General features: G+C 47.8%; 2 protein-coding genes, 1 long non-coding RNA gene and 1 pseudogene across 10 annotated transcripts; 2 read left to right on the top strand and 2 right to left on the bottom strand.

Annotated features, from left to right (window-relative positions):
* Positions 1 to 20,844: 20,844 nt before the first annotated feature.
* On the bottom strand, positions 20,845 to 26,005 carry LOC142069207 (uncharacterized; annotated as a pseudogene).
* LOC125629144 (uncharacterized) lies at positions 25,708 to 37,129 on the top strand. Of its 5 annotated transcripts, none has more exons than XM_075119744.1 (4): positions 25,708 to 27,054; positions 27,983 to 28,192; positions 33,872 to 33,970; positions 34,321 to 37,129. In XM_075119744.1, exons 3-4 carry the CDS (start codon positions 33,907 to 33,909, stop codon positions 35,961 to 35,963), a joined length of 1,707 nt encoding a protein of 568 aa, XP_074975845.1. In that variant the 5' UTR covers positions 25,708 to 27,054; positions 27,983 to 28,192; positions 33,872 to 33,906; the 3' UTR covers positions 35,964 to 37,129. The 5 variants fall into 5 exon arrangements, with proteins under 5 accessions (XP_074975845.1, XP_074975844.1, XP_074975841.1 ...); XM_075119743.1 differs by having other exon boundaries at positions 27,980 to 28,192; XM_075119745.1 differs by having other exon boundaries at positions 25,710 to 27,054; positions 27,980 to 28,192; positions 34,324 to 37,129.
* Positions 37,130 to 38,304: 1,175 nt separating this feature from the next.
* On the bottom strand, positions 38,305 to 38,646 carry LOC142069206 (uncharacterized). Its single transcript, XM_075119718.1, has one exon. It carries the CDS (start codon positions 38,644 to 38,646, stop codon positions 38,305 to 38,307), a length of 342 nt encoding a protein of 113 aa, XP_074975819.1.
* A 990-nt stretch (positions 38,647 to 39,636) lies between these two features.
* On the top strand, positions 39,637 to 50,334 carry LOC142068364 (uncharacterized). 4 transcript variants are annotated; one of them, XR_012665020.1, is made up of 6 exons: positions 39,637 to 39,942; positions 40,404 to 40,708; positions 41,721 to 41,817; positions 43,214 to 43,439; positions 45,296 to 45,448; positions 45,771 to 50,334. It is a non-coding gene; the product is annotated as an uncharacterized LOC142068364 (long non-coding RNA). The 4 variants fall into 4 exon arrangements; XR_012665018.1 differs by lacking the exon at positions 41,721 to 41,817 and having other exon boundaries at positions 39,643 to 39,942; XR_012665019.1 differs by lacking the exon at positions 41,721 to 41,817 and having other exon boundaries at positions 39,645 to 39,942; positions 40,482 to 40,708.
* The last annotated feature ends 20,437 nt before the right edge of the window (positions 50,335 to 70,771 follow it).

Genomic DNA, 70,771 nt, shown 5'->3' with positions numbered 1-70,771 from the left:
TGGGACGTGGTTCAGACCTGGGTCTGTGTTTGTGGCTGGCAAGCTTGTCTGGCACATCCAGGCAGGCTTCTGGAGTCCCAAGCTGGCAGGGAAAGCAGGGGCAGAAGTAGTCTTGGCACATCAGTTGGAAGCCTCAAGGGGGTTTCTGTGATCCAACCCGTCACAGTAAGTATGGCAAGAGACCACCCTGGCTTAAGCAGGAGATCTTCAGTGATCTAAAAATCGAAAAAGAATCCTACAAAAAGTGGAAACTAGGTCAAATTACAAAGGATGAACATAAACAAACAACACAAGTATGTAGGGACAAAATTAGAAAGGAAAAGGCACAAAACAATATCAAACTAGCTAGAGACATAAAGGGTAACAAGAAAACATTCTACAGATACGTTAGAAGCAAGAGGAAGACCAAGGATAGGGTAGGCCCATTAATTGGGGGGTGGGGTGGGAAATAATAACAGAAAATGTGGAAATGGAAGAGGTGCTTAATGACTTCTTTGTTTTGGTTTTCACCAAGAAGATTGCGTTTGTGAGATGGTGGAGTGAAGTGTTTGTGAGACGGCAAGCTGTGCAGAGCGGAGCCGATCGTGAGACAGCAGAGCAGAGCCCTGTGGGGCGGTCAGCTTCAGGACACGTAAGGTGCCCCTTACCTCTTTCCCCCCACACGCAGGCACATTTTAGCCAGACTGGGGAGCAACACTCTGCAGATGAACTTTTGAACTCTGGGGCTGGACTTTTTGAACTTTGGGTGATTTGTGGATTGCTGGACTCAAGAGACGTTTGGGTTCTGGGACTCAAGAATTTGAGAGAAAGGATGTGGCCCAATTTTCTGGGGTGGGTCTTTGCTCATGGTTTGGTTAATGAACACTAGTTGTGGTGTTTCCCCAATTTAATGCTGATGTCGTTTACCTCATGTTATTAAAGATTCTCTGCTACACCGAGACTCTGTGCTTGTGAGAGGGGAAGTATTGCCTCTTTGAGGCGCCCAGGGGGTATGCAAGATTTTCCCAGGTCACTGGGTGGGGGCTTGAGCCAGTTTTGCATTTGCTTTGATGAGAGGGAACCCCTGTGTACTGAACCCGGCCCTTGCTGCTATCAACTTGGCCTGGCAGAAGGGTTACAGATATTTAGGCCTGTCTGTAAAAGACTATATTCTAAGAATTTAGGTGTATTTTTATTACTTAGCTAGTTATAGAGGTATAAAAGAAAGAATCAAAATCACTGTCTGCCGGTGTAAGGGCCTTCTCTCACTGTGACAGTCTTTGGCTAAGCAGCAGAGGCAGCCATAAGCTGGGAAGCGAATGGTCACATCCTCACTTTCCAAACTAGTCACACTGAAATCAGGTGCTATTGGGCTGTTAGGAATACAATCCTGTCCTGATAGTGCCTATCACCTCCAGAGAAAGGGAAGTGCCTAGAAGATGTAAAAGGAAACTTAGTTTGATAGCATCCTGTCTGGCAAGAACTCACTTATCAATAGCTGGGATGTGAAATCCTTATTTCTGTGTTGTTCTATTATTGTAGTCCCCATTTTTTTATTGTTTGTTTGTATAATCTCTGTCTGGTTCTGTGATTGTTTCTGTCTGCTGTATAATTAATTTTGCTGGGTGTAAACTAATTAAAATAGCAAATATAATTAGTGAAATAATTATGTTACAATATATTAAAATTAGTTAAATTTTAGTAAAATAATTAGTTAAAATATAGCTAAACAAAACTCAAGTTTTACTATATAGTCTGTAGTTAATCAGGAAGTGTGTGGGTGCGGGGGGGAATGGGAATGGGGGTGGGGAATTGGAATCATGTTTTGCTAAGGGGCGGAAATGGGAACAGGGAATGGGGGTGGGGAAATTGGAATCATGTTTTGCTAAGGGGGGGGAATGGGAACAGGGACACAGGTAAGGCTCTGTGGTGTCAGAGCTGGGAAGGGGGACACTAAGGAAGGAAACTGGAATCATGTGTGCTGGAAGTTCACGCCAATAAATATCTAATTGTTTGCACCTTTGGACTTTGGGTATTGTTGCTCTCTGTTCATGTGAGAAGGACCAGGGAAGTAAGAGGGTGAAGGAATAAGCCCCGTAATGTTTAATGTTTGATTTGCCCTGAAGAACTGGGATGCATTCGCAGCCAGTACAGCTACTGGAAAAGTCTGTTAATGTGTTTGGGGATGGAGCGGGAATCCTCCAGGGACATCTCCATGAAGCTCTCCTGGAGGTATTCTGAAAGCTTTTCTCAGAAGGTTTTTGGGGAGGGCTGCCTTATTTCGTCCTCCATGATAGGACCCTTTACCACGCCAAGCCAGTAGCAAGTAGTCTGGATTCATAGCAGCACAAAGTATGGCAGCGAATGGTCCTGGGTTTTGGTCGCATTCACGCAACATTCGGTCTTTATCTTTCTGTGTCAGCCTCAGGAGAGTGATGTCATTCATGGTCACCTGGTTTAAATAGGGTAATTTTTGTAAGGGAACAGTAAAAGGAGCCCCATTCATGCTGAGCTGTTTGCGCTTGGCTAAAAGGGATCATCCTGGAGAACAGCCATATGGTGGAGGGAGGGGTGTGCTGCACATTCACCCCAAAACCACAGCCCCTCCTTATAAACTGCAAACCCAACGGGCATTGCTTGCTATGGGAAAGGAGGGCATTGCAGTTTGAAACCATTCCCACATGTTATGAAGGCAGAAGAAGCCAACCCCGTGTACCCTTTGGCTTACCATGGCTGCCTGGAAACCAGATTCTGTTGCCCAGCCGAGTGTGATGTGTCACCATACTGGCAGGCGCTCAATATAAAAGGCAAAATGCGACTTTGTACCTAAAACTCATGTGCTGTCAGCTGTGAATTGCTTGATTCACTGTGAAAGAGTCTCCCTTTTGTTCTTAGAAATGTATCTTCTTAAATTTTACTCTCCATTTTAATCCCCCCTGCAGGTGAAAATGTTTCTATGCTCCATGTATCAACACTGTCTCTGAGGTTATCACAGATTAAAAGGCAAAAAAAACCGCACTCGTGATGACATGTTTTCCGAGCTCATGCAGTCCTCCCGCACTGATAGGGCACAGCTGAATGCAAGGAGGCATTTGGTGGCAGAAGCCAGGAAAACATACAGTGAGCATGATCAGAACATGCAGGAGGAGATGCTGAGGCTAATGGGGGAGTAAACAGACATGATCAGGCATCTGGTGGAGCTGCAGGAAAGGCAACAAGAGCATAGTTGCCTCTGTATAACTGCCTGCCCTCCTTGCCAAGTTCCATATCCTCCTCACCCAGACACCCAAGAATGTGGGGTGGGGAGGCTCCAGGCACCCAGCCACTCCACTCCACAGGATGGCCCAAGCAACAGAAGGCTGTCATTCAAACAGCTTTGATTTGTAGTGTGACTACAATAAGCAATGTGGCCTTGTCCTTCCCTCCTCCCCTACCCCACCCAGGGTACTTTGTCAGTGATCTCACTTTTTTTTTAATAAATAAAGAATGCATGGATTCAAAACAATAGGGACTTTATTTCCTTTGCCAGCTGTAATCAAAGTGGGGAGGGGGACTGGCTTATAGGGAAGTAAATTCAACAAAGGGGGCGGTTTTGCATCAAGGAGAAACACAGACAACGGTCACACCATAGCCTGGCCAGTCATGAAACTGGTTTTCAAAGCCTCTCTGATGCTCAGAGTTCCTAGCTGTGCTCTTCTAATCGCCCTGGTGTCTGGCTGCTCAAAATTGGATGCCAGGCAATTTGCCTCAACCTCCCACCCCACTGTAAACGTCTCCCCCTTACTCTCGCAGATATTATAGAGCACACAGCAAGCAGCAATAACAATGGGAATATTGGTTGCGCTGAGGTCTAACCTAGTCAGCAAACAGTGCCAGCGAGCTTTTAAACGTCCAAAGGCGCATTCTACCACCATTCTGCACTTGCTCAGCCTATAGTTGAACTTCTCCTTACGACTGTCCAGGCTGCCTGTGTATGGCTTCATGAGCCATGGGAGCAAGGGGTAGGCTGGATCCCCAAGGATAACTATTGGCATTTCAACATCCCCAATGGTAATTTTGTGGTCTGGGAAGAAAGTCCCTTCTTGCAGCTTTTTGAACAGCCTGGAGTTCCTATAGATGCAAGAATCATGCACCTTTCCAGACCATCCCATGCTGATGTCGGTGAAACGTCCCTTGTGATCCACCAGTGCTTGCAGCACCATTGAGAAGTACCGCTTGCGGTTTATATACTGGTTGGCAAGGTGGTCCGGTGCCAAGATGGGGATATGCATTCTGTCTATCACCCCCACCACAGTTAGAGAACCCCATTGCAGCAAAGCCATCCACTATGACCTGCACATTTCCCAGAGTCACTTCCCTTTTTAGCAGAAGGTCACTGATTGCCTTGGCTACTTGGATCACAGCAGCCCTCATGGTAGATTTGCCCACTCTGAATTGATTCCTGACTGACCAGTGGCAGTCAGGCATTGCAAGCTTCCACGGGGTTATTGCCACTCGTTTCTCAACTGTCATGGCAGGTCTCATCTTGGTATTCCTGCACTTCAGGGCAGGGGAAAGCAACTCACAAAGTTCCATGAAAGTGGCCTTATGCATACGAAAGTTTCACAGCCACCAGGAATCATTCCATATCTGCAATACTTTGCTGTCCCACCAGTCTGTGCTTGTTTGCCGGGCCCAGAATCAGCGTTCCACTGTATCAACCTGCCCCACTGCCACCATGATGTCCCAATTGCCACAGCCCATGCTTTCAGGAACATCTGTGTCCAAGTCCTCCTTACAATCGTCATCGTGCTGGAGGCTCCTAGTCAGGTTCTGCACATACTGCAGGATAATGCGTGAGGTGTTTACAATGCTCACAACAGCAGTGATGAGCTGAGCTATGCTATGGCAACTGCCAAGGTAACCCAGGAAAAAAGGTGCAAAATGATTGTCTGTCCTTACTTTCAAGGAGAGAGGGAAGGAGGGAGACTGACGACATGTACCCAAAACCACCCATGACAATGTTTTTGCCCCATCAGGCATTCGGAGCTTAACCCAGAATTCCAGTGGGCAGCGGGGACTGTGGGATAGCTACCCACAGTGCTCCACTCCATGAGTTGACGCTAGCCACAGTATTGAGGACACACTCAGGTGACCTACTGCGCTTAGTGGGGATATACATGATGGACTGTATAAAATTGCTTTCTAAAGATCGACTTCTGTAAAATTGACCTAATTTCATAGTGTAGACAACCCTGTGTCTAGTTCTGGTGCCTCTGGCATAAAACAACAAACTGAAAATTGGAAAGGATTCAGTAAAGAATGTCTGGAAAACATGCAGGATAAATTTAGAGTGGAATTAAGATGAACATTTTAAACAATGAATGTAACTGGCCACTGGAACAAATTATGAAGGAATATGGTGTATTCTCCATCACTTGATGTTTTTGTATCAGGACTGGAAATCTCTTTCTCAAAGATACACTGTATATCAACAAGTTACGGATTTAGTGAAGGAGTTTCTAGGTGAAATTCTCTGATCTGCAATATGCAGGAGATTAGATTAGGTGATCATAGAGGTCCCTTCTGACCTTAAAATCTATGGGTGAAATCCTGACCCTACTGAAGTTGATGAGGCTTCCACTGACTTCAAAGGGGCCAGGGTATCACCCTATGAATCTATGATCCACCCCGTATCACCTAATTGCCTTCTATAACCAGATAACTGGCTCTGTGGATGAGGGGAAAGCAGTGGACATGTTATTCCTTGATTTTAGCAAAGCTTTTGATACAGTCTCCCACAATATTCTTGCCAGCAAGTTAAAGAAGTATGGGCTGGATGAATGGACTGTAAGGTGGATACAAAGCTGGGTACATCGTCGAGCTCAACAGGTAGTGATCAATGGCTCCATGTCTAGTTGACAGCCGGTATCAAGCAGAATGCCCCAAGGGTCAGTCCTGGGGCCGGTTTTGTTCAATATCTTCCAACCCTGATATTCTATGATTCTATGATTCATTAACAATCTGGAGGATGGCATGGATTGCACCCTCAGCAAGTTTGCAGATGACACTAAACTGGGAGGAGTGGTAGACATGCTGGAGGGTAGGGATAGGATACAGAGGGACCTAGACAAATTAGAGGATTGGACCAAAAGAAATCTGATGAGGTTCAACAAGAACAAGTGCAGAGTCCTGCTCTTAGGACGGAAGAATCCCATGCACTGCTACAGACTAGGGACCGAATGGATAGGCCGCAGTTCTGCAGAAAAGGACCTAGGGCTTACAGTGGACGAGAAACTGGATATAAGTCAACAGTGTGCCCTTGTTACCAAGAAGGCCAATGGCATTTTGAGCTCTATAAATAGGAGCATTGCCAGCAGATTGAGGGATGTGATCATTCCCATCTATTTGGCATTGGTGAGGCCTCATCTGGAGTACTGTGTCCAGTTTTGGGCCCCACACTACAAGAAGGATGTGGAAAAATTGGAAAGAGTCCAGTGGAGGGCAACAATAATGAGTAGGGGACTGGAACACATAACTTATGAGGAGAGTCTGAGGGAACTGGGATTATTTAGTGTGCAGAAGAGAAGAATGAGGGGAGGGGGGGATTTGATAGCTGCTTTCAGCTACCTGAAAGGGGGTTCCAAAGAGGATGGATCGAGACTGTTCCCAGTGGTAGCAGATGACAGAACAAGGAGTAATGGTCTCAAGTTGCAGTGGAGGAGGTTTAGGTTGGATATTAGGGAAAACTTTTTCACTAGGAGAATGGTGAAGCACTGGAATGTGTTACCTAGGGAGGTGGTGGAATCTCCTTCCTTAGAGGTTTTTAAGGTCAGGCTTGACAAAGCCCTGGCTGGGATGATTTAGTTTGGGATTGGTCCTGCTTTGAGCAGGGTGTTGGACTAGATGACCTCCTGAGTTCCCTTCCAACTCTGATATTCTATGATTCTATGTCTGCAGCTCTAACTCTGTGTCTGGCATATGATATGATGTAGGAGGCTCACGGGGATTTGGAGCATGTGCAACGTGGATGGAATACTCACAGAGTTAAGGGACAAGTCTTGAAGAAGTTTTTCTGTACATATGCCCAAGGCAATTTTGTAGGGCTGGTTGGTAACCAGATGGAATTTCACAGGGGCACTGAAAATCATGTCAGTGTCCCAAATAGTATCCAACCCAGCCTGTTTCCAAAATTCTCAGTCTCTTAATGTCGGGATTCCTCTGCATCTGCCAGACACGTTAATCCCCTTTCAGTCCTTAAACAACAAATTCTTGATGTGTTTGAATGAAGCAGGTAAAATTAAGGATCACAGATTTCAAAAATTAAGCCTCATGGATTCTCTGATGGATGATCAGGTAGGAGCACTGAATGATGCTTTTCCCATATTTTCTCTTCCATGTGGGTTTTCTTGATATATAATAACAATTCCTGGGAGGAGAATAATCTTCCAAATGTTTAACTGTGTGCAAGGGGATCCAGCTTACAGGATGAGACAAGCCATTCCTATTCAACAAACTAAACTTCAGGGTCAGAAGTTCACAGATTGCTCTTTTATAAACAAAAAGGAACTTCATGATTCCTGGATTCTACCAAATGTGTCTACAACAACCCAATGTCTCCTCCTGAAGAGGAAGTTAAAGTCAATCGTCATGATAAGCCTAAGCTCTAGTGAAATCCAAAAGGCTCCATGACCAGGGGTGGCCCGTCCATATAGGTGAACTAGGCAGTCGCCTAGGTTGCCAAGTTAAATGGGGTGCCAAATTTGAGGGAAAAAATCAAACTAAAAAATAAAATAAAATGAAAAAAATGAAAAAGAAGAAAAAAATACAAATAAAATAACTAAGATGTCATTATTTCAATTCCCATGTGTGTATGCAGGGAATATGAATTATAATTCATTTCTCTACATTTCTGAGAATTTATTAATATGTCAAATTTTTATTTACTGCAAAAATAAATAACATTTTAGCGAATTTTTTTTTTCAATTTGCGATGTAGGGTCAAGATGACCCACTCTGCAATTTTGATAAGCAATAACTCAGCCACAATGAAACACATCCACCAGCGGCAAGAGCTACAATGCTAGTGACACCTAACTTGACTATACATCAAGGTCGCTTAGCCGGAAATTCATGTAGAGCAGAGATATCACGAGCAGATATATGTCAAACAGTCACTTTAACACGCGTCGCAGGTAGATGGTTAAGAATCGAGTGAGTACTATGGAAAATTGTGTTTCCTGGTGCCAAAGAATAAAGAATAACGTCTTTCAGCATTATAACTCCAAAACGTGAGTATCTTTAAGCATTATTAAACCTTAGTGTTATTATCGGGCTGTATAGTTATGAACTTTTCTTTGTTATAACTGGTTCACATGTAATAAATAAGGTCCATAAAAGAAAAGTAACAGTGTTAACGCTTAATAGACTATGAAAGTGATGACGTCACACTCCAAGCGGGTAACCGTGAGGAAGGGGATTACTTTCCAAACAACCAGTGTCGGGTTATGAAGTCGAAAAAGGTCATTTTGTTTCCATGTAAATGCTGTAACTAACTGTTTTAATAGGTAAGTAAGTGTATGTTACTAATCATTGAACCTTTAAGCAGTGAAAAGACATGTTGGGATGACTGCAATGTGGTTTAAATCACCAACCATGTGGTGTGTCAGCCATCCTTAACACTGTAATGCTTGCAGTTGGGAGCACAGTACATAACAATATTCAAATGCCCCATTCAAATGTAGAAAGAGGAAAAAGAAAACCCTCAGGAGCTGAGTATTGTAAATGAAAGGCCGAGAAGGAAAAGGACAAAGCAAAACAGCAGGGATCCTTCCTGAAATATCTTCTCTTTAATCCAAATAAAGATGGAAGCAGTTCACATAATCCAGATGAAGGAATTTGACTTGGAGAGGAGGTTCGCTCACATTCGCATGGAAGCAGTTTGGAACATCAAGATGAAGGTCATAGGCGCCAACTTTCCCCTGCGCCTGTGCGTGCTTGCACCCCCCCCCGCCCCTGGCCCCACCCCGACTCCACCCTTTCCCTGCCCGCCCCTGCCCCCATTCCAACCCCTTCCCCCCAAAGTCCCCACCGCAACTCCGCCCCCTCGCTACCCCTATTGGATCCCTTCCCAAATCCCTGCCCCGGCCCCGCCTCTTCCCCAAGTGTGCCACGTTCCCCCTCCTCCCCCTCCCTCCCTGCCATGCGAAACAGCTGTTTCGTGGCACAAGTGCTGGGAGCTAGGGTGAAAAAGCGGACATGCAGTGTGCTTGCTGAGGAGCTGGAGTGGAGGTGAGCTGGAGCAGGGGGCAGGGAGCTGCCTGTGGGTGCAGAGCAATTTTTCTCCAGCCCCGGAGCACCCACAGAGTCAGCGCCTATGATGAAGGTATATTACTTCGAGATGAGTGTAGCTCACATCCACAAAAAAGCAGCTTGAAAACTCAAGATGATGGAAGCTTACTTCTAGATTAAGGCAGTTCACAGCATCAGATTGATATGGAAGTGGAGAAAATTTATTCACCTTCAGAGACACATGCAGAAATTGAAGTAAATGAAGTAGAAAGAAGAAAGGATGAAGAAGTTACAAACAAGTTATAGTATGGGGACCCAACTTCATGGCCCAGATGTGATGACAGCGTGAGGCAAATTCTCATGGAACATGGACCTGAACAAGTTCATGCATTTCCCTTCCCTACGGATGGAAATAAAAGAAAATTCTCTGCTCAGCATTACAACAGGAAACTCATTAATGGGGAAGGAATTCATTGAAACTGGTTACAATATTCAGTGTCGAAGGACTCCGTGTTTTGCTTTTGCTGCAAGTTGTTCAGAAATCAGGCAATTGGTACATCACTTACTGAAAATGGTTCGAAGGACTGGAAAAACATATCTTCAATTCTCTCTTCACATGAAAGAAGTACAGAACATTTGGAGTGTTTTCAAAATTGGAAAGAACTTGAATTACGATTGAAAAAAGGAAAAACTATCAAAGAAAATTTACTTGTGATCAAGGAAAAAGAAGAATATTGGCAACAAATATTAGAACATCTGAATGCTTTAGTGAAGTCCTCGGTGGGCAAAATTTAGCATTCCGTGGCCACGGTAGAAATGTAAGTCATGTTGAGTCATGTGGTCATGTTGAACAAATGACGATGATCATTTGTTTTGTGGATATGGAAAAGTCTGCAGATGAAGATAATGTTGAAGTGCTTATAAAGGAACATTTTTGGGTTTCGTACCACTGGAGCATTTGTGACTGAAACTATTCTACAAGAGCTTGAAACAATGCCATTATCTGTTGAAAACTTACGTGGCCAAGGCTAAGATAATGGGAGTAATATGAAGGGTAAAGACAATGGTGTGCAAAGGAGAATGATGGAAATCAATCCTAGGGCCTTTTTCATTCCTTGCAGTGCGCATTCTCTGAATTTGGTTGTCAATGATGCTGCTAGATGCTGTTTGGAGGCAAGCAGTTTCTTTGACCTGGTGCAATGTGTTTGTTGGATCATATTAAAGAAGTTCTGTATTAAAATCACAAATGAGTTTGATTCCCCATAGTTTAAATTCCAGGGTACTACTAATTAAGAGGTCTCTTGGTTTTTGGTACTGTTTCTCTCCCTCTGTGTGTGAAACTTGTAAGCTGCTACCTGCGTTAGTACATTCTAAGACAGAGTCTGTTCTCAAAGCAATTCACACAGAGAGAGACTCAAAGCAGTACTCTGTAACAACAGAAACAGCACCCAGAGACTCCCCACCCTTTTGTTGTTTTAACAATTGTGATTAAAATAGAGATAGAGGATGTACGTGGATGGATGCTTGGTGTGGATAATAACTGAATGATCAGGGAGGTGCCAGCCTAAGAATCCAGCATCCATTGGCTGAAGAAGGCATCAAGTGGAAATAACCAGAGGACCCCCGGAGGGCAGACTGGAATCCACCCAACAGCCTCAAGAATGGGAGAACCAAAGAACAAGATAACATCTATCAGCACAGAGCCGTCAGGAATGTGCTATCTGCTGATTGATTCAGTAACAGCATGATGAAGCAATTCCCAGAGACTGGCATAGGAAGAAATTCCTATAAAAATGGACTCTAGAAAGTGAGAACTTTGGGATCTGATTCTGCAAACCAACTTCCAGGAGCATCAGATGTGCATTTGACAAGGCCCTGCTCCCTCCTCATGTCCAGGCCACCTGGCCAGTGGCTTGGCATGAGCAACTGTAAGGCTGGTAACTATGATAACAACCTTGCAGAACCTGTGTGTGTGTGTTTGTATGAATGAATGTGTGAATAAATATGAGATTGAATGGAATGTTATAGCTATAACTAACTGCTTACTAGGATTCTTTCTGTATTCACAATAAATGTGGTATTTTGCCTTTTCCCCTTTAATAAGATCCTGCTGGTTTTTATTTTATTGGTATAACATGTTTATGTGTTTTTCTCAGGCTCAACACGCAATTGGGAGATTCTGACTCGTGATGTGAATTCTCTAACTGTGAAACCACTTAGACAAGATGGGAAAGTCACACTGATGCTTTGAAGCCTCTTTGCTATGAATTTGGAAACATTTATGATGCCCTAATTGAAATTTCTGATGATACTACCTTTATTGGATCATCTGGCAATAGGGCATGTTCAGATGCAGAAGCTCTTGCAAATGTCCTTTCCAAGTTCAAATTTGTGACTTCACTCATTTTGTGGTATAATATCCTTTTCGAGATTAACCTCACGAGTAAGCAGCTTCAGGAAAAGAACTTGAACGTACATTCTGCTATTCAAAAACTGCAGCAATCTAAAAATATTCTGTTAACTCAGAAGTGATGAAGGGTTCGAAAGAACACTGGTAGATTCCCTTGAGCTTGCTGAAGAAATAGACTTTCCAACAGAATTTGAACCAGAGCCAGTTCACGTTCGGCAAAAGAAACAGCAGTTTTCATATGAAGGATGAGACACACCCATTCAGAACCCAAAACAAAGGTTCAAAGTGAATTTCTACTTCCCAGGCCTTAATACTGCTATTCCGTAGCTAATGGGGAACATAGCTTCTCAAAGTTAATATTGATAAAAACATCTCTGTGTTCAACAATAGTGCAAGAGAGACTTGTTGGACTTGCCACAATGGCAATAGAGCATGAAATAGCTGGAAAACTGGATCTAAAAGAATTAGTGACTGAATTTTCAAAACTTAAAGTAAGAAAAGTCATGTTTTAAGAGCACAGAGTGTTTTTTATTCGGAGTGTTTTGTAAATACAGGTTATTGAAGAGTTTTCTTATTTCTTTCTATATTGGATGGGGTGGTAATGGCAATTAGATTTGTAATAATAAAAATTATAATTTTTATTATAATTATAATTAACATTTTAATGCATTTTTATTTGAAATCAGACTGAAATATCATTTAGTTGTTGTGTACAAATATATTCTGAAAATTTTGTCTCTTTTATCTGATCTCAGAAACATTGGTTAGACAGACAGACTGACAAACGCCTCTATTTAAAACCAAAAACCAAAAACACTTTTAAAAAACATTAAAAGAAAAAAAGGGGCAAAATGTTTCCCAGTTTACCAAAAACCTCAGCTTAGATCTGCCCTTGGGATTTGGGGGTGGGGGCGCCGATTGCATGGTTCACCTCGGGCGCCAGTTGCTGGCAGCTAGTCTAGGGCCACCCCTGTCTATGACCATTGACCAGCAGACCTTCTGGGGACAATTCCCTCAACAGAAATCCTGGTGCCACCTGCCCCACTCCTGAGCCAATCCCCTTTCTTGTTATTCAGGTAGATAAGGAGTCCCAGTGCCATAAAGAGTGGCACCAGCACAGAGTCCCCCACCTCTGTAAGGATTTTGCTCCTGGAAGATTCAGTCCCTGTCCATCCAAGCCTGATGTTGATGCTGGGGCCTAATGATGACATTTCCATAGTAATATTATTCATTAATTCCCTGCAGATCATTCTAGCAGAAATATTCATGGTGCATGCTTCTCCTTCCCTTCTGCATGCACAGGCTGATGATGGTGTGGGCATCTCTGGGGGAGGGGATAGAGAAGAGAGCAGATTCTTTCAGTGTCATTGGAGTGGGGAACTAAGCCCCTAAAGCCCTTGCCAAAAAAATGTCAAATTGCTGCTGACATTGCCATAAAGGGAAGGGAAAGAGGAGACCCCCTCACCCAGTACCACACCCTTCCATTGACTCCTTAGGGCCAAGCCCCCAAACTGCTTCCCCTGGGGACATGCTTCCTAGCCCCACAGATCTCACTGCTAGGACTTTTCTCCAGAGACTCAGCCTCACTTTTGTCTTTGCTATTTCAACCCCCTCCCACTGCTTCCTCGCACCTGAGTTATTGGTGTTGAAAACACACCCAGCAATAATAGAACTGTAAGCAGGCAGGGCACCTCCAGTGCTCCCTCTAGGCTCACACCACAGGCAGTCTCCATTTATTGGGATGTTCCATAAACTTCATAAACACCTGTCCCGTCCCCATCCCTTCTCACATCATGCTCTATCACATTAGCCAGCATTCAGAATAAAGTTCTCAAGTCTACCCATTTCCCCCAGCCTTTCCTGCCTGTTGTCTCATTTCCCGAACCCGAGGTTTCTCTGCTGGAGCTCACCCTCCCCAGGCAGCTGCTGTACTCCCTGCAAACTCTCTCTACACTGTCTTTCCTGAGTCAGCAGGCACCCCCCAGCCCTTCTTAACTGGGGCAACTCCCCAGTCACAGGGTCTTCACTACAGCAGCCTTCCTCACTCTGCAATTTCCTGAGTGCCTCCTGCTGCTCTTTGTAGGGAAACAGCTAATCTAACCCAGGTGTGCCCCATTAGTCATCAGCGATCGCTAACCCCAGGCCCTACAGCTGTTAATAGGTGAACTGCCCTGCTACAAGAACCCCCAGTTCATGGACATATCAGATCCCAGCCATGGCCTCTGACAGCTCCAATTAGGGTCTCAGAAGTGTCCAGCCCCCTTATAAGGCCGCCTGCCCTCAGCCAGTCATTTCTCTGTCCAGAACCGTGTGAGACTCCATGGATCTGGGGCCCCTATGAGGCCTTGACTGTCAACCCTACTCTAATTATCATGGCTGCATCTGCATTAGCCTCCCCCTTCTTTGTGTGCAGCAGGCAGGGACAGGAATCTGAGACTCCTGCAGAACCGGAGGAGGATTTTACATGGACCTGGGGCTGTCCCAGGGTGTCCTCAAACTAAAAGGGCCCTGGGCTGATGGGCAGCTGACCCCAGGGCATGCCCCAAGCCCTGGCTGGCAGCAGGGGCAGGTTTCTCTGGGGCTCTGTCTCTGGTCCATTCGCTCTGGAGGTTTCTCTCTGTTCAGGAAAAAGAGAAGGATTCTGATCTGACCTGGATCCTCCCCACCCCACTCACTCCCCTTTTCCTGTTTCTGTCCTCAGTGCTGGGGGGAGGATCATTAACTGTCACTACCAGAAGGTTCTGGTTATTGCTGGGAGAGAGGAAGGAGGCAGCTCTCTTGGCTCACTATCTCCCAGGTTGAGCTTCCCGGGTGCTGCTGCTCTGCACAGTGGGGTCTGTGTGGGGAGAGCCCTTCACTAACGCCACTCTGTGCCGAGCCTTCACAAAATCTCACTATGAGACTAAGCAACCCCCAAATAATTAATTTTATGAACATTTAATATTTCAAAAATGGAGAACAATAAAAGACAAATACAAAATTTTGATTGAAAATGTCACAAAAAATAAAAAGGTTTCAGAGTAACAGCCGTGTTAGTCTGTATTCGCAAAAAGAAAAGGAGTACTTGTGGCACCTTAGAGACTAACCAAATTATTTGAGCATAAGCTTTCGTGAGCTACAGCTCACTTCATCGGATGCATACTGTGGAAAATACAGAAGATGTTTGTTTTTATACACACAAATCATGAAAAAATAGGTGTTTATCACTACAAAAGGTTTTCTCTCCCCCCACCCCCTTCTCCTGCTGGTAATAGCTTATGTAAAGTGATCACTCTCCTTACAATGTGTATGATAATCAAAGTGGGCCATTTCCAGCACAAATCCAGGGTTTAACAAGAACGTCCGGGGGGGGGGGGGGGGGTTAGGAAAACAAGGGGAAATAGGTTACCTTGCATAATGACTTAGCCACTCCCAGTCTCTATTCAAGCCTAAGTTAATTGTATCCAATTTGCAAATGAATTCCAATTCAGCAGTCTCCCGGTGGAGTCTGGATTTGAAGTTTTTCTGTTGAAATATCGCAACTTTCATGTCTGTAATCGCGTGACCAGAGAGATTGAAGTGCTCTCCGACTGGTTTATGAATGTTATAATTCTTGACATCTGATTTGTGTCCATTTATTCTTTTACGTAGAGACTGTCCAGTCTGACCAATGTACATGGCAGAGGGGCATTGCTGGCACATGATGGCATATATCACATTGGTAGAAGTGAAGTGAGCTGTAGCTCACGAAAGCTCATGCTCAAATAAACTGGTTAGTCTCTAAGGTGCCACAAGTACTCCTTTTCTTTTTGCGAATACAGACTAACATGGCTGTTACTCTGAAACCTGTCATTATGCAAGAGTTAATAAGACACATGCACCTCTAAATATACTACCAAGTATATAAAGACTAACAATATTTTCTACATCTCAAGGACGATTTTAACCCGTAGATTCTGGGAAACTTTCATGGGAGAGTGCATCAGCCACTTTGTTAGAAGATCTTGAGATGTGTTGTATGTCGAAATCAAAATCTTGGAGAGCTAAACTCCACCAAATAAGTTTTTTGTTATTTCCTGTCACGGTATGAAGCCACCGTAGCGCAGCATGGTCGGTTTGCAGGTGGAAACGCCGTCCCCAAACATATGGGCGTAGCTTTTCCAGAGGGTAGACAAAAGCGTAACATTCTTTTTCACTATCTGACCAGTTGCTTTCTCTCTCAGACAGCTTCTTGCTGAGAAACACTACAGGGTAGAATTCTTGATCCGGTTCTTCCTGCATTAAAACTGCTCCCACACCACGTTTGGAGGCATCTGTGGTTACTAGGAATGGTTTGTCAAAGTCTGGGGCCCTTAGCACAGGGTCAGACATGAGTGTCGCTTTAAGCTGGTTAAAGGCCTTCTAACACTCTTTGGTCCACTGAACGGCATTTGACTGTTTCTTTTTGGTTAGGTCTGTCAGTGGGGCGGCGATTTGGCTGTATTGCAGTACAAATTGCCTGTAATATCTGGCCAAACCTAAGAAGGATTGGACCTGTTTCTTTGACTTTGGGACAGGCCACTTTTGGATAGCATCCACTTTGGCCTGTAGGGGGTTGATAGTTCCTTGACCCACCTGGTGTCCAAAGTAAGTCACTCTGTTTAGGCCTATTTGACACTTCTTAGCCTTAAGAGTTAGTCCTGCCTCCCTTATGCGCTCGAAGACTTTTTGTAGATGTTCCAGGTGTTCTGCCCAGGAATCCGAAAATATGGCCACATTGTCAAGGTAGGCGACTGCATATTCTCCTAATCCCGCTAGGAGACCATCTACAAGTCTTTGGAAGGTGGCAGGTGCATTCTGCAGCCCGAAAGAGAGTACATTAAATTCATACAGCCCGACATGTATGGTGAAGGCTGAGCTTTCCTTGGCGGATTCATCTAGCGGTACCTGCCAGTACCCCTTGGTTAAGTCCAAGGTAGAGATGAACTGAGCCCGTCCCAGTTTCTCTAATAGTTCATCTGTGCGTGGCATTGGATAGTTGTGTGGGCGAGTTACAGCATTTAGCTTACGGTAGTCCACGCAAAAACGTATCTCCCCATCTGGTTTGGGAATTAGAACCACTGGAGATGCCCATGCACTGCCAGAGGGGTGGATTACACCCATCTGAGGCATATCCTGGATCTCCTGTTCTATAGCTTGAGGAGACACCCAGTAAGGTTGGACTTTAATTGAGTGAGCATTACCTGTGTCAGTGGAGTGGTATGCCCGTTCAGTCAGTCCTGGGGTGGCTGAGAACGTCGGCGCATAGCTAGTGCACAGCTCCTTGATCTGCTGTCGCTGCATACGCCCAAGAGTCATGGAGAGGTTCACCTCGTCCACACCACCAGCACTTTTCCCTTCGTAGTAGACACCTTCAGGCCACTCAGTGTCACCTCCTCCCTGGGCTGTAAACTGACAAACCTTTAATTCTCTGGAATAAAAGGGCTTTAGAGAATTAATATGGTATACCTTAGGCTTTCGGTTGGAGGTGGGGAATGCTATGAGATAATTAACAGCTCCCAGGCGCTCCTGGACCGTGAATGGCCTTTCCCACGACACTTCCATTTTATGGGCCTGGAGCACCTTTAAGACCATGACCTGGTCTCCTACTTTGAAGGAAAGCTCTCTGGCATGTTTATCATACCAGACTTTTTGCTCTTTTTGAGCATCCTGTAGGTTTTCTTTAGCAAGGGCTAAGGAGGTTTGGAGGGTGTTTTGTAGGTTGGTTACAAAGTCCGGAATGTTAGTTCCTGGAGAAGGTGTAAATCCCTCCCATTGCTGCTTCACCAACTGTAATGGCCCCTTAACCTCGCGGCCATATACAAGTTCAAATGGTGAAAACCCTAAACTGGGATGTGGTACAGCTCTGTAGACAAAGAGCAACTGCTGCAACACTAGGTCCCAGTCACTGGAGCACTCATTTACAAATTTATGTATCATGGCCCCCAAAGTCCTATTAAATTTCTCCACCAGGCCATTTGTTTGATGATGGTAAGGGGTGGCAACCAAGTGATTTACCCCATGAGCTTCCCAAAGGCTTTCCATAGTTCCTGCCAGGAAATAAGTTCTTGCATCTGGGAGGATGTCAGAGGGCCTGGCACACACTTTTAGCCCTGGTGTTGCTTAGAGCTACTGCTTTCAGCCAACGGGTGGCAAAATCCATGAAAGTCAGTATGTACTGCTTTCCTCTGGGTGTCTTTTTCGAAAAGGAGCCAGAATATCCACAGGTACTCGCTGAAATGGAACGTCAGTGATGGGGAGTGGCTGGAGAGGGGCTTTGAGCTGGTCTTGGGGTTTTCCCACTCTTTGGCATACCTCACAAGACTGGACATAGGTAGAAACATCCTTGCCCATTCCCTCCCAGTGGAATGACCTCCTCAAATGGTCTTTGGTCCTGTTCACCCCAGCATGGCCACTAGGATGATCGTGGGCCAAGCTTTACCCAGTACTTAGTTGGAACTACCAACTGTCTCTGAGGATGCCAGTCTTCCTGGTGTCCACCAGAAAGAGTTTCCTTGTATAAAAGTCCTCTTTCTACAACAAACCTGGATCGATTAGAAGAGCTGAGAGGCGGTGGGTTGCTCCGTGCCGCCATCCAAGCTCTCTGGAGGCTTTCATCTGCTTCCTGTTCGGTCTGGAACTGTTCCCTTGATGTTGGAGAGAAATCAGTTCCTCATTGGATTGTGAACCTATGCTTGGTCCCTCTGGAAGCTAAGTAAGGGATGGGACTGTTTCCGTTGACTGTGAACCACTCTCTGCTGGTGCACTATGTTGGGGTTCAGGCTCTGGCTGAGCCTCTTGTGTAGGGTTATTGGCTGCTGCCGGTTCTGGTTCTGGGACTGGCTCTGTCTGGGTCTCTGGGACTGGATCCACCACTGCCGTTGCAGATGTTGGCATGGGGTCTGGGTCCATCACCTCTGACCGGGTCCTGGTAGAAGTTTCCGGAATAGAGCTAGGCGGGACGGCTTGCCTATCCTTGCTGTGGATGACCATTCCCACCCTCTTGGCTAGCTTCACATGATTGGCCAAGTCTTCCCCCAAGAGCATGGGGATGGGATAATCATCATAGACTGCAAAAGTCCACGTTCCTGACCAGCCCTTGTACTGGACAGGCAACCTGGCTGTTGGCAAATTGAAAGAGTTGGACTTGAGGGGTTGAATTGTCACTTGGATCTCCGGGTCGATTAAATTGGGGTCCACTAAGGAAGCATGGATAGATGACACTTGTGCTCCGGTGTCCCTCCACGCGGTGACCTTCTTCCCGCCCACACTCACAGTTTCCCTCCGCTCTGAAGGTATCTGGGAGGTATCTGGGCCTGAGGACCTCTGGTGTGATTCCAGTGCAATGAACTGTAATCTGTTGGGGTTCTTGGGGCAGTTGGCCTTCACATGCCCTGGCTCATTCCATTTAAAACATCGTCCAGATGACGGGTCACTGGTGCGAGGTGGTTGCTGGAGAACAGTGTGGCAGGACGATAAGGTGTCTGGAGTATTCCTTGGTGTGTAGTTGGGGCCTTGGGCTGCCCCTTGTAGTAAGGTGTGGTCTGAGGGTGTTCCTTCTGGTATCCGCTCCAACTGTGACCTGGGTTGTTCCTCTCTCTCCACCCATTTTGTTCCGGCTTGCCCCACCTCTCTGGCAGTTTGGGACTGCTCGTATCGATGAGCATAAGAAGCAAGACTTTCTGCTGAGTCCATTTCCTTATCCCATAAACACTGTTTTATTTCCTCCTTGGACATATTCAGGAATTGCTCCTGAGCTATCAAATCACACATTCCATCAAAGCTAGTGACACCCCTTCCTTGGACCCATTTATCTAACAGATCCTTCATCTGGTTTAGATAAGCCACATTACTTAGTCCAAGCCCTATCTTAAGGGTTCGAAATTTTACTCTGTACATTTCAGATGTAATTTGAAATTGCTTTAAAACCAAATCCTTGAACTTATTATAGACAGAAGCCTCATCAATAAGCATCTTTTTGAATATGTCCAGAGCTCTTCCAGTTAATTTTGTGACCAATGTAGTCATCTTGTGAGCTTCAGAAATTTTATGGAGAGTGCACAGTCTTTCAAGGGTGAGAAAATATTCAGCAATATCACTGGATTCATCATACTGTGGACATAGTTGCTCCCATTTGTGGACTGTTAGGGAAGGATTGTTAGGGTTATCCAGTAGATTCCGCTCAGCCCTTACCTTCTCCAACTCCAGTTCAGGCTTCCTCTCTTTTTCCCTCTCCTCCATTTCTTTTTCCGTTGCCTCCAGTACTCTCCTGTGGGCAGCCTCTTTGGCTGTTTCTGCCTTGGACTCTGTCATGTTTGCCTCTCTGCTTTTAACTAACTTTACACCTGAGAGTTAGAAATAAAACAAACAAACAAAAAAAAACTTGGCTTGTTAAAAAACTATATATATATAGGTTGTGCTGTAACCGGATACCTATGTTCTCTGATAGTGACTGACAGCCTACAGAAAAATCCTTAAAAAAAAAAACCTAACACCTTTGTCTCCAGGCAAATAGACAGAAAACCCCTCTAGTTGCTCTTAGATAAAAAACAACTTCAGGTCTGTGAAGACTTGTGAATTTCCCTGCAGGAGGTTAACTAGCCTGCCTTTAGGTAGAGAAAACTCCAGCTCACAAAAGACAATTCCCTTTTGTCTCTGCTCTGGCCCCCAAGCAGAGACAAAAAAAACCTCTAACTGCCTTCAGCTTAAAACCTGCTTTCCAGTAGCCCAAAGGAAAAAAAGAATATTTCCTTTTAAAAAATCTGTGCTTCTGGTTCAAAAAATCTCAAATTGATCTCAAAAGGATTTCAAGTTAATCCCACTACTCTGCCACCATGTCAAGGTTCCTTCCCCATTCTGAACTCCAGGGTACAGATGTGGGGACCTGCATGAAATACCCCCTATGCTTATTTTTACCAGCTTAGGTTAAAACATCTCCAGGGTACAAACTATTTTACCTTTTGCCCTTGGACTTTATTGCTGCCACCACCAAGCGTCTAACAAATATATAACAGGGAAAGAGCCCGCTTGGAAACGTCTTTCCCCCCAAAATCCTCCCAAACCCTACACCCCCTTTCCTACGGAAAGCTTGATAAAAATCCTCACCAATTTGCACAGGTGAACACAGACCCAAACCCTTGGATCTTAAGAACAATGAAAAAGCAATCAGGTTCTTAAAAGAAGAATTTTAATTGAAGAAAAAGTAAGAGAATCACCTCTGTAAAATCAGGATGGTAAATACCTTACAGGGTAATCAGATTCAAAACATAGAGAATCCCTCGAGGCAAAACCTTAAGTTACAAAAAGACACAAAAACAGGAATATCCATTCCATTCAGCACCACTTATTTTATCAGCCATTTAAACAAAACAGAATCTAATGCATATCTAACTAGATTGCTTATTAGCCCTTTACAGGAGTTCTAACCTGCATTCCTGCTCTGGTATGGGCAAAAACAACACACAGACAGAGAGAGAGAACCCTTTGTTTTCCCCACCCCCCCTCCAGCTTTGAAAGTATCTTGTCTCCTCATTGGTCATTTTGGTCAGGTGCCAGCAAGGTTATCTTTAGCTTCTTAGCCTTTTACAGGTGAAAGGGTTTTTTCCTCTGGCCAGGAGGGATTTAAAAGTGGTTTGCCTTCCCTTTATATTTATGACACAGCCAAAAGACACTCCAGGACAAGGAGGCATTGCAAATAACAATAGCACCAGTATCCTCTGTTTCCCAGTGACCAGAGGCTTCCCCTCCTGCTCCCAACCAACCCTCACACCATGAATTTCGTCACTGATTTGGATGGGGCAGGGCCCCGAAGGTGGAGGGCTAACTCAGGTGGATCCTTTGATGTCTAGTCAGGGCTGAGCTCTGGCCGAAGCTTTTCCTGAAGTTGTGGCATGTGTAGGGTTTCTCTCCTGTATGGATTCTCTGGTGGGTGCTGAGGTTCGAGCTCTGACTGAAGATTTTTCCACACAGGGTATTTATAGGGAGTCTCTCCTGAGAGGGTTCTCTGGTGTCTGATGAGGTCTGAGCTCTGGCTGAAGCTTTTCCTGCAGTCAGGGCACTTGTATAGCTTTTCTCCAGAAACATGAGCTGCCTGGTGTCTAATGAGGTGCCTGTTGTCGTTGAAGCTTTTTTCACAGTCACGACACTTGTAGGGTTTCTCTTCTGTGTGGATCCTCTGGTGCTGAATGAGGTTTGAGCTCTGAGTGAAATTTTTCCCACAGTCAGGGCATATAAAAGGCTTTTCTCCAATGTGGATCCTCTGGTGCACACTAAGGGCTGAGCTCTCATTGAAGCTTTTCCCGCAATCACACTTGTAGGGTTTCTCCCCTGTGTGCAGTCACTGATGGGTGATCAGCCTGGATCTCCAAAGGAAGCTTTTCCTGCATTCACCACGTTTGATCTCTTTCCACTGAGGTGTCACGGCTGGTCAATTTCTTCAGGTGTCTTGGTTGTCCTGTGAGTGGATTTATTCCCTCTCTTCCTTAGAGGGTTTCCATTCTCCATGACTGGCTCACTCTGATGGTCACAGGCTTTTTCCTGCTCAGGACTCTTGGAAACACTCCCTTCAGATCTTCCAGATCCCCTCCCTTGTGGTGCCGCTTGCTCTGGACCTGCCTGCAGAGGAGTCTCTTCCCCGTTTTCCCTCACCATCCCGTAACCTGCAGGGATAGAGGATCTAGACAGGAGCCACTCCCTGTGCTGGTGGGCATGGGAACCTGAGAGAGGTGAATGGGGAAGGGTTTTTCACAAGGATAAAAACCAAACTAAAATCTCTGTTGGTAAAACTGAAAATCAGGAACTGAGTTCCACAGAAAAGAGGATATCGGGGAAAACCATGCTTCAACAGCCTGGAAGTTGAAGATAAACAAATTCAGGCTGGAAATAAGGCAGAATTTTTTTTAACAGTGAGAGTAATTAACCATTGGAACAATTTACCAAGGGTCATGGAGGATTCCCCATCCCTGACAACTTTTAAATCAGGATTGGATGTTTGTCTAAAAGATCTGCTCTCGGAATTAGATTGGGGAAGTTCTCTGGCCAGTATTATACAGGGGGTCAGACTAAATTATCACAGTGGTCCCTTCCAGCCTTAGAATCTATGAATCTCATGAGGAAGGGTTAGTGGCCAGATATCAGGTAGGATGGATGGGAAGCCACGAGTGACATCTGCCATGAGACTACAACATGTACTGGTAATAATTCTGAATGACCTGAGCTGAGGCAGAACTAAGAGCAAGGCCTGAAAGCCTTTTGAGTTGGTTTAAGCACTTCCTCACCTGTGCAGATGCCACTCAGGAGCTCCCTTTTCTTGGAGCCAGGGTGCTTCCCCTCTGTCCAGCTGGGATGTCAGATCAAGTCTGGGCATTGGAATCCTGATCAGGAGGGAGAGAACAGACCATATCAGGGTTTGTTACATATTGGCTGAGAACATGTCACAAAGACTGTTCCAGGATTTTAAACCCAGCTTCTTTGGCTTTGTCTAGAGTAGATGTTTTCTTCTGGAAATCTCCCACCAGTGTACCCACACAGGAGCAGCTCCACCATTAGTAGCCACAACTGGAGCACTAGGATGGACAGGAATCAGGCAACTAACTCTACCACCACCGTAACATCTAGTTGTGCTGTAAGCAGTCAGGTGACATGGCGATAAAAACACTGATGTCCCATTTGTGTGACTACTACAAAACAGCCGGGCCAAATTTTCTCTGAGGAATAGTAAATTCACAGAAAAATGCATTTTTCAGGCCACCAAAACTATCTGCTCAATCCAAGCAAATTCAATGAGTAGTTTTGCCCCCAAAATTCTTTTTCACATTTTTTAAATTAACCACTTTGGCATTTCATTTCAAAATGGCACTGGACATAAACAATGTTCTTTCAAGGAGAAAAACTGAGGGGCGTGGGAAATCAGTTTTTGTTCAAAACACCATTTTTTATTAATTATTATGATTATTATTATTTTGTTAGGCCACTGAACTGAAAACTCAGTTATTCTTTCATCATTTGGCTCTCCACTCCATCCCCTCCACCCCGCCTGGAGCTGAGCCAGCGTTACTGCAATGTAGGGGCAGAGAAGAGACAAAGCCTTTCTTCCGCAGGTCAGCACTTCAATCCAATGGACCCTCTTACACACACTGGGAGGGAGATGTGGTTTCTGCGGTAAATTCAAGGATACACACTCCGGTTACTTGATACATTCTGCAGAGCAGGGGTAATAAAGCATTTGCTGCAGTTTATGTTCCTCTACGTTTATGCAAATTATCTCATTAGGTAATGTGCATGCAATTTCACGTGGAGCAGCACACTCACCCTGTCTCCCTCCTCTCGGGCTGGGAGACTCGGTCCCTGGCCCGGCCCGGGGCGGTCGCTCTCCCGGGGCTGGCTCGGATCCGCAAGCGCTCAGGGGGGCAGAGCCAGGGGGGTCAGGGAGGACAGCAGCTCCAGGACTCGCAGACCCCCGCCCGCCCGGGAGCAGAGTTGGGGCGAGGAGGGGCCGTTAGTGAAAGGTAACTTTCCTGCCCGGCCCCAGCCCTTTCCCCCAGGTCTCTCACGTCTGCGGCTCCAAAGCTGGTGTCATCAGAGCCCGAGGCTGGTTCCAGGCCCCGGAGACAGTGTCCCCCTCCCCCCATCCTGGAGGTGGGGCAGTAGCTTTAGAGTCTGACCCTGAAGCTCCGCCTGAGATAACAGAGTAGCCTTCCCCACCCCCTACCCCCCCTTGTGTGGCCAAGGCCTGGGTAACTGACAGTTGCAGGGGTTTTTAGCAGCTGCGGGTTGTGGTATTTTGGGCTATTTGGCTGCCCTGCCACTGGCTGGAGCTGCTGGGGACCAGGAGGCTCCTGATCTGCTGCGCAAAGCCGTGGGTGACTGATGTCGGGGTGTCCCCCCACGATAGGTGCTGGAACTAGGGGTGCACGGGTTCTGCTGCACCCTGACTTGAAGTGGTTTCCATCATAAACAGGGTTTACAATTTGGTTCAATGGCTCTGGGCAACCCCACTTATGCAAATTGTTCCAGCGCCCTGACCCCCACCCATTGTGTGCCCAGCGGGCAGAGTGCACCCCTCACCTTAGCCCTGAGTGTATGGGAGGCAGCTTGAGACAAGGCTTTGGGGCTTCCCAGGCTGGTGAGGGAGCTACTGCCCCCTGCACATTCAGGGGATAATTATCCCTGAGAGCCAGCCCAGCTTTGAGGGTTTCAGGCTGCTGCAGAAAGACGGTCTGTAACCTTTCCCTGCTGGGAAGAAACCAGCATGAGCTGCCACCATCACAAATATTGTTGAAATCACATTTTCCCAACTCTCTAATTGTGTAGTGAATGGCAGTACCCTACTGTGGCCATTCATTCTGCCATTTCGTCCCCCTTGTCTGTGGGAGTCTTTTCCTTTGCCTACTATGGGCTTTCGGTCAGGTCCATAGGCTGTGACCCAGAGTCACTGATTCCTCTGTGGATGACTGAATCTGCACTTTTCTAGGACCTTTTCCCAGAATACCTTCTGAGGAGCTGCCGGTCCTCCCAGAGCCCCCAGAAGTCACTGGGGGAGAGAAATGTTCACTTCCTGTCCTGACACAGGCCAGCTGGAAACAGGCTGATGGCTCCTGCTCCCCACCCAGACCAGGGTGCATGGGAACCCCACTGGGAGCAGCGGGATGGGTCCTTTCTCCTGACTGTGCTGGCATGAGCAAGGGTGGCCTGGGGACCAGTACCCAGGCAGAGCTGGACGGCCAACAGGGAGCTGGGTCATGCATGCTGCTGCACTAAGCCCCAGGGACAAGTGTCAGGAGTGTTCAGGGTTGGCACAGTGCTGGGCACACAAAGGGCTAGCCTGACATCACCCCCAGCCATGAGACCCAGCACAGCCTCTGCCTCCTCCTCAGATTCCACAGGAGACTGAGAGCCTGGCCCAGCTGCAGGGCTTAAAACAGACTGGAAAAGGGGGAGACCTCACCACACCAACCAGGAGGGGGCGCTGCTTCCTCCTGCTGCGGCATGTGGGGGAGCAACGTACCCAGCCCCAGGGGAGGAGCCAGAGCTCTCCGCCTGGGGGTGGATCTTACAGGAAAAGAAGAGATCTGGGATACGATAAAGGGGTCTGGGCTGATGGGCGCCTGGCCCCGGGGGCGGCCCCGAGCCCTGGCTGGCAGCAGGGGGCAGGTTTCTCTGGGGCTCTGTCTGGTTGGTTCGCGCTGGGGGTTTCTCTCTGCTCAGGCAGGAGAGGAGGGTTCCGGCCGGACCCCCCGTGCCGCGTTCTGCTCCCAGGCGCTCATTGGCTGCGGTCGCTTGAAGGCCCTGGCTGTTGCCGCGGGAGGGGGCGGGAGGCTGCACTTCCTGGGTCAGACACTGTTGCTCCATCCGGAGCAGCCGATCCTCCTGTCCCCGCCCCAGCGGGGTCTGTGTGGGGAGAGCCCTTTCCTACCGCCCTCTGTGTCCAGCCGGAGGGGGGGACCCAGCTCTGCTCCCGGGGGGCGGGGGTCTGCGAGTCCCAGCGCTGCTGCCCCCCTGACCCCCCGGCTCTGCCCCCCTGAGCGCCGGCAGGAGCCGAGCCAGCGCCGGGGGAGCGACCGGCCCGGGCCGGGCCAGGGACCGAGTCTCCCAGCCCGAGGGGTGGGGAGAGGGAGCAGGAGGGAGACAGGGGGAAGAGACTGGAAGGGGCAGCAGGAGCAATAAGGGGGTGTATGCAGATCTCTGGTCAGATCCTCTTCTCTCCCCCCTCCCCCCCTTATGCAGAGGGAGGAATTGAACCTGTTTGGCCCACATCCCAGCTGAGTGCTAACTTCTGGGCTCTGAGTTATACTGTCGGCACCTTCTCTGGGTTTGGGACGGGCCCTGGCTGCCAGGCATGCTCTGAGCACACCTGCCAGATCAGGCCTTGCAGGGAAGTTAGGCATTCACCTGCCTGGCTTAGCCTGGTTCAGGGATCGTGCTAGGGCTCAGACGGGAGATAGTGTCCGGATGCCTAGAGGGAGGCAGCAGTGTGCTTGACCAGAACAGGAACTTAGGCAGCTAGGGAACTTTTACAGCAGTAATTTAGATGTGCAGTGAGAGCAAGGTTGTATAAAAGTGGCACCTGTAACTGGAACGTAGGCACCTAAATCTGGGCCAGTTAGCTTACCTGAATGATTACACAGGCCCAGGAGGAGGCTGTGAACTTGTGAATTTAGGAGAGGATGCCTGGCTGAATTAGCATCCGGGCTCACAGAAGATGGATGGATTGGAAGGGTTAAAGGTGTGTACTTTTGAGTTAGTGAAATAAGCCCCACAAAGGAGGAATGTTGGTCTGGGAGTAATCATTGCAAGACGGCAAGAGAGCGAGAGAGAGCTGCAGGACTGAGCGTGCCACCAGCTCCTAGGTGGCACCCCATCACTCCAGGCAAGCATGAGAAAGCCAGGAAAGGCCACAGGTAAGGGACCCCTTGTGCATCTTTAATTGCCCCCTTTTGCTTAAGCATTAGGACACTGTTTTATTACATGGTCACATATTATTTCTCAGAACTCATTGTCTCAGGAAGTTGTTGAGGCCAAGAATTTAATAAGATTCAAAAAAGGATTGGACATTTACATGGACATCACACTTCAGGTCTGAAGCCAATTTCTGGCTAGTAGAGACCAGGAGAAGACCTAATATGGGGGCATATTTTCCCACATCTGCTACACCATCCTCTGAAGCAGCTGGTGCTGGCCATTGTGAGAGACAGAATATTGGGCTAGGTCCATACCTGGGTCTGATCCCGTCTGGAAATTCCTATGTTTGTATTATACGCTGCAGGGTTTTTTCCTACAATCTTAAGTGCACATGTTTGACAGCCTGTAATATAACTGTGTCATCTGGCATGCTGACAACAACTTCCCTGTGGCCAAAATCCTATGGTAAATCTTTAGTGAAGCAGATTTGTCATATCGTCACTTCTGTCTTTTATAATTGTGCAGGCAGTGATTAATTTGTGCCGGGGCTGAGCCCTGGCACCTTGAGGCTTGGCAGTTCATAGCCCTGACACCTCTGGGCTCCTGGCCAGCAGCTGCAGCTCTCCAGTTGCCCAACTTGGAAGGCAGTGCCACCGCCACCAGCAGCACAGAAGGAAGAGTGGCAATACTGTCCCATGCCACTCTTACTTCTGTGCTGCTTCTGGCAACAGTGCTGCTTTCAGAGCTGGGCGCCCAGCCAGCAGCCGCCACTCTCCAGCTGCTCAGCTTGAGCCCCGGCACCTCTTTCATTACAGATTAAGCACTGGGTGTATATTGTTAATTATTATGCTGCTACATGTACAAGCCGGATTTCTATCCCTCTGGACTCAGATACACTTCTGATGGGTGGTTTTGTTATCACAGCAGAACAGAGAGTTGCACTAACAGCCTGGATGCCTATTCTGGATGCCACCTTTTCTGACACCAGTATCCCCTTCTGACACCAGCCTGACCCCTCTGTCAAGCAGTAGCAGTTGTCTGAAGTCTTGCAGGTTGGCTTCACAGTTGGGGAGAAATCAGTGATTATCCATGAGGGTTTCCAGCCAGCTGGTTTTCATCACACATGGGTGACTCAAGGTAACGTGCTGTGGCCACTGAACTTGAGCTATACCAACATACTCTTAAGTTTGAAATCAGTCTGTATACACTGTAAGAGTAAATTGCAGTACATCAATTCTGACACGAGAAGGACAAACTGCATGCAGGGCAATCCCTTCTCCTAGGAATCTCAACCCCACACTAGTTCCCAGACAGCAGCTCTGTCTCGAGCAGACTGTATTTAGAGACAAGTTTCATAGGGGTAGCCGTGTTAGTCTGTATCAGCAAAAACAACTAAATTTGTTAGTTTCTAAGGTGCCACAAGTACTCCTCATTGTTTTTTAATTTAGAGGGCAATCTCTCCTGCTTCTCGCGCAGCTTCTCCTGTCCCGAAGCTGCCTCTACTCCAAACCTGGCATAATCCAAAACTAACAAAGCACAATATATCATCCCAAGAATCAAAACTTGCTCACATGCCTAGGAAAAGGGTTTGGAGACTATGTGTAACAGTGCCACTTTGTGATACCTGACAGGTTTTGTTATGCACTTTATTTGCCTCTTTCTTGGGAACTGCCCTGAAATGACCCTCATAGAGTTAACAGTAACTTTTTCCCAAAGCAGTGAAAGGAATTGCTTTAAAGTGTTTATGCTTCTAGCTTCCAAATTTAAGCTAAGGTCCTTCTAGGAGCTGACAAATGCATATGAATGTCTTCCTAGCTGCTAACTGTGCACCAGAATAGAATACCCTGTAATAATTGGTCACGCTTGTGTTCATGTTTCCTAGCTGACCATTTAATGGCACACATTTTTAAAAAGTGGCTTCATTGATAGCATCCGTTTTTTAGGAACCCAGCTTGACACTTCAGGTAGGCGCAATTTCCATTGGCTCTAGCACCTCTTAAGATCCATAACCGTTTCACTGTGGGCACTTGACATGTGAGGTACTCAAAATCAGTGTCCCTGAAAGTGCAGCAGCCTCTGGGGCTGAGCAGAGCAGCCGGGGTTGCTGAAGGTGACGTGCTATGGCCAGTGAACCTGTGTATTGTGAGTTTGAGCCCAGCCCTTGATGACTTTCAGAGAATGCGTCTTGTGTACATTGCTTTCACCTGTCTAGGAACAAATACCATGGGCTGTACTTTCAGGGAAGGGGACTCTTCTTTAAATCATGATTTGAGGACTTCAATAGCTCAGACATAGGTGAGAGGTTTATTTCAGGAATGGGTGGGTGAGATTCGGTGGCCTGCATTGTGGAGGAGGTCAGACTAGATGATCATAATGGTCCCTTCTGACCTTTAATATCTATGAATCATGGGAAGCAGTGATTCTGAAAGGCACATGGTGGATAATCAGCTGAACATGAGTTCCAAGCCCAGATCCACAAGATAAGTAGGCACCTAAATCTCAGTTATAGGCTCCACAAAAACCCTGCTCTGTTCCTGCAGGCACCTAAACTCATTCAACCCCTGTTTTCAGGGTAAAAGTTCCCTCCACACCTCAGCTTCTGCCTCTGGCAATGCACACAGCTGCCTGGACACCTATCTCCCCACTAAATCCCAGAGCGAACCACAAACCAGGGGATGATACATGTTTGCTTGCCTGTGGCACCTGATCCAGTAGGTATGCCCCTGAGAACCAGTAGGCATTGGAGCCAGGGGACTGCACCCGGAGGCTCATTCCTGGGTGCCCTAACCACCAGGCTACAGATTCTCTGGCACCGTGACTCTCATTATTTGATCCACAGTGGAATGGCTTCAGCAGGAGAGATTGTGGAAGGCCCCTGTTAGACTATCCGGTAGCCCAGTGGTTGGAGCACTCACCTTGTTCAAAGCCTTTCTCCCCTTTGAGAGAAGGGGGACTTGAACCTGGGTCTCCCAAATCTCCACTTAGAGCTCTAACCACATGTCTAACCTAAAAGTTATAGGGCAAGCCCTGCCTCCACAGTCTGCTCCTCTGGCTATTTTATGCAGAGTGGGGCAGGCACCTCTCTCCTTCTCACAAGAAACAACTTAGGGGGCCTGAGCCACCTGACTCCATGAGACAGGTTCCAAGCTGGGAATTGCAAGCCAAGCTAAAAGCCTCCCTGCAGCCTGCATTGCAGGGGCCTATCTGCATTGGAGGGGCAGGACTTCAAACGCACCCCTCTTGTTGGCATCTGATACTGGCCAGTTTAGATGTCTCCCTGCCTAATGTGCTGGCTTTTGTGGATCCCATTCTAAGGCACCTGTTTCTCCCCGTTCATTGTACTGGGAGCAGCTGCACCTAACTCAGGTTTTGTGAATACCAGTACTGTTCCAGTGACTTCTTAGGTGCCTAAGAATCCAATTGCAGATCTGGGCCCAACTGTGACACTGTAGCCAAACAAGCTAATGTAATCCTTGGATGTATAAACAGGAATAGTGCATCAGAGTAGAGAGGTTGTTTTACCTCTCTATTTGGCACTGGTGCGACCACTGCTGGAATTCTGTGCCCAGTTCTGGTGTCCACAATTCTAGAAGGATTTTGAGAAATTGGAAAGGGTTCAGAGGAGAACCCTAAGAATGATTAAAGGATTGGAAAACCTGCCTTACAGTGAGAGCTCCAAAAGCTCAATCGATTTAGCTTAGCAAAGAGAAGGTGAAGGGATGACTTGATCACTGTCTATAAGTATCTTCATGGGGAAAAAAAATCTTTTATAAGTTAAGGGCTCTTCAATTTAGCAGACAAAGGTCTAACATGATCCAGTGCCTGGAATTTGAAGCTAGACAAATTCAGCCTGCAAATAAGGTGCAAGTTTGTAACAGTGAGGGGAATTAACCATTGGAACAACTTACTCAGGGTCGTGGTGGATTCTCCATCACTGACTACTTTTAAATCAAGGTTGGATGTTGTCCTAAAATATATACTCAAGTTGAAACAGGAATTATTGTGGGGCAGGTCTCTGGTCTGTATCATATAGATGATCACAATGGTCCCTTCCGGCCTTGAAGTCTATGAACAATGGAGGGAGGGGAGATCTTGTACAGAATTGTCAGAGCAAAACTCTTATGCCTGCAGAATGCAACAAGAGGCTACTTAACATTCACGTCCTTACCCGGGAGCATCTGGTTTTAAGGAACTTGCATGAAAAATCCACACTCAGAAAACAAAGTGGGATTCTCTCTTTTGTGGGCAGGAAGCCTTGAGCCAATCTAGCCTCATGGCACCAGTGGGACCTGGAGGGGGGGTAGCTCTGTATTTCATAGGTAGCGTGTGCTTTAGAATGCTCTTTTGGTTCCCTTCCTCTAACGTCAGACAAAGTGACCATAATGATTCCTTTTAGCTGTCACAGGGTGGCACAAATTTCCTTCCCCTTGTCCCTGTGCTTGGGCTGGCAAAAGAAAGGGTCACAGGTGCCTCTTGCAGGTGCTTCACCCGTGTTCTTTTATTTACAGTGGCTGTACAGTCCTGTCAAGGTTCTTTCCCCACTCTGAACTCAAGGGTACAGATGTGGGGACCTGCATGAAAACCCCCTAAGCTTATTTTTACCAGCTTAGGTTAAAACTTCCCCAAGGTGCAAACTATTTTACCTTTAGCCCTTGGACTTTATCGCTGCCACCACCAAGCGTCTAACAGATATATAACAGGGAAAGAGCCCGCTTGGAAACGTCTTTCCCCCCAAAATCCTCCCCAAACCCTACACCCCCTTTCCTGGGGAAGGCTTGATAAAAATCCTCACCAATTTGCATAGGTGAACACAGACCCAAACCCTTGGATCTCAAGAACAATGAAAAAAGCAATCAGGTTCTTAAAAGAAGAATTTTAATAGAAGAAAAAATAAAAAGAATCACCTCTGTAAAATCAGGATGGTAAATACCTTACAGGGTAATTAGATTCAAAACAGAGACTCCCTCTAGGCAAAACCTTGTTACAAAAAGACACAAAAACAGGAATATCTATTCCATTCAGCACAGCTTATTTTCTTAGCCATTTAAACAAACAGAATCTAACACATATCTAGCTAGATTACTTACTAAGTTCTAAGACTCCATTCCTGCTCTGTTCCTGGCAAAAACATCACCCAGACAGAGAGAGACTTTGTTTCTCCCTCCCTGTAGCTTTTGAAAGTATCTTGTCTCCTCATTGGTCATTTTGGTCAGGTGCCAGCGAGGTTATCCTAGCTTCTTAACCCTTTACAGGTGAAAGGGTTTTTCCTCTGGCCAGGAGGGATTTTAAAGGTGTTTACCCTTCCCTTTGTATTTATAATGCCCCCCAAATCACAGATAGGGTGAAACGCTGGCTGGGATTTCTTCCTGGAGCTCGAGGAGAAAACAGAGTTAATAAGACACATGCACCTCTAAATATACTACCAAGTATATAAAGACTAACAATATTTTCTACATCTCAAGGACGATTTTAACCAGCTGATTCTGGGAAACTTTCACGGGAGAGTGCATCAGCCACTTTGTTAGGAGCTCCTGAGATGTGTTGGATGTCGAAATCAAAATCTTGGAGAGCTAAACTCCACTGAATAGTTTTTTTTGTTGTTATTTCCCTTGGCAGTATGAAGCCACTGTAGCGCAGCATGGTTGGTTTGCAGGTGGAAACGCCGTCTCCAAACATATGGGCGTAGCTTTTCCAGAGCGTAGACAATGACTTAACATTTTTTCCCACTGACCGACCAGTTGCTTTTCCTCTCTGACAGCTTCTTGTTGAGAAACACTGCAGGGTGGAATTCTTGATCCGGTCCTTCCTGCATTAAAACTGCTCCCACACCGCGCTCGGACGCATCTGTGGTTACTAGGAATGGTTTGTCAAAGTCTGGGGCCCTTAGTACAGGGTCAGACATGAGTGTCGCTTTAAGCTGGTTAAAGGTCTTCTTACACTCTTTGGTCCATTGAATGGCATTTGGCTGTTTCTTTTTGGTTAGGTCTGTCAGTGGGGCGGTTATTTGGCTGTATTGCTATACAAATCGCCTGTAATAACCAGCCAAGCCTAAGAAGGATTGAACCTGTTTCTTTGATTTTGGGACAGGCCACTTTTGGATAGCATCCACTTTGGCCTGTAGGGGGTTGATAGTTCCTTGACCCACCTGGTGTCCAAAGTAAGTCACTCTGTTTAGGCCTATTTGACACTTCTTAGCCTTAACAGTTAGTCCTGCCTCCCTTATGCGCTCGAAGACTTTTTGTAGATGTTCCAGGTGTTCTGCCCAGGAATTCGAAAATATGGCTACATTGTCAAGGTAGGCGACTGCATATTCTCCTAATTCCGCTAGGAGACCATCTACAAGTCTTTGGAAGGTGGCAGGTGCATTCCGCAGCCCGAAAGGGAGTACATTAAATTCATACAGCCCGACATGTATGGTGAAGGCTGAGCTTTCCTTGGCGGATTCATCTAGCGGTACCTGCCAGTACCCCTTGGTTAAGTCCAAGGTAGAGATGAACTGGGCCCGTCCTAAGGGTCTTGGCCCATGTACCCGGCTGCCCTTCAGGGAAGAAGGGGGAAGCTGGGTCTTTAGCAGGGCATCCAAAGGTGTTATACCTCTGCCCTGCGACACAGGCCTTAAAATCTACAAGGGGAACAACAGGGCATCAACAGGGCATCTGTCTCTCACAAAGGGTCTCCGTGACCAGGTTCCCATCTGTTCGGATCCCATGCCCTTCAGCATGGAATAAGGCTGGGTTAAAACCCCATGTAACACTTTATTGTAAGGAAATGGAATAAACCCTGATCTCAGTTGTTTGTGTGTTTTCTCCTGAGCAGGATTACTCATTGACAACTCCAATGTGAGCTCTCAGATGGAACAAGGGGAAGAGCCATGGGTCCCAGATATCCAGGGCTGTGAAGAACAGGAGATTTCAGGTGAGGTTAAACTAACTTGGTAGCCATCAGCGAGTAAAGTAAAAATGAGGGATTCCCACCAACACCCCATGTGTTTCCCCAGTTCTGCCTTCCCCAGGACTGTCCCCCACAAGGATCGTATCCTCATCGCAGATGTCACTCATCATAGCTTCCCATCCACACTGCCTGACAGCTGGAGTGTTTGGGTGGGAACTTGTCCTTTCCCCCATTTCCTCTAGGGGATTCATTTCCTGATGTTCCAATCTCTCCATTTGTTGAGTTTGTTCCCCCACTTCTTGTTCCCCTCTCTGAGGTTCTCTGTCTCCCCAGCACAGGGAGTGACTCCTGTCTGGATTCTCTTTCTGTCCCAGCAGGTGACAGGACGGTGAGTGAGAACAAGGAGGAGACCCCTCAGCAGGAAGGTCCCGAGCAAGTGGAACCGCCTGGGATGTTATTGGGAAGAGCTGAAGGGGATATTTCCCAGAGTCGTGAGCAGGGAGAAGCCTGTGAGAGTCAGCGCAGGCTGGAGAAGCATCAGAAAAACCAGCCAGGGAAGGGAGAGGGAAAACCCACTTGCTGTGGAGAAGGACTCGAGAAACCAGAAGACTTCTCGGCCTGTCAGAGAGAAGGGAAAGGAGGTGAAAATGGAGATACACACACTGTGTCTTGGAAAAGCTGTAGACAGAGTTCAGAACTTAGTGTTCAGCAGACCATCCACCCCGGACAGAGGCCCAATAAATGTGCCGACTGTGAGAAAAGTTTTACCCAGAAATCAGCCCTTGTTAGACACCAAAGGCTGCACACGGGAGAGAAGCCCTACAAATGCAGTGACTGTGGGAAGAGCTTCAGCGTGAGCTCACACCTGATCACCCACCAGAGACTGCACACGGGAGAGAGACCCTACAAGTGCCTGGACTGTGGGAAAAGCTTCAGCGAGAGCTCAAACTTTATTCACCATCGGAGAATCCACACAGGAGAGAGACCCTATAAATGCCTGGACTGTGGGAAATGCTTCAGTAACAACTCAGACCTCACGAGGCACCACCGGACCCACACGGGAGAGAGGCCTTATGAGTGCCCGGACTGCAGGAAGAGCTTCAGCGTGAGGTCCCATTTAGCTAGACACCAGCGCGTGCATGCAAAGGAGGAGGAGCTGGAAAGCTCCCCCCTTCTTGCACATCAGAGACTCCCGTCGGACGAGAAGCTCTACAAATGCCCTGACCGCTGGAGAAGGTTCAGGGACAGCAGAGGCCTTGCCACACATCAGAGAATCCACACAGGGCAGAAATGCTACCAGTACTCCGACTGCGGGAAAAGTTTTGGGGTGAGCTCAGCTCTTTCTGAGCACCAGAGAATCCATGCAGATGAGAAACCCAGCGTCTGCCCGGATTGTGGGAAATGCTTTCTTCAGAGCTCAGGGCTGCTCCTCCACCAGATTAGCCATGCAGGGGGGAAGCCCTACACATGTGAAGAGTGTGGTAAACACTTCACTCAGAGATCAAATCTCCAGGCGCACCTCAAACATCACACAGCCGAGAAGCCCCATAAATGCACCCAGTGTGGGAAGAGCTTTGTCAAGCGCTCCATCCTGGCTAGGCACCAGATCACCCACACGGACCTGAAACCATTTAAATGCTCCACGTGCAGCAAAAGCTTCACTCAGCTCTCCAGCCTCACGAGGCATGAGAGGGTCCATGAGGCAGAGATGCTCTCCGAGCCCCCCGACTGGATGGCAGAAATGAACCATACATTCATTGATTCCAGTGGGCGGGCGTGGAACTGGGCTCGAGAGTACCCGGCTGCCCAGCTGTGGGGTGAGGAGGCAGCCATAACCAGCCCCAAACTGATCAGTGACCCTCAGCTTACGCCTGGTCTGGCAAACCCCAGGCAGGGCAGGGGAGACCTCAGCCAGCCCCTTTTAAGTGCTGCTGACCTGTCTGCCAAGCCACCAAGCTCCTCTGCCTCCTGCCAGGACAGTGCAGGGAGGGAGAATGTCTCCATCTCCCTGGACTGAAAGATCCCCCATCCCCTTAACCGCTTCCCCAGGCCGCCAGCCTCAGGAGCAGTACAAGAGGAGGGCATTATGGCTGGGATTTCCCAAGGCACCCAGAGGGCAGGATTGGAGGTGATGGGAAGCAGAGGGGGGCAGCTGGCTGCTAGGGGTATTGAGTGAGTGTCTGGAGACTGGGGAATAAGGAATCATAAAATATCAGGGTTGGAAGGGACCTCAGGAGGTCATCTAGTCCAACCCCCTGCTCAAAGCAGGGGGAGAATGGGCAGGGTTAGGATGCTGCATTCCCCTCAATTGGAGTCTCAGCATCTCTGAAAGCCGATCCTGATACTTTTAATGACCACCATTAGTCACTTGCGCCATCACTTCCTGGTAAAATCTGCTGCTTTTTCCCACCCTTTGGGTGTCTTCCCCACCCTTCTTTCCAGGTGTCCCTCCCCTGTCTCTGTATTTCTCCTCCTGTCTTCCCTCAGCATGTCCTCCGCTGCAGCAGTTCACGCAGCCATCACTCCCTTTCCCCCCATCCCCTCTGCTACAAGAACGAACAATGACTCAGTTGGGCTGGCATGTACAGTGCCATAGGGATTTAGCTTAAACCCCACCGCAAGAGGAAAGGGGGCGGGTCTTTCTGCAGACACCACTGAACCAGACTTACCTCGCGTTTGGAATGTTCCCTTCCCCTAACAAATCAAAGCTTAGATTCTGCAGAATCTGGACGTGCCAGAGGGAGCACACAAATACCTCATGCAGCTGGATGCTTGATACTGCTTTCTTACATACAACGGTTATGGTCAGTATGGAAATGTTTAAGCCGACAGATAGAGGGATGTGTATGGAGAAAATAGATAAATAGAAAAAAGACTTTCTCCTGGGGACCTCTTGAATATTTTCTAGAGCTTGTTGGAAGGATTGGACTCCCAAGTATTATTTTACACCGTTAAAGAAGACAAAAGTATCTTGCAGTGTAAAGAGGAAAAATCCATTAAACTTAAAGGGGGAAATGGTTGGAAAGGTACTTGAGTTAATCCAGTAGCAGGAACCTTTTTGTAGTTGATGGGTATCCTTCTGTTTTGTACTTTTTGATTTTAAACTGCAGGCATATGTGGTTTGAGAAAGCTCTCAAGGGAAACTTTATAAATCAAAATAAAATAATTGTACGATGGCTGAAATGCTGGCACAGCTCCTTAGGGACTTGTCAAGGAAAGTTGTGTGTGTGTGTGTGGCATGCAGCTGAGCTGGGTAAACAAGCCTGTGATCGAACAGGTTCAGTACAGCCTTTTGCAGCACCTTAGTGGCAAGGTCAGATCTGTAGCTTGGCAGGTGTTGGTGTCATTCTGGCTTAGCCCCATTCAGCTTCCCACCCTCACTCTCCTCAGGACCATCTGCAGACACTCCACAGCTTCCATTTTTGTCAGTTAATTCTAAACTAGCTTATTATGTCTGTAGGGATTTAATGTGGGGGAGGGATAGCTCAGTGGTTGAGCATTGGCCTGCTAAACCCAGAGTTGTAAGCTCAATCCTTGAGGGGGCCATTTAGGGATCTGGGGCAAAAATTGAGGATTAGTCCTGCTTTGTGCAGGGGGTTGGACTAGATGAGGTCCCTTCCAACCCTGATATTCTATGAAACAGCTCCTACAGCTTCAGGAGCTGGAGCTTTAAAAGCCTAACATTCCCTGATTAGGCCAGTCAGAGGTCTCTGTGGTAAAAGCCCTTTAGGAGGTTTCAGCCTCATGCTGCTGAGTGATTGGTTTTTTATTTTACAAGGAAAAGCTAGTACAAAAGGTAGCAGAAACCCACAACTCTGATTCTCAAGCATTTTAAATGAAATCCCAAAGCACAATTCACCCCAGAGATAAATGAAACATGCAACAGCAAAATATTGTTGCTTTATGGCCTGATGTATTGCTACTGCATGGTGTTAAATACTTTGAATTAGGATATGGCACTTTGCATACAATCTACCCAGTTCAAATCTCTCTGCTCCTTCCCCTGTTGTTCATGTCACACAAAAGTTTCTGGCTGATTCAGTGGATCACACTAGTTTCTTCTTCTAAATGTGGAAAATTCTCTCCCATACAGGATCTTGTTTTCCCAAATGAAATGTCTCTCTTCTTTAATTCAGCCTCTAAACTCACTCTTATCTGAGGAGTTGTTGTGTGCAAAGTTGTCCCCTGGGCAAGGAGCAGCTATGCAGGTTTCAGGGCAAGGTCAGCTCTTCAGCCAGGCGGACAGGTGACAAGATCTCTCTCAGGCGGGGATTTGCTCCTCTCTCCCTTCTCCCCTCTTGTTCTCACTCTTTTTCCCAGCCAGGATGGCACACAGGGAGAAGGGGAAGGACATGCCTCTAGGAGGACTGCCTGCAGATGGGAACAGCGGAGTGCTTGGCCAGCTGCTCCGGCATCACCAGCTCCAGAGTGGCTTGAATCTGCGATGACCCAATGGCGGGGAGTTGGCTTTTCAGCCTCAGCTGCTCGGCCTCTGTGGACACCCAGCTGTAGAGGTCACTCACAAAGGATTTCATCGGTTTTCTGGTCTTGCCTGACATGTGCACCTTGTCCTGGTGCAGGATTCTGGAGACATACAGGGAGTGGGAGCATTTCTTCAACAGGCTGCTCCTTGCTGGCTCTATTGTCTCCTGCTGCCCTTCCTGAGGCTGGAGCATCCTCCACTTGGGCTTTGGGTGCATCCTTCTGCATAGGGGCCATTTTCTCCAATGAGCCTGAGCTATCTTCTTCCTGCCTGGGCACCTGCCATGGCTCCATTCTGGAATGGCTCAGCTCACTTCAGTCCCTGCCACTCCTGCTGCCCTCTTATATATTGGCTGGCATGCAAATGAGGGGTGCTCATTGTGACAGACCCCATTACCCAACTATGCATGACTATGATCAGTTCCTTCCCCTATGTGAATGAAAAAACCTGACTGTTCACTGGCAATCAAGATGCTACAGCACCTTTATGGGCTTATGTGCTACCCCACAGAGATTAATGGAGAATAATTATATGTTAGTATAATTAAAATATTCAGGGATCACCAATGAATAAATGATTATTCTCATAATATTATTGATTTACAATCAATTTGTTAATTATCATGGACTTACTATCATTCAAATCCAAACCCTGTACTGAATACAAAATTATTAATTTCCTCCTGGGTGTTTCCCATGACATATCTGAGTGCTTCACAAACAATACATTTATCTTCACAGCACCTGTGGCAGGGGACATGGCATCATAATCTCCAGATTGCAGACTGGAAACTGAGGTACAGAGTGATTAAGGCCAAAATGGTCAGAAGTGTCCTCTGGTTGTGGGTGCCCAGCTGGAGACACTCAGGGCCTAGTGTTCCAGAGCACTTAGCACTTTCCATATTCAGAGCAGAGTTCCAGTAGGTCAGCTATGGTTGTAAATGCTCAGCACCCCCTGCAAATCTGGCCCCAAGTGTCTCGTGTTGGGCACCCAGAAAGTGAGGCACACACCTCATGGCCAGCTGTGACATGCTTGGTTTAAGTGACTTGCCCAGCATTGCACAGGATTGTGGCAGAGGCAGGTAAAGAATCCAGTTGTCCAATCAACTTCCATGACCAGGAGACCATCCTTTCTCTTCCTGACACTCCTCCCATATTCTGCAGCAACAGAGGCTGGGGTCCTACAGGGCACGTTTCTCTGTGGCTCTGTCTCTGGTTTATTCACTCTGGAGTTTTCTCTCCGTTATGAAGGAACTGGCTGGATCTCAATGTCATGTTTCTATGGGGGTTCATCAGCTGTGGCCACCGGAGGGCTCTGTTTAGTGATCCGGGAGAGGAGGCTGCTCTCTCGGTCTCGCTGTTCAGCATGTGCGGTGTTGAGCTTCCTGGGTCAGACGGTCATCAGCGTTGCTGCTGCCACTGCACCCTGGATGGGGGCTTTATGCGGGGGCTGCACCCAGCCCCTGGGCAGCCCCGGGCTCTGCCGACACCAGCCCCTGAGCCGGAGCCTGCAGGTGAGGGGAGAGACCCGGGGAAAGGGCCGGGGCCGAAGGGGAAAGTGACTGTGCACCAACGGCCCCTCCTCGCCCCAGCTCTGTTCGCGGGGGTCTGCGAGTCCCAGAGCTGCTGCCCCCGGCCCCACACCCCTGCTCTGCCCCCCTGAGCGACTGCAGGAGCCGAGCCAGCGCCGGGAGAGCGACCGGCCTGGGCCGGGCCAGGGACCGAGTCTCCTAGCCCGAGGGGAGGGGGGGGCAGGAGGGAGACAGGAGCAGTCAGTGGGGAGGGAGGTTCCCGGCTCCCAGCCCTGCCCAGCCCCGTTCCCTGCAGCACCCCGGGCAGATTGACTTTCCTGGGACAAGGGGAGGCGCAGGGAGGGGAAAAGCCAGTTCCTGCCTCTGCTGGGAGAATGTGCTGCTCTGGGGATAGTGTCAGGGGGATCCCCCAAAGCAGCTCCTTTGGTCCTGCTCTTTTCCAGAGTTTGGTTCAGACCTTCTGCTAGTCCTGTTGGGTTTTCCCTGTGATAAAGCGACCCGGCGTTTTTCTGATATCCCAGACTCTTCAGGGTGTCTCTGCAGCAAAGAAAGCTGTGGCAAATCACAATGTAAAATGCACTAAAGCCCCATGCAGGAGTCAGTCCTTCAGCAGAGCAACAGGACAGGGTCCGGGGCTCCTGAGGAGACTGGAGTTAAGAAGAGCACAGTGTTAAAGGACGATTCCTGGATCCTTCCAGACACATCTCAGAGACACAAAACGGCCTAGGGATTTGGGTCTCTTCTTGGGGTAAGTCCAGACACAGGCTCCTTGCTGAGCTGATTGTGGCGTGTCTGTACTGAGGGGAATGGAGCCCCTCTCACCGCAGTGTTCTTTCAGTGGCAAACCCAGTGATGATGGTGGAGGCAGCTAACTGGAAAGCTGGTTTTCAGAGCTGGGGGCACCTGGCGTTCCCTCAGGAGCCAATGGGAGTGGCCGAAGCCTAGGACCTCTGACAATCCCGGCATGCATAGACATTCGCAAGTCCGCCAGGTTTTTTAAAGATTTTGGGTGTCTCAGCTCTTAGGAGCCAGAATTGAGTCCGGTTCCAGAACCGCTAAGACCCCATACCCTCCGTTTGAGTAGTGGGTGCTCAGCACATCTGAAAATCCGGCACAGGGTGTCTGAAATTGGGGGCCCAGCCTCAGCAGCTCCCTTACTTCCCAACATGGCTAAAGTGGGACGGGTCTGGTGCCTAGTGGGTGGGTGTGTGCCTGCCTGCATGCGTGCGTGGAGGGGATTTACAGAGTAAGCCTGTCCTGCACTCACCCCACAGCGGCTGTTCCTGTGGCTCCTGTCTGTTGGGGTTGGGTATGTTTGCAGTCCCCCAGTGGGTGAGAGGGCAGCTGGACTAAATTTGAGAGAGTGGTGCCCTAACCCCGTGGAGTCCCTTTGCTGCTCTGTGCCTCAGTTTTCCCATGTGTAGAATGGGCATAATGATACCACACTTCGAGCACTCTGAGAGCTATGGATGTACAGTGCTGGGTATCACTGATATCTCTGTTTTTGAAAGCTATGCTTTAGCTCAAACAGAAGCTCGGCTCTCTGAAATTCTCTGGCTTGTGTTATACAGGAAGGGAGGCTAGATGACCGTAATGGTCCTTCTGGCTTAAAATCTTTAGTCACTGATCTACCTCCAACACAAACTTCATATAATTTAAAAAAAATCAGAAATGACATCGTAGCAAAGAAAATGTCGTTGGTCTGTGCTTATCTGCACCAGCACCAGGGATAACTTCTCAGTGCCTTCCTTGTTTTTAAGACGTCAGCACACAACCTTCAAGCAGAAATCTCCAACTTACACCTGTTCCTCAGAGAGCCCATCCACAGTACCACCGCTCCATGATCGTCTCCACATGGTAATCACAAGCTCACCTCACAAAAACTCATCCCTCTCTTCCTTTTAAGTTTTATACTTCCTGGCCTTTTAAGTAACCATTCAGTTGCAAAGATAAAGTACCGCATGGTGTTTGCTGTACGATAAATGCACTGTCCAACACAATTAGTAGGAGATAAGGACTCAGTTTTTCCAGTTATCAGATGTAGATGTAAAACCCCACAGATCTTTCCCCTTTTCTCTTCCGTTATTAAATATTGAGATAAAAGCCAATCACTGGTCCCTTCCCCATTGCCATGAGGGGAGAGAAATTAGCACTTTCTAGTTATTTATAAAAGAATGAACCAAAATCCCCTCGGATTTTACCCCTTTTCTCCCTTATCATCAAAACCGTGATATAAAATCCCATCTCTATTCCCCTGCCTGCCCAGTCCCCAGTTTGAAATGCAGGAACTTCTGGTTTGGGAGAGAAAACTGTTGTCTGGGGTCCCCAGCCCAAGTGGGGCTGACTGTTACAGCCTGCACAATGATCAGCTCTCCTCTCACATGTGATGATAACGTTGCATCCCCCTTTACATCAAACAGAATCGGAGAGATTTGCTGATTAGGGTCTGCACGGGCGAGGGTGTGCCCTGGCAGTGCTCATCCGCAATCTAGTCTTTCGGTGCTGATGTAGGACTTATGATCTCTTTGACATTACATGTCCTGGCTCTCCAGGCCTTGGATTTTATGGGACAGACCAGGAGGCTGTCACTTAGCAAATATAACTGGCTTTTGAAACGAAACATTTACTTTGTGAGGAATTCAGAGTCTCTTGGGAAACAACTGGAAGACTAGAGAGCAGAAAAGTTTTCACTGGAGCCGTATTTTCAAAAATGTGGGGCACATCCCCCCGGGTGTGTGTGTGCAAAGCATTAGTTGGGGATGGAACATGGAGAGGTGTCTCAGGTTTCATAACCCCTCTCCCCCAACAAACCCCACACAACCAAGTCGTTAGGTGTCCTAGTGGCAAAGAAAATCTGTAAAATGTGACCCGAGTGTGACTGATGCAGATGCATTGCTCTGAGTTTGCAGAGTGCCTGAGACAAAGACTCTGAGCTGCAACCTGCCCTGTGCATGTCAGTGGTGCTGACTCGGAGGCTATTGGTGATGACTGAAATGTCAACATCAGAAACATTAGAATCCCTGAAAGAGTCTTTTTTGAGTCAGCTCTTTTCTAGGGGTCCCTCAGAAATTGTGACTGTTTGTGTCCTGGGGGGAGGCACCAGGTTTACGCTGTAACTAAAGTGTCCAAACACTTTCCCAGCATCGCAGTGATGAGATGTTCTGTCTGCAGGGAGAGATCCGGGGGGATCACGTTGTGAAATAGACTAACGCCCCTTCTGAAATCATCCTCTCTTCCCTTGTCGCTCTGACAGGCTGCAGAACAACATCCACATTACACTCCAGATCGTTCCATCCTCCCAGGGGATGGGGAAGTGACATGTCTGCAGCGGAATTGATGACCTTTGAGGAGGTGGCTGTGTATTTCACTGAGGAAGAATGTGCTCTGCTGGACCTGGGTCAGAGAGCCCTCTACAGGGACATCATGCAGGAGAACTATGAGACCGTGACCTCACTGGATAAGGATTCCTGTCCCCTCAGGTATTAGAAATTGTAGGGCCTCTAAAGTGCCCAGGTTTTGCTTCTGTTCTGGATTTTTCTTTGATTCTTTTCCAGCTAGTTTCACAAGTTTGGAGATGAAAAGCAATGAAACCGGCAGAACCTTGTCTACACTACAGCTGCTACTGGTTCAGCTGAACTGATGGGAGGGTTCGTTTCTTCCAACATTCCCTGGTGAAGAGTCTGTCTTAAATCTCAGGAGGTTCAGACCCTCTAGTTCCCAGACACCACGTGAGAAGGACTGGCCCCTCCACACCTCCTGTGGGACAGGAAATTCTGAGACACAATGGAGATGATAACCTACCCTCAAGTTTTCAAGAGGGAAGAAGGGATTGTATTTATCTGTCTGTGATTCACAATCACTAAAATGCATAAAATCTCTCGTTTGGAGAGAGCGCTGATCTCTGGAGATTGAGTAAGAGGCAAGGGGATTGGTCATGCTGATGTGTTGAAGTCAGCAAGTCCCCTAGTGTATGGTGATCACTGGGTTAGATTCTCTGGCCTCTGTTGTGCAAGAGATCAGATTAGATAATCATTAAGCCTCCTTTTCTGCCTTGAAATGTATCAGTGCCTGTGATATGTCAGGGTAGAAGCTGGGCTAATGAGCAGCTGTGTCACTCCATTCTGCCACCTGGTTGCCTTTTAATGCCTTGCTCAAGTATGCAAGCTTCTGTGTGTGTGTGAGAGAGAGAGAGAGAGAGAAACTGCAGCCTGCCAGCCACACTTGGGTTACACTCTGGCTCTCACCAGCCTGGGTTGTACTGTAGGGTGACCCCAACATACCCCCAGTTTTAGTTTTTAACCCCAGAAAGGTGTGTCCTATACTGTCCAGCCCTCTCCTGGACAATACAAGTTATATTATGTCCATTATTCCTTTAAAAAGAGTAATATACACACGACTTGTCACCCCAAATGGAATTTCCCAGACACTTCAATGTAAACACACTGGATTAGATAAAACAACAATACAAGTTTATTAACTACAAAGAGAGAGCTTTTAAGTGAGTGACAGTAATGAGGCATAAAATGGTTACAAGGAAAATAAAGATAGGACATTTACTAATACATAACTTAACAAATTATATCAGATTCAAGCAAAGTTTCTCCCCACATGTTTTCATGTCTTAGTGACCAAACCCTGTAGGTCAAGACCCTTCTTCTAGAGCCCAACAAATGCTTCCTTTGTCTCTTTAGGTGCAGAGAATGTGATAGGGAGAGAGAATGGGTCTTGCAGTGATTGTCCTTCCTTTTTATTGTTTCAGTCCCCCTTTTGAAAAACATTTCCGGCTGGGCACCAGGAGACAAAAAGGCTATGTGGAAGGATATTCCCTGCTGCTTTTTTCTTACCTGTTTGAGTTTTCTTTGTTCCCTGCTTGATGACTCTGTTTACTGCTTCAATGAAAATTAAGTACAGCACACATTGCTTTGTTTAGGACAGACTGGTTTGCCAACTTCTGTTTGGGCAGGGCTGTGGGGTTTGGAACATGTGTTAAGAACACCATACAGGGGAATCTTATAACTTACGTACAATGTTGCCACACACATTTTACCAGGACCATGCTGATCAGCAAATTATGAGTTTTCAAATGATACCTCACAAGGCATATTTTGTACAAAAAATATTACAACAGTGTGTAGGGTGTGAACACAGGGGTACATTCTGTCACAACATCCTACAAGGGGAACAACACATCCCCCAGCAGGTGTCTGATTCCCCTAAAATGTCTCTGTGACCTAGATTTCATCCATCCATCCAGATCCTATGTCCCTCAGCACAGAAAAAGGCTTGGTTCAAATCAGGGAAAGTTCTTTGTAACAAATATTCTCTGTATCAACAGCAATCCCTGGTCTCCCCTGGTCTCCTTTCCCAATAGCAGGATTTGCAGTTCCCAAACCTGCTGTGATCTCCCAGCTGGAGCAAGGGGAAGAACTGTGGTTCCCAGGTCTGCAGGGTACTGAGGAAAGTGAGATCTCCAGGGGCACTTGCACAGGTGAGGAATCAGTTATTCTGACACAGAAATGTTAAGACAAATAAAAAATTGGGATTCCCACAAGGGCCCTGTGAGCTCACCAGGGTCTGGATCATTCCCAGCAGTGGCTAAATGCTCACGGCATGAGGCACCAAGTCTGGCTGCCCTCTAGTGGTACCTGCCTTGCTTCTGACTGTTCAGGTGGGAGGTGGAAGCAGAATGGATCCTCTCCTCTGGAGAAGGGTTGTGGAGAAGGTGGGGGGAAGATTCGGAGCCTGATTTTTTCAATTGCCCTAACAATTATTTTGGGTTGTTTTCCCCTTTCCTATTCCCTTTCCCACAGCACAGGGAGTGACTCCTGTCTGGATTCTCTCTCTGTCCCAGCAGGCCATCGGACGGTGAGTGAGACTGAGGGTGGGAACCCTCAGCAGGAAGGTCCTGAGCAACTGGAACCACTTGGGTCGGTATTGGCAAGATCTGAAGAGGATGTTTCCCACAGTCAGTGTAGACCAAAAATAGAGGAGAGAAGCCACCTAGTGGAGGCACTGGGTCAGGATCCTGGGTTTTCAGGACCTGAAAGAAATTATAATCCAACCGAAAATCCACATGAGAGAGAGTAAATACACATGCATTGTGTGTGGGAGATGCTTTGGGCAGAGCTCGGACCTTATTGTACACCAGAGAACGCACACGGGAGAGAGACCCTACAGTTGCCTTGAGTGTGGGCAAAGCTTCAGGCACAACTCCAACCTGCTCCGGCACAGGAGGAGCCACACGGGGAGAAACCCTTTATCTGCCCTGATTGTGGGAAAAGGTTCATTGGTACCGCTGACATCAAGAGGCACCAGAGAATCCACACGGGAGAGAAACCCTACAATTGCTCCGAGTGCGGGCAGAGCTTCAGCCGCAGCTCGAATTTCCTGAGGCACCAGAGAACCCACACAGGGGAGAAGCCCTTTCAATGTCCTGAGTGCGGGAAGAGCTTCCGAGAGAGATCAGACATCTACAGGCACCACGGAATCCACACAGGGGAGAGACCCTACCAGTGCCTCGACTGTGGGAAGGGCTTCGCTGTGAACTCAGACCTGATTAGGCATAAGAGAGTTCACACGGGAGAGAAACCCTATCAGTGTCTGGGGTGTGGGAGGAGCTTCAGCCGGAGCTGCCACCTGATTGCACATCAGCAAACGTACATGGCCTATAAGGCCCCGATGAGCAGAGGGGGGAGTGAAAAACACATTTGCTGATCTTCTCATATGTCAGGGGAATTCAGCTTTGGCGTATCTGTCCGCCTGTCTCTGGACGCTTGTCCCTAGCTCCTCTCCCCCTCCACTACCACTGACTGGCCCTACAAATGCCACATCTGCTCTCCTTTTGCTGGCCTTGCTGTGTCGAGGTTCCTTTCCGGGATGTTTCTTTTGGGGTGAGGTGTTAGTGAGGGTAAGCCGGAGCGGTGTAGAGATCTGATGTCAGCTGGGTATAGAGCAATGCTTGCAACACAGATCTGTCAACTGTCCTGCTACTGCTGACTCTACACTGTGCTGCTGCAGCTGCTGGGAGGATCCACAGGTTAGGCTGGGAGCAAGTGGGGTTAGGAGACCAGGAGAAAATACTGTGGGGAAGGTCAAAAGGACTTGAGACTTGATTTCACCACCCCAACCCCTGTAATGACAGTGCACCCTGGAAGTATTGGCTCACCTAGCCGCCACAATCCAGCCAGACTCAACCCCTGGGCCAAGGTCCCCGCTGTGCTTTGTTCTGCCCAGCTTCCAGCCCCAGCTGCTACTCAGTAACTGTCTGCTGGGTGAGGGTTTGGGTGTCAGCTCAGCCCATGGTTAGCAAGAGAGCCCAGAAGGTGCACCCGGATTAACAGGGGCCTCTCCCCACCTTGGATGGAGCAGGGGAGATGAGACCTGAGGGACTGAATGTTTTCTCAGAGGGTCCCCACATTAAAACAATCTCAGGGCTGATGGGCAGCTGGCTCCACGGGGTGGCCTGGAGCCATGGATGGCAGCAGTGGGCATGTTTCTCTGGGACCCTGTCTCTGTCTTACTTGGTTTGGAAGCTTCTCTGTGTTTTGGTCAGATCAGTCATGTGTTGTGTTTTCCCAGGTGAGCACAGAGAGGGGGCTTGATTGCCCTATCAGAGGGCCCTGGCTATTGCTTAGGGAGAGGAGACTGCTTTTGCATTACCTCTGTTCAGTCTGGGCAGAGTTAAGCTTCCTGGGTCAGATGGTGCTTCAGTACTCATGACCCCTCCCAATGTACCCAATCACCATGTCAGAGCCCGGGCTGAGCAGCTCTGCTCCCCAGTAGGGTTTGTGCAGGGAGAGCCCTTCCCTATCGCCCCTCTCTGCTCAGCCCGGGGGACTCTCTCTGGGGGCTGGAACCAGCCCGTGGGGCAGACCCGGGCTCTGCTGACACCAGCTCCTGAGCCGCAGACTCCAGGTGAAGGGAGAAACCTGAGGGAAAGGGCTGGAGCTGGGCAGGAAAGTGATGCTGCACAAACGGCCCCTCCTCGTCCCAGCTCTGTTCTCAGATGGGAGTCTGCAAGTCCCAGAGCTGGTGCCCTCCCTGACTCCACCCCCCACCCTGACTCTGCTCCCCTGAGCGCCTACAGGAGCTGAGCCAGCTCCAGGAGAGCGAACATCCCAGCACCGGGCCAGGGACCGAGTCTCCCAATCTGAGGGTAGGGGAGAGGGGGCAGTAGGGAGACATGGGGAGAGACTGGAAGGGGCAGCAGAAGCAATAAGTGGGGAGGGAGGTTCCCAGCCATGCCCAGACCCATTCCCTGCAGCACCCCGGGGCAGATTGACTTTCCTGGGACAAGGTGATGAGCAGAGATTGGAAAAGCCAGTTCCTGCCTGTGCCTTGTCCCTGCGCTGCTGGGGGAATGTGTTGCCCGGGGGACAGTGTCAGGGGGGATCTCCTAAAGCGGCTCCTTTGATTCTGCTCTTTTCTAGCATTTGATTCACAGACTGTTACCAGGAATCTCTTTTCTGCTGTCTTTTCCATCCCCTTTTGAAAAACTCAATTTGATTTTCAAACCTCCCGGCAATGCCAGCCGTACCAGGGCTGTCTCCCTGCTCAGAATGGGTCTGGTTCTATGTGGCTTTTCACATGATCTGGCTGCTTCAAAGGTGTAATGACTGACCCAACAGGTCCGTGGGGGTGCAGGTGCCTGTGCAGGAACACCCGGATATCCCGATTGGGGTCATGGGTGTGAAGCCCTAATCTCAGGTCACTGAGTCCCAATGTGTATATTTGTGTAGGAGAGAGACCAATTTTTGGGGGGAGGCAATTTGACTCCCAATCCATCATAACGAGGTGTTCAGCTCCTCCTGGGTACGTGCCCGTTCCTTTCTGGACTCAGAGGATAGACAGTCACAGGTGACCCTGAGTTGATCAGTGACTCTGATACCGCCTGGTCCAGCAGAACCCTTGGCAGAGGAGAAGTCCCCTATCAGCCTCTCCTCATTGCTCCAGCCCCAGCTGCTGGGCCTGAGGCCTCTCTGCCAGCCTGTTGGGAGAGGGATTTGCTTTATCAACCTTTTAATTCACTTCTCCTGCTTCTGCCGCAACTCAGCTGGACAGGCTGGTGAAGCTGGTTGTGCTGCCTTGAGGAAGTTGCCAAGACATTCCTCTCTCAGGTTCCAACTCACCCCATCACCAGAAATGTCAGCTGACTCCTGTATGAATCATAGAAGATTAGGGTTGGAAGAGGCCTCAGGAGGTTATCTAGTCTAATCCCCTGCTCAAACTAGGACCAACCCCAACTAAATCATCCCAGCCAGGGCTTTGTCAAGCTGGGCCTTAAAAACCTCTAAGGATGGAGATTCCACTGTCTCCCTAGGTAACACATTCCAGTGCTTCACCACCCTCCTAGTGAAATAGTGTTTCCTAGTATCCAACCTAGACCCTCCCCACTGCAACTTGAGACCATTGCTTCTTATTCTGCCCCTGTTTCTCACAGGGCTGGGCCACAAATGGCAATCAAACCACCAGGAAGAAAGAAGTTCTTTATTTCTGAGATAGGAAATGATTATATAAAATGACAGGGGTTAATACAATGCTCAGCATTTGTATTTTATCAGCCAAGAAGCCATGCTGGGCACTGACTGCTTTTCAGCAAAAGGAAATCAAGGCAGAGAGGATGTTCCTGGCCCACTTACATTGCCCTTTGGCCTAAGGTGCCTGGGTCACACCGTCAGCTTCAGGCAGGGGCAGGGGCAGGGTGTGTTATTAGCTACATCATTAGTAGTTTGTAGCAAAGTTCCTGTAACACAGAAACCAAATCAGATCCCAGGGAGCTATCCAGGGATAACCCCATCCAGCTACCACCTCTTACATTGTAAATCTTTCTCCCTACACTAGGCTTTTAACACGTTGGCTCAGACCCACCTTCAAAACCCACCTTTTCTCCTAGGGAAGACCCAGCTAATAGTTTCTGTCTGAGGTGGGGTGACAGGCACTGCACATGGTGTCTGGCTGAGGCTGTCCCACTCATTTATACAAGGGCCTTATAATGTTCTCTGTAACATTCTCCATCCTATTCCTTATCTACTGGCTGAGATTCCTTTGCTAGCATTTCTGACTGCAGCTGCAGGCTGAGCAGAGGTGCCTGTTGAACTGTCTGCAATGCCAGTTCCCCAATCACTGCACTGAGAGGAGGATTAGCAGAGCTCCCCTGCAGGCAGCCAGGAGAGGCCCTGCATTTCTGGGGCTATTTCTGGGGCTATATGAGGCAGACTGTGCCCACTGAAATGATCTCACACCCAGACATTGCAGGGAGGGAGGGGGAGGAAGTCCTCTTGAAGGTTAAGTAATTAGAAGGCAGGCTAAGAAAAATCCCAGTTTATTATAATATTGTCAGTTATTTAAATCAGCATTTTATTCTGGCATCAGGCACATTCTCTTCTGTTTTTTGAAAGGCCTTATTGCTTTAGAGTAACAGCCGTGTTAGTCTGTATTCGCAAAAAGAAAAGGAGTACTTGTGGCACCTTAGAGACTAACCAATTTATTTGAGCATAAGCTTTCGTGAGCTACAGCTCGCTTTATCGGATGCATACTGTGGAAAGTATAGAAGATCTTTTTATACACACAAAGCATGAAAAAATGGGTGTTTACCACTACAAAAGGTTTTCTCTCCCCCCACCCCACTCTCCTGCTGGTAATAGCTTATCTAAAGTGATCACTCTCCTTACAATGTGTATGATAATCAAGGTGGGCCATTTCCAGCACAAATCCAGGGTTTAACAAGAATGTCTGGGGGGAGGGGGGTTAGGAAAAAACAAGAGGAAATAGGTTACCTTGCATAATGACTTAGCCACTCCCAGTCTCTATTCAAGTTAATTGTATACAATTTTGCAAATGAATTCCAATTCAACAGTCTCTGGGAACTCTTCTGGCTCTATCAATCTGTTTCTTCACTTCCGCAGGTAGGTATTATAGCAGCTCTCCAACACCACTTTCTACAAGCCATTACCCTCTGATCCCACTGAGAGTTACCAAAAGAAACTACAGCATTTGCTCAAGAAACTCCCTGAAAAAGCACAAGATCAAATCCGCACAGACACACCCCTGGAACCCCAACCTGGGATATTCTATCTACTACCCAAGATCCATAAACCTGGAAATCCTGGGCGCCCCATCATCTCAGGCATTGGCAGGATTGTCTGGCTATGTAGACTCCCTCCTCAGCCCCTACGCTACCAGCACTCCCAGCTACCTTTGAGACACCACTGACTTCTTGAGGAAACTACAATCCATCGGTGATCTTCCTGATAACACCTGGCCACTATGGATGTAGAAGCCCTCTACACCAACATTCCACACAAAGATGGACTACAAGCCGTCAAGAACACTATCTCCGATAATGTCACGGCTAACCTGGTGGCTGAACTTTGTGACTTTGTCCTTACCCATAACTATTTTACATTTGGGGACAATGTATACCTTCAAATCAGAGGCACTGCTATGGGTACCCGCATGGACCCACAGTATGCCAACTTTTTTATGGCTGATTTAGAACAACGCTTCTTCAGCTCTCATCCCCTAATGCACCTACTCTACTTGCGCTATATTGATGACATCTTCATCATCTAGACCCATGGAAAAGAAGCCCTTGAGGAATTCCACCATGATTTCAACAATTTCCATCCCACCATCAACCTCAGCCTGGTCCAGTCAACACAAGAGATCCACTTCCTGGACACTACAGTGCTAATAAACAATGGCCACATAAACACCACCCTATACCGGAAACCTACTGACCGCTATTCCTACCTACATGCCTCCAGCTTTCACCCTGACCACACCACATGATCCATTGTCTACAGCCAAGCTCTGTGATACAACCGCATTTGCTCCAACCCCTCAGACAGAGACAAACACCTACAAGATCTCTGTCAAGCATTCTTACAACTACAATACCCACCTGCGGAAGTGAAGAAACAGATTGATAGAGCCAGAAGAGTTCCCAGAAGTCCCCTACTACAGGACAGGCCTAACAAAGAAAATAACAGAACGCCACTAGCCGTCACCTTCAGCCCCCAACTAAAACCCCTCCAACGCGTTATTAAGGATCTACAACCTATCCTGAAGGATGACCCAACACTCTCAAAAATCTTGGGAGACAGGCCAGTCCTTGCCTACAGACAGCCCCGCAACCTGAAGCAAATACTCACCAGCAACCACATACCACACAACAGAACCACTAACCCAGGAACCTATCCTTGCAACAAAGCCCGTTGCCAACTGTGCCCATATATATATTCAGGGGACACCATCACAGGGCCTAATAACATCAGCCACACTATCAGAGGCTCGTTCACCTGCACATCCACCAATGTGATATATGCCATCATGTGCCAGCAATGCCCCTCTGCCATGTACATTGGTCAAATTGGACAGTCTCTGCGTAAAAGAATAAATGGACACAAATCAGATGTCAAGAACTATAACATACATAAACCAGTTGGAGAACACTTCAATCTCTCTGGTTACGTGATTACAGACATGAAAATTGCGATATTACAACAAAAAAACTTCAAAACCAGACTCCAGCGAGAGACTGTTGAATTGGAATTCATTTGCAAATTGGATACAATTAACTTAGGCTTGAATAGAGATTGGGAGTGGCTAAGTCATTATGCAAGGTAACCAATTTCCCCTTGTTTTTTCCTTACCCCCCCCCCCCCACGACGTTCTTGTTAAACCCTGGATTTGTGCTGGAAATGGCCCACCTTGATTATCATACACATTGTAAGGACAGTGATCACTTTAGATAAGCTATTACTAACAGGAGAGTGGGTTTGGGCGGGGGGCAGAGAAAACCTGGATTTGTGCTGGAAATGGCCCAACTTGATTATCATACACATTGTAAGGAGAGTGATCACTATTACCAGCAGGAGAGTGGGGTGGTAAACACCCATTTTTTCATGCTTTGTGTGTATAAAAAGATCTTCTGTACTTTCCACAGTATGCATCCAATGAAGTGAGCTATAGCTCATGAAAGCTTATGCTCAAATAAATTGGTTAGTCTCTAAGGTGCCACAAGTACTCCTTTTCTTATTGCTTTAGTGTGTCTCTTGCTCTCACTCTCCACATCACTGGGGCCCAGTGTGAGCTTGGCCTATACCCAGAAGAAAGGGAATATTTTCTTCCCCTTGAAAGGGACTGGTTGGGAATGGCAGATCAGCTCCTCGGTCTCAGAATTGTAAAACACCACCCACCCCACATCATAGTCCAGAGACACCCCGACCTTCCTGGGGCTCACACTCAGGGATAGAAGTCTCTTTCGGGAGATGGGAGCCCAGAGCTGACTCCCTCACTGCTGCAAGGCCCAGAACCCCTCCTGGGGTTTAAAGCTGATCACTCCTTTCTTCTCCACAGACTCCCTGGGCCCCCCCACAGTCCAGTTTTCCCCTGCCCCCATATCTGCCTCCCAGTAGTGTCTCCCCACATTGCCCAGCACACATTCCTCAAAATCAAATCTCTTGTGAGTTTGGGACAGGTCCTTCCACTCAACATCCCATTCCACGGATTTCTGATCTGGAGACACCAGGACCCGGGGATTCTCCAGGTCCAGGGTCACGGCCTCTGCAGGCAGAGACAGAGCATCAGGGCAGACCAAAAGTGGGAGGAGGAAGGGAGTGAGAGCGTCAAGACAAAGCCCACTCTGGTCAGGGTTGATGGGTGAAGGGCAGAGAGATTCAGAGGCGGTAGCAGATACAGCCCCACTAGAGGGAGAGACAAAATCTGAGGGAAGACAGATACACTGCTCAGCATGGGGACGGGAGGAGAAGACAGAAGAAGACAACCTTGTGCCCACAGTCAAGATGCGCTCAGAGGAGATACTGCAGCCCAAGGGGATGGGAGGGGCCATGGGCAGACATGACAACAAATAGCAAGGGGATCCTTGGGGATGGAAAAGCTGAACACTCCCTCCCTGAATATGGCAGAGGGAGAACGGCCCAGCCAGCCACAGTCAGTCCCACCAGGAAGAGGCAGGCAGTAGACACCAGTTGACTCAACCCCTCCCAGACAGCAGCAGTCCCGGAGATTGACACTGAAGCAAGAGATGGGGGAGCAGAAAGTATGCTGGAAAGACCCCAAAGCTCCTGCTTCCCCCAGGGTTTAGACCCTCAGAAAGAGCCACAGCCACCCCCAGTTGCCCTGGGGACTCTGAACACTCCACAGAGGCCCTGGGGCAAACTTCTGAGTGGAGAGCTCAGGGGTAAATCCAGGGGCCTCATTTCAACCCAATGCTGCCAGTGCCTAGCAGCTGGAAAACCCATGGAAATGAGGTCATTGGAGCCAACCATTCCCAGCCCCACCCGAGCTCCGTGCCTGTTACCGTCCTTCCATCTCTCTCCTGGAGGCAGGCCAAGATCAGAAATCACCCTGGGTGAAATGATGGGCCAGTGAAGTCCATGGAGACTCGACAGTGACTTCAGCAGGGCATGGATTTCACCCACTGTGCACAGTTTGGTGTGCATTTACCTCTGACATCCTTCAGAATGTCTTTCAGATCAGGGGGGTAAAATACATTCTTTCCTTCAGTCCTAAAAAATATATCCCGTTATCTCTCAGCTTGGCTCTGCAATGGACATAGTTCTTCAAAGCTTCTGCGAGGAACAGCATGGTAAATGGAAAAGAGAAGCATGCACATACCTGCTCAATACACTTTGCACGTCCTAAGCAAAAAAAGGAGAAAAGTAATCAGTATCCACTTCACTTAATCTAACTCTTCAATGATTTTTCCCCCTGTGGTATCCCAGACTTGCTTCACATCAGGGCCATTTCCCTTCTGAATGGTCAAATATCCAGAATTTCATTATTCTTGGAGAGCGATCTGGCTAAAAGCCTCTCTGCTCTGAGCCTGCCCTGCTCTTAACCTGAGCCGTCCATATTGTTTGATTGCTGTAGTTTTTCTGAGGCAGACACCTCTGTATTTAAGGGTGAAACTGACTTCCCATTACACACCTGATTGAGTCTCTTACCCCCAAAAAGCAGAATACAAGGAAGAGCAGTCTCACCTTTGGTAGGTCACATCTCAGGCCAAGAGAGAATTTTTCCATTAAATGTGATAGGAATTGAAGAACCCTAATGTCAAAGGCCCCAGTCCACAAAGGCACTGAGGTGTATCCACACCAAGCAATGCAGTGCCTAGCCACCCAGTGAAACCTACATAACTTAGGTTAGGTGTCCAGGCATCCTATACACTGAATGGGAAGAGACAGGTGCCTCAGAATGGGATCCGCAAAAGCCAGCACACTAGGTAGGGAGCCACCTAAGCCAGCCAGTGGAGATGGCAAGGAGAGGGGTGAGTCCTAAACCCCACCCATCAAATGGTGTTAGGGACCTAAGCTCAGCCTGGAGGAAGATGCCTGTCCCCACTTGGGATCCACCATCAGGAATCCCATCCAGGAGGCAGGCATCTGAGTCCTTTTGTGGACCTGGGCCAGACCTCCCAGAACAACCCAGAGCATCTGAAAAATGTAGCACGAAGGAGCTATTGTCAATGCACTTCTCTGGTTCTGTACTTTGGCTCAGCTCAGAAGTTTTGCAGAGCTCTCATTCAGAGAGGACCCCTCAGGAAATCTCCTAGGGTTCATGTCCAGAATAGAATAGCCCCATATCTTTACCTCTCTGCTCCTGACTGCAGCTCTCAGTGGCTGTGGAAAGCTGATGGATGCTGGCACCCAAAAGGAAGAAATACTGCATAGTGCCAACTGTTATTTCCTTTGGATATAAGTGACGCCCACTTCTACACTTTAAATAAGGGCTGTGGGATCATAAAAGTTACAATGCTGCACTCTGTGAGAGTGTATCTAACCCTGTAGGCCACGGTGAGCATAAACAGGGCTCAGTTCAAAGTTACAAATTCCTGGTTGGACAGACACCAGACTGCTGTGCTAAGGATCCTCACCCTCACGTTACAGCTGGGTTCTCACAGCCTCGCCTGCAGAGCCAGATCAGGGCTATCGGTTACCATGATCAGAAAGTGCTGGGATTAGTCTGTGGTGCTGGACAAGGGCCTCCTCTGCTCTCGTTCTCCCCAGGGCTGCTGCTCTGGGCTCGTACCACAGAGAGCTCCTGCTCTTGACCCCATTGGGGTCATACAGGGCCACAGTGAGGAATTCTGGGGCCTTACGCTCTATGGAGATCCCCACCTTCCCTGCACCATGCAGAGCATGTGAGACACACAGTCTGTAACCATGAACATCTCCATTTATTAATTGTATAACTGCAGAACATGTAATCAGCCAGCTGCACACTAGGCCAGGACTCTAAATGCAAATATGTATAGAGACATACAGACAGACATGGGAATCAGGGAGGGAACACTCTGTATCCAAACCATCCCTTTCACAAATAGTGATTTCAGGGTAGGAGCCTGGATTTGCTTTCTAGCTGGGGAATGGAAGTTTGCTGCTCATGCACACAAGCTTCAGCTCAATTCCCTGAGACGAAAATGCATGCTTGTGCCAACCAAGCCCAGATAACATGGTAGGTTTGCAATGAGATTTGGTTGCTTCCTTTTACTGTTAACATTAAAGGAACCTTCGGAACCTCAGTTCACCATAGGATTTAGCATTGTTGTTTTCACTTAATCCAGCAGAGTACTTAACTGTGCATAAATCCAAGCACTTGAGCAGTTCCATTGATTTCAGTGGGACTACTCCCATGCTTATAATTGAGCATATGTTTAAGAGTTTGCTGGATTGGAGCCTCAATGTCAGAATATATTATAATAAATAATAATTAAGAACTGGAAAGTCACACTATTCAGCTTTGCAATGTTAATAGCAAAAGTGAGTCAGTTGTGAAGTTTCGATCCAAATTCAAGTTCCTAAACTTCAGATCCAAACCCAAGCCACTTCACACAAGTGTTGGGATTTGGAGGTCTGAACTGGCCCATCATAAAAGTAAACCTGAGCTGTGAAGTTGAAATCTGGACCTAGAACTGATCTTCCTCATGTTCTGAATGGGTTGGATTCTGTGTCCCAGTTCTGGGTCCATCTGTAGTTACAAGTAAACTGTAAAGAGAATATGGAGTTGTAAGTAAGCTCAGAAATGTGACTTGAACGTCCCTGCTCACTGGGCTGGGCACAGGAGATTGAGCACAGAAATCTGTTTCCATTTGCTTTCCATAAATTCTTTCAAACCACTCTCCTCCTGCCATGAAATCTGTTTCTCCAGATTTGCTAATGATGCCCCATATTCATCATTCTCTGATACTATAGATACCAGAAGAGTCAGATGCCAGAGGAGATATCATAGCCCCCAGGAGAGCTAGCATGAGATTTCTGGTACTTGTGATGCCCAAAAAGAAAAGGAGTACTTGTGGCACCTTAGAGACTAACCAATTTATTTGAGCATAAGCTTTCGTGAGCTACTCACGAAAGCTTATGCTCAAATAAATTGGTTAGTCTCTAAGGTGCCACAAGTACTCCTTTTCTTTTTGCGAATACAGACTAACACGGCTGTTACTTTGAAACCTGTGATGCCCAAGAGAGCCAAGATCTTGTAAACGCAGCAGAGAGAACGGATTCAAATGGAGAGGGAAAATCATTTTACAAGGTTAAATTAGAACTGATTCGTGACATAATTATTGGATGCCCCTGGAGTACTTTAATTTGTATTCCTGTATTGCTTTAGTATAGATTTTGTGATTTTTATGCCATTATTGCTGAACAAGTAATAAAAGACATTTCTGTTCTGAAAAAGCACTGCCTGGGTATCTATCCTGTGAGCGGAAGGCTGTCTCTCTGTCCTCCCAGGTGTAAGCAGATTTAGTCTGTTCGGGGAATTTCCTGAAGGCCATAGGGAGATCCTTGGTAAGTCTTGGCAATTCTACTAGGGTGAGCCCCCACTTTTCACCTTACAGGTGTTACCCGGGGTTCTTTCAACCCAAAGCTCTTGGTAACTTTTACTCTGTGCGAGGTGGTGTCAGGAAATAAATCAGGGGAGACACAGTCCTCCGACTGATAGATGGCTGGCACAAACAGGACAACACAAGAGTGCTTTCACTTAAAGCTAAACTTTACTTAGTCTCAAGCACTTACACACGTCTGCAAAAGGTTAGTAAAACACCCCCAACCCTTGATAATTACCAAAGCTGAGTGTGGCTCTCGAGTGACACAGCGGCAGGCTTCTGGTGACCAAATCTTCCGTCTGCCAGTGGGGACTGCAAGATGTATCCAGAGGGAGAGTCCAAAAAGAGTCCAACTACCTCAAACTTTTCCCCCATATTTATACATTAGACATGTCCCTTAAAGAAAAATTGTTACAAGCAGTTTCAGTGGTCCAGAAAAAGGTTCCTTCTGATTATTGATTAACCAGGTGTGGGTTTTGTCAGAGTTTGCAGCCTTGAGGCCCCCAATAGACATTCCTGGGGCACATCCTGCTCTTCTAAAATGCATGTATCAGCCACTTCAACACAATTCTTATTAGGAAGGACATGGGGTCAAGCTGCTCTTTCTGTGGCACCCAAAGACGCCCCTTCCCTCCTGCCTTGGTTAAGCTAAGCCTGCTGACTTGGCCAATTTACAGCCTGCTGACTTGGCTGCTTCTAGCAACAAGCCATAGTGGTTTCAGGCACTTTACTGGTTTGCCAGTCTCCCTGTACAACAGGAACAGATTGATAAATACCTGGGTCTGTTCTTGGAGTAACACATCTGCCTGTGGTGCCAAACCTGAGCAGCGCTGAGACCCTGTGCACCAGGTCACAAGGCCACTCATTGTAGTCTGCCCCCTGTTACCTCATCATGTGTCAAGACAGGGTCTGGCCAGGCCAAACCTGGTCAGGGAACAAACAGGACGGCTACCTCTTAGCAGCAGAAAAACTGACCACTACCTCCCAGCTCCATCAGCCTGACCTTCCTCTTCCTCTCCCAGGTACAACTCCCTCCAGCCTGACCCCCCTGGCCCATGAGCGCCTACACCGACCCCTTCCCAGGAGCTCAGTCCAGGGAGACCCCAACCATCCCCTCCCAGACTCCCCACCACAGACCTTGCAGGAGAGCCTTGGGATGTGGCCAGCCTGCTTTCCAGCACCAAGAGCATGTGGAGTGGGACTCAGTGCTCCGCCAACAGTGCTCCCAGCAGCCATGTGACCTCCGTGCTGCGGGGGAAGCAATCACCGGTGCTCCCATGTGTCCACCTAGCATCAGTGGGCAGCTGCCATGTGCCTTTTCCCCCGCATAAAGGCACATGTTAGGGTTGCCACCTGGCCAGTTTCTTTCCTGAGAAGAAACATCCCCACAACCCCACCTGGCACATTGCAACTGGCAACTCAGGACAAAAACAGGCCGGGTGGCAACCCTAGACCCAAACCTGGTCAGGGACCGCCTTGAAATTGAGGGGCCCTGTGCACTTGCACAGAGTGTACATTTATTAATACAGGCCTGCTGCCGAAGAGAAAACAGTCAGAGCATGGTTATACCCTTGATCTAAAGCTTTATATCCCTTCACCACTGGAAATCCTGAACTGAAAAAAGGTCCTGAATGAATCAAACCAGACACTTACCCTCCGCTCTGTGGATTTCTCCTCCTACTGCAGATGGCTGAGAATTTTCAGGAGTTTTTCTTGACAGGGACAGTACATTTGAGAAACAATCTTTACATCGGCACTGCTCATTGGTGGAGATTATTATGAAATGTGCATTTAGTATAAAATCTAAAAACACCCACCATGGAAACAAGCAGAAGACTCAGTTCTGCAGAGTGCCTTGGCCTTGGAGGGGCTGAGCTGCAGGGCTGAGAGTAGAGCCCTTTTCCCATGTATCTACTATCTGCAGGGGCTTGGGACTTTCTGAACTTGTGGATTCCATTGAAGTTTTATGTTATTGATCACAGCCCAGCAAGGCAATAACCCAGAAAGTCTGAGAAAAATCCTTAGGAGCTCAGAGAAAGGATATTTCCCCATTTAACCCATTTATGGCAGTGCAATCCCAATGATTTCAGACATTGCTGTGGGCATGTGGCCAGTCCGCAGGGTGGAATAATAACTATATTTGAGAAGGAGAAACCAACGTAATTGTAGCCTCAGTCTGTTCAAACTGCTGGTGCAGAAATCACCTCCTCCTACCCCACACGTTCCCCTGAACCCCTCAGCTTCCTTCCTGCAACCACACCTAACCCTGCCCCTCATTCCACTGCCCTGCATCATCCATACTCCTGTCTGCCAGAGCATGTTCCTGCTCCCCACTTCCCCTTCACCCCCTAAATCTCCCTCTGCATCTTTCCATCCTCCCTTTTGCTTTCCGTGCTCCCATCTCCCCAAAGGTTCCTATCCAGTCCCCTAACCACCTGCCACCTCCCCTCAGGGCAACCTGGCTTCACTCTGTTGAAAACAGTGGGAGGTGGAAAGTGTATGTCTAATGGGCAGCCTCATTCCCACATGCAGGGATTGGAGGGAAACAGCAGCCATCTTGTCTGTCATCACCCCATGGAAAATGATAGGAAGTGGTGGCCATTTTGGACAAGGAAATGGAAGGCGGGAATAGGGCGAGGAGTGAGTGAAAGTTTTTAAAGAAAATATCACAAGTGCTGGCAGCACGCAGACATCAAGTTTCACCAAACCTGGGTCTGAGCTCTCCACTCAGTCACATTCCCCAGCCCCTTGGCCTGCTCCTGGTCTCTTTAGTGCCAATCCTGCAAGTCCATTCACACAGAGTGAAGCCTTGTGGCGGCCCAAAGCCCCTTGGACAAGAGTGGAGCCACACGCAGGTGCAAGGCTTTGCTGTATCGGGCTGTTTGCAGCAGCCTGGCCCAGACTGCAAGCTCTGCAGGGCAGTAGCCTAGGCATCATGGGTGACTCTAAGGTGCCCAGCACACCGTGACAAGATAGGTTTGATCTTTGAAAAGATGTTTGAAATTCAGTGTCGTGTCTTCACCCAGCTCCCCAGAACGCCCCTGCTGAGTGGGAGTGGCCCTTATTTTCTGTCCTCCCAGTCGTTGAAAAGTGACTGTAAAATGCAGCTATTTGTGACCAGACTGATGGCAGGCAGGGAAACTCAGCTGGTGCCTGGCGGCCCTTTCTCTCCCCTCTCCCCCACTCCACTGGGAAGGGACAGGGAACCTCAATAGCCGCTCTTTTCCCTCCCCTCTTCTCCTAGGCAGAGGAGTAATTTCTCTCCTCTGTTTTCCCTGTCCCGAGCAGGGGACGGGGCAGCTCTGCCAGGGGGCAGGCTGAGGTGCTGGGCTCAGGGAGACACAGAATGGCACTACAGGGTGATTGCAGAGCACTTTAAAGAAAGCTGGGTGTTTCTCTCAGAGGGATTGGAAGTGAGATAGGTACCAAAGGGGATGATTAGAGGGCGTCCTTCACAGCTTTCACTGGACCCAAAAGAAAATCTTCATTTCTGAAGAAGTTAGTACTTAAGGGCAGTGATGAGCTGCCAAAAGCCGAAGAACTGGTTCCTTCAATCGCTCAGGGTCTTCGGCGGCACTTCGGAGGCAGGTCCTTCACTCGCTCCGGGTCTTTGGAGGCACTGAAGGACCTGCCGCCAAAGTGCCTCTGAAGACCCAGAGCGAGTGAGGGGCCAACCGCTGAAGTGCCGCCGAAGACCGGGAGCGCCATCAGCTGAGTAAAAATTAAAAACGGATTCTCAGGGGAGCCTCCCCAGCCGACAGATCAGGCGGGCCGGACAGGACGGTCCTGCGGGCCGGATGTGGCCCACAGGCCGGAGTTTGCCCACCCCTTTAACAACCAGTTCTAAACCGGCTTCAGAAGTTAACAACCGGTTTGCACGAACCTGTGTGAACCAGCTCCAGCTCACCACTGCTTAAGGGGGGATCTACACTGGGAAAGGGGCTCCAATTTCACTACTTTGATTTAACATAGGTACTCAAGCTAAGGTAAATTGATATAAGCAAAGGTTAAGCTTGTTCAAGTACCTCTGCATTAGGGATTTGCTGGGTCAATTTTAAATTTATTTAGTTAACTGGCACAATTTTTCTAAACTAGATTTTGATATAAAAATATCCACCTTAAAGGGATGGCTGGCAGAGGTACAGGGTCAGAGTTAAGGCTGATGGTGGAATGTACCTGTGCATTTCATACCTTGCTGATGCTTGCTTTTGTAACTACAGTATCCAATGTTATTTTCAATAAGAGGATATTTATTTACAGCCTTAATGCTTTCATAATGATTTTTGTATCTGAAAATTAGCCATAAGTAAAACCTGTGCCCTGCGGTGCATCGTATCTGTGGCCCTTACCCACTTATATGATCGTATAATGTGGGACTCATTTGTAAGGAAGTAGATTTAAGGTCTCTGTAGATACCGTCAGCTGGTTCACGCCTTGCTTCCCAAACCAGCATGCCCCCTCACTCCCCAACCTGGGAGCAGTTCAAGGCCACACGTCCATTTTACTTAAATCATGTTGATGGAGAAAGTGTCTCTGTCAAGGTTCCTTCCCCACTCTGAACTCTAGGGTACAGATGTGAGGACCTGCATGAAAACCTCCTAAGCTTACTTTTACCAGTTTAGGTTAAAACTTCCCCAAGGTACAAGCTATTTTACCCTTTGCCCTTGGACTTCCACTGCCACCACCAAACGTTTATCTGGGTTTATTTATTAGGAAAGCATTGTTTGGAAACGTCTTTCCCCCCAAAATCCTCCCAACCCTTGCACCCCACTATGCAAAATCCTCACCAATTTGCATAGGTGACCATAGACCCAAACCCTTGGATCTTAAGAACAATGAAAAAGCATTCAGTTTCTGAAAAGAAGGATTTTAATAGAAGTAAAAAGTAAAAAAGAATCACCTCTGTAAAATCAGGATGGTAAATACCTTACAGGGTAATTAGATTCAAAACATAGAGAATCCCTTAAGTTACAAAAAGACACACAGACAGGAATATCCATTCTATTCAGCACAGCTTAATTTCTCAGCCATTTAAAGAAACCATAATCTAACGCATATCTAGCTAGATTACTTACTAAATTCTAAGACTCCATTCCTGTTCTGTCCCCGGCAAAAGCATCACACAGACAGAAGCAGACCCTTTGTTTTTCTCCCTCCTCCCAGCTTTTGAAAATATCTTGTCTCCTCATTGGTCATTTTGGTCAGGTGCCAGTGAGGTTATCCTAGCTTCTTAACCCTTTACAGGTGAAAGGATTTTTCCTCTGGCCAGGAGGGATTTTAAAGATATTTACCCTTCCCTTTATATTTATGACAGTCTCACACACTGATCTCCAGGAACCCACTCTGGAGCAGGGCACAGTGAGTGAAATCCTGGCTCCAATGAAGTCAGTGGAAGCTTGACTTTCACTTACAGTCAGGCCAGGATTTCACCCAGCGACTTTCATAAAGGTTTAATTAACCAGGAGCACTGGTGTCTCTTACCTTACATTTCTGGGAAGCCCGTCTATGGGAAACACATTGTGAGTTCTGTGAGCTTGGGATTCCTTACACTGTGGGTAGATGGCTTCTTCATGCTCCTCACAGAACAATGTCATGTTTTCCCCATGTATCCGACACTTTACCTCTCTGTTTCTGTTTATTCCTTGTTGTAACTCAGATTCTTGGCTGCTTCCTGCTTTATCACGTGGCTGCGTGTCAGGCCCAATTCTCCCTTTCTGGAGTCACTCAGTGCATTGTGAGCAGTCAAACACTCTCTAGTTTTTTTTACACATTCAGCACAGTACGCAGTTTTGCAGGATCGGCAAAGGTTCACCCAATCTGTAGTCTGCTTCTGGCAGATATTACAAATGCTCTCACCTAATGCTTTATCTCCTGCAACTGCTAACTCCATGTCCACTCAATTCGCAGTTATTTCTTCTTTCTGTCCTTTGATTTGCAGATCATGATCTTGAGCTGATAATGGGAGGTGCCTGGCTGCAGCAATCAGCTATTCACAGTGACAGAATAAGGTGAGGAAAAAGGAAGGGGCAAGGGATGAAGGGGGAGCAGGAGAAAACGGGGAAACAAGAAGAGGTAACGGACGGGAGAACAGCAATGGAACGTCATGGTGAAGGGGAGGGAAAACAGGTTAGGAATGGAGGAGTGTTGTGCAGGGTGTTGTGGGGTTGTATAGGGCAGGAAATCAAAATGGGAATGGAAAGGTGAGAGGAGATAGAAAAAGTGTGTGAATTATTTATATACTATTTCCTTTAGTGATCAAAAGCATGGAAGAAGTAGGAGGACCCCCCATCCATTAAGGCCCATCTGCACTAGGGAAAAAGGCATTGGCACTACCAGATCTAATGGACGTTCAGAAATCCCTCATCTACACACATAAAGAAAAAGGTAAAAGGTAAAAGAATCACACCTGCAGAATAAGAATGGAAGGTAACTTTACAGAGTAATAAAAAGATTTAAAACACAGAGGATTTCCCTCTGGGCTCAGCTACACAGTTACAGAAACAGGAATGAAACTACCTCTGTAGCATAGGAAAATGTACAAGCCAAAACAAAAGATAACCTAATGCATTTCCTTGTCCTATTCACAGTTTCTGTGGTTTTAATTGAATTATTCCAGGTATATTTTCAGGAGGTATTGTACCTGCTTGGCTTCTCCTTCCAGAACAACCCACACAACAACAACAAAACCCCTCCCCCCCCACAGATTTGAAAGTATCTTCTTTTCTCATTGGTCCTTCTTGTCAGGTGCCAGCTAGGTTATTTGAACTGCTTAACCCTTTACATGTAAGGCAATCCAGTACAGCTGCCAAGGATACATAAAGGTTGCTACCCTTTCCCCTATATTCATGACAGCAACACTCAGCAGTACTCATGGGGATAAGAACCACAGGGGAGTGCAACAGTTCTGACAGATCCATCCCACAATGCTGTGCTCTGCCTCTCAATGACTGATGTGTCTTCTGTGCAATGTACACTATCATTCTGCCTTCTGGCAGAGCTGACAGCAGCCAAGGCCTTTACCTAGCTGGCCTCAGGGTTGCTGGAGACACATCGTCAGGATGCTTGGAAGAATTTGATTGTTATTAGTAAATGTCGATAAATGTCGATTTTGCCGTACAGACAAAAACCTACGGAGAAATATTTCCAGTGATAATAATCTAAATTTACAAATTCGCAAAGTAAGAAAAATGCTGCTTGAGAACTTATTTTAGCTCTGTGTTTGGCAGTGTTGTGACAGCTGGTGGAAAGCTGTGTCCAGATCTGTTGTCCACAGCTAAAATAACCTCTCTAATCCTACTCAAAATCCCCCTGTTTATGTATCCCACAATTGCATTAGTGCTTTTGACCACAGAGTCACACTGGGAGCTCTTGTTCAACAAATTATCCCCCATCACTCTACATGGGTAGCTCTGTGGATCAGTTACCTGAGTACTGTTGGTATCCAGGCCAGGCCTACTCAGCAGGTTAAACTCTGTCACCAGCACAATCAATTTTCATTTTATCTGGCAAGGGAGTTACAGACCCTGTGTCCCAAAGCATGTGTCTAAAACAAACAAAAGGAAGTATTTTTTCACACAATGCACTGTCAACCCGTGGTACACTTTGTCAGAGGATGTTGTGAAGGCCAAGTCTATAACAGGGTTCAAAAAGAACTAGATAGGTTCATCAATGGGTATTTGCCAGAAGCTGGGAATGAGCAACAGGGAATGGATCACTTGATGTTCATTCCCTCTGGAGCACTTGGCACTGGCCATTGTCAGAAGACAGGATACTGGACTAGATAGACTTTTGGTCTGACCCAGTACGGCTGTTCTTATGTTCTTATGTGTGATCAGGGTGGGTTACCCTACATTTTCCAGCACATAGAATTGCTGCCATGCTACCCTCTGTAATAGAATCACCAGTCTTGCCAACCCCAGGCATTCCAGTGTCATGGGTCAGGTCACTCAAACCATGAGCTTGTCTTAGAAATAATGAAATTTTACACATAAATAAATGTCAGGTTTTCTTTAGTTGCCTGATGTATATTCAGCTTTTAGGGCTCATCTTTTCAAGCTTTTTCTCCTCACCAATGGGCTAGAAACTTACTTTATTTAAAGAAAAGGAAGCCAAGATTTCCACATAGTCACAAAAAGAAAAGGAGTACTTGTGGCACCTTAGAGACTAACCAATTTATTTGAGCATGAGCTTTCGTGAGCTACAGCTCACTTCATCAGATGTTGTGATGAAGTGTCACAGTCACAGTCACATAGTCACAGGATTCCAAGAGCTGGGGTTTTAAGTAAAACACTAAATATTGCTGGACTGGAGATAATATCCCGAGAGCTGGCTGAGTCACTGTGTAGCCAGGCTGAGACTGGGAAAGACGTGTGAAGAATCTCTCTGCTTCCAAGTCATTCTTTTCATGAGCTGCTACCAGCAGCCAGTCTCAGTGCCAGGAATCCAAGACTCATGGAAGGCAAGTATAAAAGGCCTGGGGAGACTGAGCCTCCCCAAACAGCTCTGTGTGGCCTTGCCCATGCTCTACTCCCAAGCCCCATCCTGCTTCCTGGTGCTGCAGGGGGCTCTTCCTTGAGCTAATGGGGGCTGGCCTGTGACCAGGGACTCTGCCCAGCGCTGAAGGCTCCACACACCCAGCACTCTGGGGATGCGGGGGCGGGGGTCTTGCTGCCTACCCACCCGACCAGCGCTCTGGGGCTGGAGATGGCCACACTGCCCGCCCTCCCAGTGCCCTGGGACTGGGGGCGGGGAGAGAGGCATGCTGCCCACCTACCCACCCAGCACTCCAGGAATGAGAGGGGGACCCGCCCTCCCTCCAGAGCTGGGGGCTCTTGGGCAGCCCAGGGCTGCGGGGGCAGGGGCTGTCAGCCATGTGGGGGGCTCTGGGCTCCAGTGGGAGGCGTGGAGCCTTGAGCAGAAGGGGCAGACCTGGCTGGGGGCTAGCCTTTTTGAGCCCAGGGTTCACCAGCTGCTCAGGCCAATACTGTAATAGGCATGACAACTCTTCGTTCTGGTTTGCTTTCAGTTGCAAACACCTCGATTGCCATTCAGACCATGACCAGTACTCCAGCTAATCCTGTACCCCTGCCTCTCTGCTGTGCCACATCAACCCAATGGTCCACCTAGCCTGGCATCCCCACTTCCCATTCACATTGGGTCTGAGCAGGGGTCCAGCTAGCCCAGTAGCTTGTCTCCTAGAATGCCCAATACTCCTTAAAAATAATATACCCCTTCCAGAGTCTTTTTTTAACCCTTTGTGATGTAACTCCACAAGTTGTCATCATCCAGATAAACGTTCCGTTGCTCTTCTAAATCTTGTTAATCCCTTGGCCTCTGTGTTATCTTGTGGCAGTGAGTTCCACAGACTAACCACATGCTGCGTGACAGTGACTTTCCATTACCAGTTTTAAATTTGCTGCCTTTCAGGTCCATCAGATGGCCCCTTTTTCTTGTAGAATGGGAGAGAATGAAAAGAAGTGCCCAATTTGCCTTCTCTATCTTCATTATTTTCTCTCCCTCTAATATTTTCCCAGCTCATACCTCTCTGAGATACGTAGTCCTGCTATCCCCCTTCAGCTGGAAGACTTTTTGCTCTACGTCCACAAAGGGGACTTAGCATTTCAGCCCCACGTCCAGCACCCAGGCTCCGTACACAATGTAAAGTCAGAGTTTGGTGCTGAGAATGGGATCCCCAGGAGCCAGCAAATTGAACAGGGAGCTGCCTAAGCGAGCCCGCAGGAAATGCCAGTGGAAGGGGTGTGGCCTAACTCTGGGTCCAAGGGCAGGAGGCACCTATCTCCTTTTGGGAGCCACAGCTCTGAACCCTCTGCTGGGGTCAGGCACCCAAGCCAGGCCAGCCCTTCAGAGAAAGCCAGGGACTGGGTAGGTGTGGTGGTACACCCCAGGACTCAATAGCCTAGTGCTTACAGCACTCACTCCCCCATGTCTGACTCAGAGCGGGACTTGAACACAGGCCTAAGAACATAAGAACATATGGGGTGAGACCAATGGTCCATCTCACTCAGTGTGCTGTCTTCAGACAGTGGCCAGGGCCAGATGCTTCAGAGGGAATAAACAGAACAGGGCAGATACAAAGTGATCCATCCCATGTCGTCCAGACCCAACTTCTGGCACTCAGAGGTTTAGGGACACCCAGAGCATGGGGTTGCATCCCTGACCATCTTGGCTAATAGCCATTGGTGGACCCATCCTCCATTAACGTATCTCATTCTTTTTTCAACCCAGTTATACTTTTGACCTTGACAACATCCCGTGGCAATGACTTCCACAGGTTGACAGTGCGTTGTGTGAAGAAGTGCTTCCTATTAATTTCATTAGGTGATTCCTGGGTTTTGTGTTATGTGTTATAATACATCTCTATTCACTTTCTCCACACCTGTCATGATTTTGTAGACCTCTCACATATCCACCCTTAGTCATCTCTTTTCCAAGCTGAAAAGTCCAAGTCTTGTTAATCTCTCCTCATATGGAAGCTGTTCCATACCCCTAATCATTGTGTTGCCTTTCTCTGTACCTTTTCCAATTCTAATATATCTTTTTTGAGATGGGGCAACCAGAACTGTACATCGTATTCAAGGTATGGGCATACAATGAATTTATATAGTGGCATTATGATATTTGCTGTCTTATTATCTGGTCTCCATACTGGAAGAGAAAGTTCAAGGTCTGGAGCAACAGGTATCGACCCTGCGTTGCATAAGAGAAACTGAAGATTTCCTGGACGGATGTCAGGATAGGCTTCTACGGGCACAAGGTTCTGAAGATTCAGAGCAGGCTGCACATTGGGGACAGAAGGATGGTGAAGAAATTTGGCATCATGTGACCTCCAGAAGAAAAAAGGGGAATGTCCATGTACCAGCAGGGCAGATACAGGTAAGTAACCGTTTCCATGTTCTCTCCACAGGTACTAATGTGGAGAGTGGACTAGATGATACGTCTGAGGGAAGGGAGCAGAAGGAGACTCCGCCGATTGGAAGGCATGGGATGCACTGTCCTAGGGTTGGGGGTTCCACGACCACTGCTCCCAAGAGAAGGAGGCGGGTGATGGTGGGCGGGGACTCTCTCCTCAGGGGGACTGAGTCATCTATCTGCCGCCCCGACCGGGAAAACCGAGAAGTCTGCTGCTTGCCAGGAGCTAAGATTCGCGATGTGACGGAGAGACTGCCGAGACTCATCAAGCCCTCAGATCGCTACCCCTTCCTGCTTCTCCACGTGGGCACCAATGATACTGCCAAGAATGACCTTGAGCAGATCACTGAAGACTACGTGGCTCTGGGAAGAAGGATAAAGGAGTTTGAGGCGCAAGTGGTGTTCTCATCCATCCTCCCCGTAGAAAGAAAAGGCCGGGGTAGGGACCGTCGAATCATGTAAGTCAACGAATGGCTACGCAGGTGGTGTCGGAGAGAAGGCTTTGGATTCTTTGACCATGGGATGGCGTTCCAAGGAGTGCTAGGCAGAGACGGGCTCCACCTAACGAAGAGAGGGAAGAGCATCTTCGCAAGCAGTCTGGCTAACCTAGTGAGGAGGGCTTTAAACTAGGTTCACCGGGGGAAGGAGACCAAAGCCCTGAGGTAAGTGGGGAAGTGGGATACCGGGAGGAGGCATGAGCAGGAGTGCGTGAGAGGGGATGGCTCCTGCCTCATACTGAGAAAGAGGAGCAATCAGCAGGTTACCTCAAGTGCCTATATACAAATGCACTAAGCCTGGGAAACAAGGAGGGAGAACTGGAAGTCCTGGCACAGTCAAGGAATTATGATGTGATTGGAATAACAGAGACTTGGTGGGATAACTCACATGACTGGAGTACTGTCATGGATGGATATAAGCTGTTCAGGAAGGACAGGAAGGGCAGAAAAGGTGAGGGAGTTGCACTGTATGTAAGAGAGCAGTATGACTGCTCAGAGCTCAAGTATGAAACTGCAGAAAAACCTGAGAGTCTCTGGATTAAGTTTAGAAGCGTCAGCAACAAGGGTGATGTCATAGTGGGAGTCTGCTATAGACCACCAGACCAGGGGGATGAGGTGGACGAGGCTTTCTTCCGGCAACTCGCAGAAGTTACTAGATCGCAGGCCCTGGTTCTCATGGGAGACTTCAATCACCCTGATATCTGCTGGGAGAGCAATACAGCGGTGCACAGGCAATCCAGGAAGTTTTTGGCAAATGTAGGGGACAATTTCCTGGTGCAAGTGCTGGAGGAACCAACTAGGGGCAGAGCTCTTCTTGACCTGCTGCTCACAAACTGGGAAGAATTAGTAGGGGAAGCAAAAGTGGATGGGAACCTGGGAGGCAGTGACCATGAAATGGTCGAGTTCAGGATCCTAACACAAGGAAGAAAGGAGAGCAGCAGAATACAGACCCTGGACTTCAGAAAAGCAGACTTTGACTCCCTCAGGGAACTGATGGGCAAGATCCCATGGGAGAATAACATGAGGGGAAAAGGAGTCCAGGAGAGCTGGCTGTGTTTTAAAGAATCCTTATTGAGGTTACAGGGACAAACCATCCCGATGTGTCGAAAGAATAGTAAATATGGCAGGCGACCAGCTTGGCTTAACAGTGATATCCTTGCTGCTCTTAAATACAAAAAAGAAGCTTACAAGAAGTGGAAGACTGGACAAATGGCCAGGGATGAGTATAAAAATATTGCTCGGGCTTGCAGGAGTGAAATCAGAAGGCCAAATCACACCTGGAGTTGCAGCTAGCAAGAGATGTTAAGAGTAACAAAAAGGGTTTCTTCAGGTATGTTAGCAACAAGAAGAAAGTCAAGGAAATTGTGGGCCCCTTACTGAATGAGGGAGGCAACCTAGTGACAGAGGATGTGGAAAAAGCTAATGTACTCAATGCTTTTTTTGCCTCTGTCTTCACGAACAAGATCAGCTCCCAGACTACTGCACTGGGCAGCACAGCATGGGGAGGAAGTGACCAGCCCTCTGTGGAGAAAGAAGT

Source organism: Caretta caretta, chromosome 14, assembly GCF_965140235.1.
Source record: "Caretta caretta isolate rCarCar2 chromosome 14, rCarCar1.hap1, whole genome shotgun sequence".
NCBI classification, from domain to species: Eukaryota; Metazoa; Chordata; order Testudines; family Cheloniidae; genus Caretta; species Caretta caretta.
This window is presented reverse-complemented; position numbering and strand designations above follow the sequence as displayed.

Bases quoted from the DNA above. Each gene is read 5' to 3' on its own strand.
- LOC125629144 (XM_075119740.1), top strand. From the start codon at position 27,030: ATGAGAAAGCCAGGAAAGGCCACAG. The intron at 27,055-33,871 runs GTAAGGGACCCC...TCTCCTGAGCAG, and splicing joins AAAGCCAGGAAAGGCCACAG to GATTACTCATTGACAACTCC. The intron at 33,971-34,320 runs GTGAGGTTAAAC...TTTCTGTCCCAG, and splicing joins TGAAGAACAGGAGATTTCAG to CAGGTGACAGGACGGTGAGT.
- LOC142069206 (XM_075119718.1), bottom strand. From the start codon at position 38,646: ATGCACCCAAAGCCCAAGTGGAGGATGCTCCAGCCTCAGGAAGGGCAG.